Source organism: Bactrocera neohumeralis, chromosome 3, assembly GCF_024586455.1.
Source record: "Bactrocera neohumeralis isolate Rockhampton chromosome 3, APGP_CSIRO_Bneo_wtdbg2-racon-allhic-juicebox.fasta_v2, whole genome shotgun sequence".
Classification (NCBI taxonomy): domain Eukaryota; kingdom Metazoa; phylum Arthropoda; class Insecta; order Diptera; family Tephritidae; genus Bactrocera; species Bactrocera neohumeralis.
Genome location: NC_065920.1, coordinates 39785164 through 39846111, shown reverse-complemented (window position 1 = coordinate 39846111; position 60948 = coordinate 39785164). Strand labels below are relative to the sequence as shown.

Below are 60948 nucleotides of genomic sequence, written 5' to 3'. Positions count from 1 at the left end.
TTTTGCAGTGTGCATTATAATAAGTTCCGAAAGATTTAAATGTTTGCAAACATTAAAATAAACTAGCGCCGCAATGTACGATTTACAATAATGCCGAAATTATTGCTTAACGAATTAAAAATATATTACTTCTATATAAATAATTTATAATCATTTCCCAATAATATTTGCATTGTTTTAACACATACCAAAGTCAATTGCTTTCCAGTGCGATGTGAGAGTTTGAAGTTAAAATATTATGTAATTTAACACCGCAATAGTAACTATATTTTTATTATTAAATTATTTAAATAATATTTATCATTCGCGTTATTAGAGTAAATAATTCTTATAAGACTACATAATTACAAGCGATTGTGTGAATTCCCCATTTAATGGCAATATCTGCTAGTGGCAACATTGGTTATGTGACAGCTGTAGAAATTAAACTGACGTTTGCCAATCGGCTGTTCGACCATTTCAACAAACATCCCGCGACAATAATTTGTTTATAAAATAATCAAATAGTTTTATTTGCAGCAGTTCAAATAGCCAATAAGTACTTTCAATGATTCTTTCACTTTGAAAGGTAGCCATCAAAATGATACATGAAGTGCTGCTATCTTGCTTGAATTTGCAATCGAAATATTTATCCTTGGAAGACTTTACCGCAACAGATGTCTCGACTTTCTTGCATCCTTGTGAAAAGCTAGTTCTACAGGACATTATAACTATCATTAACTTGTTACGTGACATTGAAAAATTTGCCAAAGTATGCGGCAGCAACAACAGTGTCAATAGAAATGTAGTAATATTCGATACAGATGAGCCGCTGCAAAAGGGTCTTTATTTGAAGGCCTTCGCAAACGGTATAGACACTGTTTTAAAGGATTATTTTGACAACATTACTGCTCTTGAACAAAATTACTTGAAAAATCCAACAAATTTTTCACTGCTTTTTATATATCGAAATTTAAAGACATATGAACCGTTAGCGCTATACTTGCGAAAGTTAATTCGGGTAATACGAAGTCAAAAATTACATGGCTGTGAAATTATGCAGTTTTTGCACCAAAATGCAGAACATGGTGATCAGAAAATACGCGCCGCTATTAAAACCTTGCAACTTGCAGTGAACGTAGTATTTTTCAAACAACTTACGCATTGGATACTTTATGCCAAAATAATTGATACATACGGCGAGTTCTTCATACAATGCTCAGAGGGTAATATCAATAGTGCCGCTGAGAGTGACACCAGCAAATGTGCCAGCACGGAAAGTGGCAAACAAGCTAGTACAATAACCACATTGTCTAAAGTGGCAAGTACGTACGCTGACATTTGGCGTTATGAAATATGCTATGAACTTTTACCACATTATTTACCCACTGGTTGGGCCGAAAAGGTACTTTTCATTGGCCAAACAATACTCATATTTAAAGCAGATGCTAATAAACACAAGATTCTCACACAAAACTGGAGTAAAACGGAACACACCGACTTGGAAGATGAGAGCTCTTTAAGCAATGAGAAGGAGCATATTTACTTTGGAAAGATACAAATGCTACAAAACGATGAGGAGCTGAACGTGCAACACTACGAGAGCATCGTTAATGAAATTAAGGCATATTTAACAACACGTTTGTCTGAAATAGCAATTAATCAAGCGGATTTGGTACAGCAACTGAAATTAATAAAAGAATATTTTTTACTGGGCCGCGGTGAATTGTTCTTGGAATTTTTACGTCTCACATATGAAATCGGCAAAGACAAGTACAATGAAAATAAAGTGCATGATTTCGTAAAAGCTTTCGAATCTGCCGCACATGGAGTTGGTGTTTCTGAAGACTTGGAACGTTTCTCACTAAGTATCGCCAAACCACTATTGCACAGTAGTAATCCAAAAGAATTAGAACACAACTATTTGCATTACATGCAGCTAAATTACAAAATTAATTGGCCATTGCATTTGCTGTTCTCGCCGAAAGTGATCGACAACTATAATATTCTTTTCCGTTTTCTACTTTTAATCAAGAAAATGCAATTCGAGCTACATATGATGTGGTGCAATAAGGTGCGACGCACCAAATTATGCTCACGTGAAAAATTCAAACTGACAAGCCTCTTAAACCAATTGATATTTTTCATAGATAATCTACAGTATTATATACAAGTCGATGTGTTGGAGAGCCAATTCAGCATACTTTTGAATACCATACAAAATAAAGCGGATTTTGAGGAAATTCAAAAAGCGCACAGCATATTTCTGGCCAATATACTTTCACTCTGCTTTTTACTGACTAACGAAGAGAGTAATAAGCTAAATATCAATCAGTTTATAGTCTCACAATCAAATAATCCGATTTATAATATCTTAATCGATATATTCAGTGTGTGCGACAACTTAAGTAACGTTTTGAGACAAGACTTGTGTGGGATGGTAATTAAAGATTATATTGATCAACAAGATGAACGATTTAGTATGCTGATGGATCAATTAATTAATTATCTAATAGGTTTGAAAACAAACCCGACTACAACTCCATTGTCGCAGTTACTCTTGCGATTAGATTTTAATCATTGGTTCAGCACCAAGAAAAAAAAGTTATTTAGTTTAGCAATGTAGGGGTTTTACAAATATACATTGAAATTTTAACGTTTAAAAAAAAAACTCTCAAATACTCTGTATTATATTATTAATGTTGAATTAAAAAATTACTGAATTTTGTTTTAATAAATTGAGAAATCTCATGCTTCGCATTATAAAAACTAAATGAAGTTATTTGAAAAAACAATTATCTTTGATGATTTTTGCGCGAAATTAACCTATTATATCTCCCTAGTTACTTTTAGGGGTCGAAACAAGACTTTAAGTAATGAGTATTTTATTTCGAGAACCAAGTCTGTTTGAATCGGCAAGCAAAAACTATATCTTGTTATCACTAGATAACCCCTAGCGGCCATGTATGATTTATACTGGCATTGAGTCCAACCCGGGCCCTGAAAATATGTGCTAAAAGGCTAGTCCCACGCCCCGTTCTCACTCAGTCAGGTGAAATTCAAGCTCCGTCTGGTGTCATTTTCAGACTTGTTCCGACTTGCGCACTACCAGGAAGTAGAGTGCATTGTTGTTATTGTAACTTCACACGTTGCCCCTTGCTGCAGGATATTGCCTAACAATGACGTCGCCCAATAACACTAGTTGTTGTTGTTTTAACAGAAATTCAATCCCCGTTGGGATGGCAAATGTCATTTGTGTTGTCGTCGATGTCATCTAACGGTAGGCCCAAGAAACGTGCTGTTTCGACGGGGTCGGACCAAAGGGAGGAAGGTGTTAGATGGGTAGGGTTTGTAGGGCATGCAAAGAGGTGGTCAGTGTCATGCGGAGACTCGTTGCAAGCAGGACATACATTGGGTATGTCAGGGTCTATTCTGGATAAGTAGGAGTTTAACCTGCTACAGTATCCAGAACGAAGTTGCGCAAGGGTCACACGCGTTTCTCGTGGCAGCTGGAGCTCTTCGTCTGCGATGGGTGGTGGTTTGACTCCAAGAACGCCATTCACGGGAAGGGAGTCGGTGAAGGTGTTGATGGCTCCGCTGTGAATGGCGGTCAGTACCTGTCGAAAGTTAGTTGCGTCCGAAGTCCGGTCGGCGTACTGTACGACGTCGTCGACGTAATCCAGGAATGACCTTTTGATGCTCCTAGGAGGCGGTTCCGCTCAAGCAGATGGCTGCAAGGGTGATTTCTGCGAAAGCATCTCAGCAGGAACTGCTTGGAGAGAAGTTGATTATGCTCCTTAACAGGGAGCATAAGCATCTCACTGTGGAGGTGTTCAATGGGAGACATCAAAAGACATCCTGTAGTGGTCCGGAGTGCAGTGTTTTGACAGGTCTGTAGTTTCCTCATCTGCGTGCCACTGCATCCAGGCGACCATATGGAAGCTGCCCCAATAACACTAGTCGCGTCCGCGGGTTCTGCAGCCGCAACAACCACCACCTGTATATCACCCTCGCACTCCAAGGGTTCCTACTACTTTAAAGTGGGCATAAACGACACACATGTGCGTTCGATCTGTATTAATTCGTTTCGCCATACACGACATACAAATCCATTTTGCGTTCGTTCTTCAAACAGTGAATATGTGCGACAAACAAGGGGGAAAATTGTTTGTCCGCGGTCTTTCCCATTTGGCGACACGAGAAAATGAGATTTTGTGTGCACACAGTGCCATACACGACATACATGTGTACATGTGTACACACTGATCGTAAAAAAATTAAACATTTTCACAAACATGGATTAGTATGCGCACAAGCCCATACACGAGTAAATCGCGATAGAACACATACAGATCGAACGCACATGTGTGTCACGTATGGCCACTTTCACGGCGGCACATCAAACTCCTACAATTCAACTTCAACGGCCTTTAGAGCAAGATCGAGGAGATAATCGATATTTTATTAGGAGGGAAGGATGGATGGGGTTAAGAATCCAAACTAAACCTCCGCTCAGATCTTCTGAGTCATACCGGTTCCAATCTCTTATATAAAAATCGCGAACGACATAATGAATGTGACCTTACCTTCATTCTCTACCGATCAATATCGTCTAATGGATGGCGCCATTGACCGCTTCGATACTACTACCCGTTTGGTACTTGGCGACTTAACGCGCACCACGATTTTTAGCATTCCTGCCTCTCAATGCCCATACATATGTAAGAACTATACTAATAAAACTTAAGCGTTTATATAAACCATCATACAAAGAAACAATAATTATTTAAAATTTAATTATTTTTTGTGTACTTCTGGTCATTTTAAATGTATGGTTAAAAACTTACAATTATTATTTATTTTATACTCTCACAACTTGTAAGAATCCATTCTGGAGAAGGCAGAATCAACGTCGCGGTTGTTAAGGCCAATGATATCAATATCATCAACATACGCCAGCAGCTGTACACTGTTATAAAAGATTGTACGTGCTCGATTAAGTTCTGCAGCTCGAATTATTTTCTCCAGCAGCAGGTTGAAGAAGTCGCACGATAGGGAGTCGCCTTGTCTGAAACCTCGTTTGGTATCGAACGGCTCGGAGAGGTCCTTCCGGATCCAGACGGAGCTTTTCGTGTTTCTCATCGTCAGTTTACACAGCCGTATTAGTTTTGCGGGAATACCAAATTCAGACATCGCGGCATAAAGGCAGCTGTCGAAAGCAGCTTTGAAATCGTCGAAAAGGTGGTGTGTGTCGATTCTCCTTTCACGGGTCTTTTCCAAGATTTGGCGCATGGTGACTATCTGGTCGGTTGTTGATTTTCCAGGTCTAAAGCCACACTGATAAGGTCCAATCAGTTTGTTGACGGTGGGCTTTAATCTTTCACACAATACGCTCGATAGAACCTTATATGCGATGTTGAGGAGGCCAATCCCACGGTAGTTGGCGCAGATTGTGGGGTCTCCTTTTTTATGGATTGGGCAGAGCACACTTAAATTCCAATCGTTGGGCATGTTTTCGTCCGACCATATTTTACAAAGAAGCTGATGCATGCTCCTTATCAGTTCTTCGCCGCCGTTTGAATAGCTCGGCCGGTAGTCCGTCGGCCCCTGCCGCTTTGTTGTTCTTGAGGCGGGCAATTGCTATTCGAACTTCTTCATGGTCGGGAAATGGAACGTCTGCTCCATCGTCATCGATTGGGGAATCGGGTTCTCCTTCTCCTGGTGTTGTGCATTCACTGCCATTCAGCAGGCTGGAGCAGTGTTCCCCCCATAATCTTAAGTATGCTCTGGGCATCGGTGACTAGATCACCTTTGGGGGTTCTACAAGAGTATGCTCCGGTCTTGAAACCTTCTGTAAGCGCCGCATTTTTTCGTAGAATTTTCGAGCATTACCCCTGACGGCCAGCTTTTCAAGCTCTTCGTACTCACGCATTTCGGCCTCTTTATTTTTCTGTCTGCAAATGCGTCTCGCTTACCTTTTCAACTCTCGGTATCTATCCCATCCTGCACGTGTTGTGGTCGATCGTAACGTTGCGAGGTAGGCAGCCTGTTTCCTCTCCGCTGCGGCGCGGCACTCCTCGGCGTACCAGTTGATCTTTTGCACTTTCCGAAAACCAATGGTTTCGGATGCAGCTGTACGTAAGGAGTTTGAAATGCCTTCCCACAGTTATTATATACCGAGTTGTTGACGAGTGCTCTCAGAGAGCAGGAGCGCAAGCCGAGTAGAAAATCATTCGATTGTCTGGTTGGATTGCAGCTTCTCGACGTCGAACCTTCCTTGTGTTTGTTGACGTGCGTTTTTGCTGCACAGAGGCGGGTGCGAATCTTGGCTGCAACAATATAGTGGTCCGAGTCGATGTTAGGATCTCGCAGCGTACGCACGTCTAGAATATTGGAGACGTGTCTTCCGTCTATCACAACATGATCGATCTGGTTGGTAGTTTTTCGATCCGGAGACAGCCAGGTAGCTTGATGAATCTTTTTATGCTGGAATCTAGTACTACAGATAACCATATTTCGGGTCCCGGTGAAGTCGATCGGCCTCAACACATTTGGGGATGTTTCGTCGTGGAGGCTGAATTTACCGACCGTAGTGCCAAAGATACCTTCTTTGCCCACCCTGGCGTTAAAGTTGCCAAGCACGATATTGACATCGTGGCGGGGGCAGCGCTCATAAATGTGCTCCAAGAGCTTATAGAAGGCATCTTTGGTAACATCGTCCCTCTCTTCCGTCGGGGCGTGGGCGAAAATCAGCGATATGTTGAAGAACTTCGCTTTGATGCGGATTGTGGCTAGACGTTCATTCACCGGAGTGAATGATAGTACTCGGCGAAGGAGTCTCTCTCCCACCACGAATTCCACACCAAACTAGCGCTCCTTTATATGGCCACTGTAGTAAATGCCATAAGGACCTACTCGTCTCTGTCCTTGTCCCGCCCATCGCATTTCTTGGACGGCGGTGATGTCAGCCTTTATTTGCACGAGGACATCAACCAGCTGGGCAGCGGCACCTTCCCAATTAAGGGACCGGACATTCCAGGTGCATACCCTCAATTCGTAGTCCTTTTTTCGTTTGCCATGGTCGTCATCAAAAGGAGGACTCTCATCCGAGGCTGTGTGCTACTTTTCATTGGGGGTGTTTTTTACGTAGCGGGTCCCAAACCCAGCGCACAACCCTGCGGAGGGGATGTTTCGCCTTCTCACTTTAGCTCGCCTTCAAACGGATGTTCTTAGGCTACCCAGAGAATACTTGGTACATGGAAAATTTGGACAAACGAGTGCGTATGTGTATGAAAAGTCGTCAAGGCCATTTGTCATATGTGCTTCATATGCTCTATCCTCTGTACTTTATGATTCAATAACAAAATTATAATTCACTCTATTTAATTCCATTCTTGCGTTAATGTTGGAACACCCGATTATCGTTCGAAGTCATCGAACGTCTGATGAAGAACATATTTTTTTTCAAAAATGCACTTGAAAATTGCACATACATAACGGTAAGCAACACAAAAAGGCTACCGCGACCCTGATAATAATTTTTTTAAAGACAATTAGCTCATTGGCATACATATTCATTTGTCGTTTTCCATGTTTATTCTTTGTTTTTATTTTTGAAAGAATAATAAATTTATGTCGATTAATTAATTTGAATAATTATAACAACGCTACGCTACAGTACAAATATATATGAATGAATGGCTGAAAGTTATACAAATATATTATTTTAAGATAATTACTGTGACACGTTTATGATGAACATGTTTAAATAACTCAATATTTTTATACTCTCGCAACAATGTTGCTGGAGAGTATTATAGTTTTGTTCACATAACGGTTGTTTGTAAGTCCTAAAACTAAAAGAGTCAGATATAGGGTTATATATACCAAAGTGATCAAAGCGACGAGTAGAGTCGAAATCCGGATGTCTGTCTGTCCGTCCATCCGTCTGTCCGTCCGTCGCTGTAACTTGAGAAAAATTGGCGAGATATCATGATGAAACTTGGTACACGTATTCCTTGGCTCCATAAGAAGGTTAAGTTCGAAGATGGGCAAAATCGACCAACTGCCACGCCCACAAAATGGCGGAAACCGTAAACCTATAAAGTGTCATAACTAAGCCATAAATAAAGATATTAAAGTGAAATTTGGCACAAAGGATCGCATTAGGGAGGGGCATATTTGGACGCAATTGTTTTGGAAAAGTGGGCGTGGTCCCGCCCCTACTAAGTTTTTTGTACATATCTCGGAAACTACTGTAGCTATGTCAACCAAACTCTACAAAGTCGTTTTCTTCAGGCATTTCCATATACAGTTCAAAAATAGAAGAAATCGGATAATAACCACGCCCACCTCCCATACAAAGGTTATGTTCAAAATCACTAAAAGTGCGTTAACCGACTAACAAAAAACGTCAGAAACACTAAATTTTACGGAAGAAGTGGCAGAAGGAAGCTGCACCCAGCCTTTTTTTAAAAATTGAAAATGGGCGTGGCGCCGCCCACTTATGGACCAAGAACCATATCTCAGGAGCTACTAAACCGATTTCAATGAAATTCGGTATATAATATTTTCTTAACACCCTGATGACATGTACGAAATATGGGTGAAATCGGTTCACAACCACGCCTTCTTCCAATATAACGCTATTTTGAATTCTATGTAATGCCTTTTCTGTATAATAGGAACCAATGATGATAGCGGAATAAAACTTTACACAAATGCGGTATTTGAAAAATATGTAAATGACGTATTATGAAATCTCGATTATCACTTTATCATGCGAGAGTATAAAATGTTCGGTGACACCCGAACTTAGCCCTTCCTTACTTGTTTTCTTATACATTTGTATGTATATAAAAATGAAGCGCCTTTTTTGTATGTCCGCGCATTTCATTCCGAACCACTGCACGGAAAGACGTGAAAATTTGCACGGATATTCCTTTAGTCCTGGAGAAGGTGCTAACGGCGGCCTTTTTTGCAAAATCACCCTCGATTTCGCAATTTATGTCTATATTTATAACTCAGGAACGGCTGAACCGATTTGTCAGAAAATTGGCGATGATGGAACCTCGGGACGGGCATAGGCTACTTTCTATCGTTTTATGTTAAAAGCCAAAACAATTCATAAACAAAATGAAAATATGTATATTTCAAAACATAAGCATGTGTTCAATATTCATGTAAGAATGATTTGAGTATTTTTTTACTTCAAAAATATAAAATAATAATAAAACACATCTACTGCCAAGGATTCGTGGTTTTTGTTTACATACTCATATACATATGTATATGAATTATAGTGATAGTTGTAACTGAATAAGAAAATGTTGAATCATAATTTGAGATGAGCATCGATATACGATGCAGATGCAGAGACTGTGAAGATGTTGTTACACCAAATGTATGTATGGACTATTCCTTAAGTGATTTACGAAGTCAATAAAAACAAGAAAAACGTTAACTTCGGTCGCACCGAAGCTAACATACCCTTCACAGGTGCATTTCTTTTAGTAACTATGTGTTCAGTTTGTTTAGAAGCTATACCCTATAGTAATCCGATTTTTTCGGAGATTATATTATTACCTTAGACACTAATCCATGTCAAATTTTGTGAAGATACCACGTCAAATGCAAAAGTTTTCCATACAAGCCCTTGATTCCGATCGTTCGGTTTGTATGGCAGCTATATGCTATAGTAAGCCGATCTCAACAATTTCTTTCGATATTACACTATTTTTATGAACAATAACTCATACCAAATTTCGTGGAGATATATCGTCAAATGAGGAAGTTTCCCATGCAAGCATTTGATTCCGATCCTTCGGTTTGTATGGCAGCTATATGCTATAGTTAACTGATCTGAACAGTTTTTCGGAGATTACATTATTTCTATTTTTAATGAAGCTATTTTAAATTTATTTGAAAAATATGTTCCGAAGTGTGTTGTTACTCAAAAAATGAGTTCTAATTTATGGTTTTCGAAAGAATTATGAAAATTAAAAAATAGAAAATCTCGTGCTTTTAAACTTAAAAAAAAAAAATTGGTTTAGTTGCTGACTATTCAAAATATTCTAAATTGCGTCGACAATTTGCTGAACTTAACAAAATATGTTATAATAATTATATAAACAAAGTAAAAAATAATATTATACGTAATCCAAAATTGTTTTATGGTTTCGTCAACTCCAAACGCAGAATTTCTAATTTTCCGTCCGTTATGAAATATAAGTCTAGTATGTCTAGTGACAATCACACCATTTCTAATATGTTCGCTGAATTCTTTAGGTCCAATTACTCACCAAAATCTCCAAAAAATGTTCCGCATCAGCACAAGTTATGTGCGATTTCTGCTATTAATGCACCTACCATTTCCGAAGCAGACGTCTTATATCAGTTAAATATGTTAAAACAATCATATAATTATGGCCCAGATATGATTCCAAATATACATTATATACCAACCCCTAACAAAACTATTTAATTCATCTCTTATGCAAGGCTTATTTCCATCCATATGGAAAAAGTCATTCATAATTCCTTTAAATAAGAGTGGATTTAGGTCATCTATTGAAAACTATATAAAACTTTGCTTGAATTTGTATCACATGTATCAGCGGGCTTTAGGGAGAATAAGAATACTGATGTTATACGAGTATACACAGATTTTAGTAAAGCTTTTGATAAAGTAAACCATTCAATTCTTTTGAATAAACTTGATCTTCTTGGTTTTCAATCAATATTTCTAAAATGGGTTGCTTCTTATCTTAGTAGTAGAATTCAACAAGTCATATTTAACGATACTTTTTCTGACATAATTAATGTTCCTTCAGGCGTTCCTCAAGGTAGCCATCTTGGTCCAATTCTGTTCTTGTTATTTTTAATGACATATAATCTGTTGTTATGTATTCAAGAGTTTTATTATATGCTGACGATGCAAAACTTTTTAAAACATATACTTCAAACAGCAAAAGATGTCAGTTGCAAGCAGACTTAAACAACCTAGTTTCTTGGTGAGATTGAACCTTAAAAAATGTAAAACGATTTGCTTTTCACGTAGATCTGTAGACCCTACTTCATACGCAATACAAAATTTTAGGTTGGTTGATCTGGGAGTAACTATGGACCACAAACCCAATTTTAATCTTCACGCATCTACCATTTTAAAGCTAAAGGCGCTCTTAGTTTTGTTAAACGTTAGTTTAAAGAATTTAGAGATCCGCTTACCACAAAAATTATTTTTACTTCTCTGGTGAGGCCTATATTAGAGTATGCTTCTGTGGTTTGGAACCCTAGTTACCAAGTGCATTCGGATAAGTTGGAGTCCGTTCAAAAACAATTTTTACTTTTTGCCTTAAATCATTTGCATTGGGATTCCAGTTTAAATCTTCCCCCTTACACTAACCGTTTAAAACTTATAAATCTCCCGTCACTCGCTAGTCGTAGGGAGGTGCTTGGTATAATATTTCTTGTAAAACTCATGAATGGCAGTTTAGACCCTTAATTTTAAAATCTTCTAGAAAAAATTTTGAGTTAAATGAACCACTCCACCGTATATGTCATGATTTCAATTCTCATTCGAGCACATTTGATCTAACAGACTCACCCTTTACCAGAACTATATCTTTAAAACTGAGGGACTAGTTCGTATATATACAGACGGATAGACGGACAGACAGACAGACGGGCATGGCTAAATCGACTCAGCTCAACATACTGATCATTTATATATATACTTTAAAGGGTCTCCGACGCTTCCTTCTGGGTGTTACAAACATCGTGACAAACTTAATATACCCTGTTCAGGGTGTGAATATTGGTTGCCAATTTAACTTTTCCATTATATTGTTATCGCAATAAATGATATCCTTGACAGCAAGGAGCGCCGCCGGTTTAGATTGGTTTATATTATATTTATACCTAGATCCCGCAACATTTTCATACCATTTGTGCAGTGCAAATTGTGTTGTGCTGTATATAAGTCTCAGGCTCGCCGAGTATCTCTTTGATGTAGCTAAGTTCTTCAAAGTGAACTGTTTTTCCACAAATTCATTCTCTAAACATTCCAATAAAGCTATATAATTGCAGCACTTGCGAATTTCTTTCTTTTGAAAACAGTTGACTGTTGCGTCTTTCCTCGAGTATGATTGATTAATTTGTCACGAACAGTCTACTTGTATGACTGTAGACTGGACTAAAATGATGAAGCCTCGTATGATCCATTGTCATATATCTATGAGATATCGAGATCCTCCTCCTAAATAGCTCCAAAAATTGCCGAGAATAATCAATTTGCTGTTACTTTTGCTAAACTCTGAGCACGCCCGGCACACATTTTGCTGAGAGGTTTCTCATGTCTAAATATTCTTGAACAATATGTTCGATACGTTCCTTTGAAAACTTAGGATTGACAATATCTTCAGTGCCTTGTATGGGATTCAGTAAACCACCTATGAACGGTTCCTTCGGCTGCTCATTTTATGGAACCGCCGATATAGGATCACTATATCACATAGCTTCTATACAAGGTGCGTTCCAAAGTAAACAGGACTTAAAAAAAAAAACCATACCAAATGGTTTTTTCGGCAAAATCAATTTATTTTATTCAAAATAGTATCCTTCTGCTTAAATACAGCTTTTTGCACGTCGAACGAGTGCCGGTGCAAGCAAGGAAGAAGTCGCATGGTGCCATATCAGGTGAATACGGGGAGTGGTTAATGGTTAAAATGTGATTTTTGGTCAAATAATCGGTCACAAGCGTCGATCGATGGGACGGCGCATTATCGAACACGTCGAATACGGCGCACCAAACGCTTCAAAACTCCAAGGTAGAATACCCCATTAACGTTTTGGCCGGGTGGAACAAATTCTTTGTGGACAATACCCTTGGAATCATAAAAACAAATCAACATTGTCTTCACTTTTGACTTCTCCATGCGCGATTTTTTGGGTTTCGGCTCGTCCGGTCCCGGTTGCTTCCATTCAGCACTCTGGCGTTTCGTTTCGGCATCATATTGGAAACACCAGGTTTCGTCACCAGTCACAATATTGTGCACGGAACAAACCGTGCATGTTCGATCAAAATGCGATAAATCGATGTTTTGGAGATGTTCAATTCCATTTCCATGAATTTCAATGATAATTTTGGCTGATTTTTGGTGAATTCACACACAGTTTCGATGGAATTTCCGGTAATCACGGCTTTTGATTGGCCCACATGTTGATCGTCATTTATGTCCTCAAGACCACTTTGGAAACGTTAAAACCACTTTTGCGCTCTGCTATGGGATAGGCAATCATCGCCGAAAACTTGTTTCATCAATTGAAACTGAAAATTTCGGTAAAAAAACGACAATTTTTTTCGTAAAAAAACAATTTTTTTTTTCAAAACAAAATATTTTTCAATGTTGGCTATTTGTTCGATAAACTTTTGATTTTTTTGCACCGATAACACAAACATACTGACACTTAAAACACAATAACAATATTTTTTAATCGCTAAAAATATGTCATGAAATTCACTTACTGATAGCTTCGATGCAGCCGAACTTAAAGTATTTACTCGACTTATTTTTTCTTAATTAATAAAGCTTGCGTCGATGGATTTGATATTTATACGCAAGCATTTTGAAATAACAAAATATATGGCATCAATTCTAGCGATGCCTTCTGATAGAAGCAATACGAAATTTTCAGCTTGCTTGGTGTAAGGTATACTATATGTTTATGGTTTCCTTATTTATATTTAATTTAAATTTAAAGTGCCATTTTATTAAAGCTATGTGTAAACAAAAACCATTCGCACCATTTATTATGTACTTACCCTTGACTTTGCTCTCCATACGCCTTCTTAGTTAAATATGGAAATACAAGTCATCGTTATAGTCCTCTCTATTGGATATAATTCACACTTTTATTTGTTTACTTAGTTTTAGATGCGCGAGTTTCGAGGTGGCTGACAAAACTGATGATAAAAATAAATTTACAATATTTTAGAATGCGGATAATGATTTTAGACAATCTAATAATGAGAGCAATTTTTTTGTGTTTTTTGAATAAAAAAATGTAAAATTCCACGCTAAGCTGGGTAGATATTTATTTAAAGTTCATGCTTTGCCCGTTTACTGTTGTTGTTGGGAATAACTAGCAGTAATGACAATGATAGAAATCAGTTCTAGCTTTTGGAAAGCTATTTATGCATTGAATGCGAGAAGAACTAATTCATGTGTGGTCAAAAAAGTATGACAAAAACGGTAACGCTTGGCTGGACGTCAAAATCACAGCGCAACCCGGTAGAAAAGGGTGGGTTGCGCTTCCGCTTATGAAATTATATTTTTTCAGAGCAACAAAATAAAAATTCAATTAAATTGTTTTTCTTTTTCATATTAAAAGCGTTTCGCCCTATTACTAATTGATTTATTATCGTCAATATTACATATATGTATGTGTGCTGGCAATATACAAAAACAGTTATAAAATACAATGCACACTTTTTTATAAAATATTTTTTAAAATTGTTCGAAAAATACATTCAATTTCATTTTACTCACATACTACTAAATATGTTTTTTATGTTCTAAAATAGTCATTTGTTCAGTTATTTACTTAGTTTGTGACACAGTTAGACATTTCCGTGGTTTTATGGCCAATTTGTAAGCGCTTAGGTTAATGATGATCTCTTCATTACATTTCTATTTTATGCTAAATTTCTGATTGTGTACAATTAAAAATTATTTAGTCCCGTAGCATTATGTAATTTCTATACTTAAGTATTAATTAAAAAAAAATTAGCTAAATTAAAATTAAGCATGTTGTTGGGTTGGCGGCCTTAGCCGCGCCACGTCGCTTCTATAAAAATGAGCAACTTAATATCAGTATTAGCACCGCGATGGGGAAAATCGCATAGACGGCCGTGCGCGGATGGCAAGTTGAGATCAGGTAGGTGATGTCGTCCTCTTCGTGTTCGATGCCATCGCGCGTCGGCACCTCCACGATGACCATTTCGTCGGACATAAAGCCGATGGGAAAGGTGCAGTTCGTCACATTTAAACAACCCTGCGAATCGCTTATATTGGAGTATTGAAATGTCGGCTTGTAAATGTCGAATATGGCGTGTATGTCATTGCGCACCAAATCGTTGTCGCTGTAGAATATATAATAGTAATAACCGTCCTCGGTGATCTCATGCTTGGAGAGCATACGTTGTGAGCCATTTTCAAGAAAATGCGCATTAACGCACTCGGCTGAGGGTGCGAAACCCTCCGCCAGTAATATGGTGCCGTTGAAGCAGTTGAAGAGACCCGTTTCGAAGCTTGACACCGAGTTGGATTCGTCAGTGATGGTGAAATTTATCGCATTGCCGCCATGACTATATTTGCGATCGTAAACATGTTCACGTTTGCTGCGGCGGCGCAGCTTGTACAGTTGATCATATACCTCCTGTTTCCGTTGTGCCGCCGCCGCTTGATGGCGCTGCAGAAATGCTGCATCTGAAGCGTTTGTGGCGGTTTGATGCGCTTTTGGTGAATTCTCGCGCTTTGTTAGCCTGTGTGTGGACGCAGTGGCGGGTGCATTAGTCAGTAATCTACGATTACGTAGCGAGCTCACGGAGCCCTTTTTCAATTTCTTGCCGCGTATTTTAGACGACTTCACTGTAGTTGGTTGTGTGCTATTACTTTCCAGTTTTTGTGGCGGCACGGCCAGTGCTGCAGCCGCAGCTTCTACCGCAGCTGCATTTTTAGCACGCTGGAATGCTTCTTCCTCCGCGTCTTCGCTCGAATCCTCACCGCCGTGATTCTCCTCTTCCATATTAGTGTCGACTGTTTTCTTGTCAGTCGCCACCTCATCGACCGGCACCGTGTCGCCCATTTCTCGTATATCCTCAAAGAATACCTTCACCTGCTCATGGCCATGCGCAAAGTTCGCACCCAATTTATTTTGATTGTGATCGAGTAGACCGCAAGTGTTCAGGTCACGTTGTCCTTTAACCACCAATATACGCGAGCCGTCGTAGCGTGAACAAAATTTCAGGTGCACTTTAGCGCCCTTCAACAGATAGAAGCCCCAATATTCTAATGTATCATCGGGCAGCGTCATAGATTTCTTTAGACGTATGTGTTTACGATTTGTGGAGACTTCGGGCTTGCTGCGCAACTGAAATGCATTGAAGTTGGAATTCATGCGTAGCGAATGTTGTTGACAGAATATCGAAGATATGCCATCTCGTATCTCAATTATATCCGATTCGGCGACGGGATAAATAACGTCAGCAAAGGCGGTGCGGCGTAGGTAGAGCGGTATGATTATCAATGCGGACGGCAGTATGACTATCAGTATGCAGAAGACTATCACCCGCTTCACCCCTTGCATTTTGTCAGTCTCTATGTATGGCGGGAGAGAAGAGAGATAAAATTAGATAATGAAATTTGACTGATGAAAATATTTATTTAAAAAATAACAATGATGAAGTTTTGTTTAGCTATGCGATTAGAGTAAAGCAGATGGGAAAATTTTCCAAAATTGATTAAACAAATTCAGTTATGGGTAGCTGATTGGTAACAATCAAAATCATCTCGAGACCAATAAATACTACGCATGACAAAAAATCTTTAATAAACAACTTCAACTCAAATTTAAATTAAAACTACTGTTTGGAAGCAAAAACGATAACAGTTCTCAGATGATTACAAAGTCAGTTTTTATATTTTACTAGCTTGCTTAATAACCATCTCGTCTTGAGTTTGAAAAGACTTATTTTATACATATTTTCTAACTTAGGTTAGCAGGTGAATCTTAAAGCATTTCCGGAATACCATTAAGCGATATTCACCCTCAGTCAGCGGAAAAAACTTAAATGTGACCAAAAGTCGCAAAACTATCAAGTAAATTTGCCATTGTCTTGGTTCTGATTGGTGTTATACTACTGTGCCCAAAAAATAATTTTTTGTTTAGGTTGGTAGTACTGTCAGTCACATCAGTCAGTCACTGTCATGTCAAAATATTCATTAGTGTTTGAGATACGTGTCGTTTTGTGAGCTGCTAAAAGTGAGTTTTTCGTTTTTTGCGATGTCGAAATTTGTTGAGCAAAGAATTTGCATTAAATTTTGTTTACGGAATCAATTTTCTGCTGCGGTTACGTTGAGGATGGTGCAGAAAGCCTTTGGTGATGAGGCTATGTCTAAAAAAAATGTTTACAAGTGGTATAGTGAGTTCCAAGCCGGCCGTGAACGTGTCGAAGACGAAGAGCGTCCAGGGCGACCATCAACCTCAACCGACGAAGCTCACGTTCAACAAATCAAAGATTTGGTGTTGAAAAACCGTCGATTAACAATTAGAGACCTTGCTGATAAAGTTGGCATATCGAAAGGCTCAGCCAATACCATTTTGAAGGATGTTTTGGGCCTCAAGCGCGTCAAATCTCGACTGGTACCGAAAACATTGAATTTTTTTGGAAAAAAAGGCGTCGCGTTGAAGTGTGTGAAACGATGCTTTCCGACTACCAGGGTGTCATGAAACGCATTATAACTGGCGATGAGACTTGGATCTATGCTTACGACTCCGAAACAACCGATCAATCGAGCGAATATCGTGCCAAAAGAGAGCCGAGACCAAAAAAATCGCGCCAAAGTCGCACAAAAATCAAGGTCATGTTGACTGTTTTCTTCGATTATCGTGGTGTTGTGCATTATGAATTCCTTCCAACCGGTCAAACAGTCAACAAGGAATATTATTTGAACGTTATGCGTCGTTTGCGTAACGCTATCCGCCTAAAAAGGCCGGAATTGTGGAAAGACAATTTTTGGTTTTTACACCATGATAATGCACCATCCCATACTGCCCTCGTAATTCGTGATCATTTCGCCAAAAACTCAACCCATATTATTCACCTGATCTGGCGCAGTGCGACTTCTGGCTGTTCACCAAGCTCAAAAGACCGCTCCGGGGACACCGTTTTTATACGATAGAGGAGATTCAAGCCGCAGCGAAGACGGAACTGAAGGCCATCCCGGAAAGTGTCTACAACCAGTGTTTCGTAAATTGGAAAATCCGTTGGCATAAGTGCATTGCATCGGGAGGGGATTACTTTGAAGGGGATGAAATTGATTTGGAAGAATAAATAAAGAATTTTCAAAATAAATGCAATGTCACCCAATGTTGGGCACATTAGTATGTATTGGATATACATAAATCTCAAACCAAAGGTGTAAATTAGGGGCTAATCTGATTACTCATGATGCGTCACATAGATGCTTTGCAATAAGTCCCAGTTCAGTATTCTGGCATACCCTTTGCTTTCTTCGCTTCGTTGTTAAAGTATGAATTGTCAATCAAAGCGAGGAAATTTCTATGAGAATCGGCATTTAAAATTCCGTCGGTGTGAGGGGCTTAATATGATATATTTATTGGAAAATGACATTGCAATTCGTGTGCTTCAATAATTCTTCTTCCATTTTGTGATACAGTGTTAACCGTATCTTATCGTATCTTAATCTGGAATTGCTTGAATACCATCTGAGTAGGCGGCGGACAGAGTTAAGTGTGCGGATACCAGCCGAAAAATAATTGGTTCTGTACGCTAGTACAGTATTCCTATGGTAAGATTTTCAATTTTTCGAAGTCATGCAACCCCTAACAGAAAATTATATATAACTCTTATTTTAAAGTAGTTTAAGTTGATTTAAGTTAGTTTTATTTATAGTTAAAACTGTACGATATTTATAAGAAAACGGAACGTCGAGTTTCGAATAATATGGTCACATATAGTAATCTAAATCATCCTTATTCGCTTAAATTCATTAAGGCGACTTTAAGCATATTGTCATAGAAATAAATGTATGCTTGTAAACTAGGAACTTCCTGTGTAACTTTGCATTGTTTTGTAGCGACAGAAAATTGTCTCCAATTAGTTTTGGATCTGTTCCGATTACATAGAGCCACCAGTTGTGGGCACGAAACCGGCTTTTTCGAATTTGCTCGCTGTTCTCGGATCCTTTAAGTAAGATTTCCACAAAGAATTCATCCAAGTTTCAAATAGCGACCCACATGAATATAGATTAGAAATAAGTGACAAAACGCTATATAGATAAAGAAATGGGCGTGGCCGCTGTTAAACTGATATCTAACTAAATTTCGGCATAAGTTTATGAAGCTTCACGAAATTAAACGAATTATTGCAGTATCAACGAGCTTCATATTCATAATTTAATATTTATGATTTTTTTTGTATACCAACATCCGTAACACTTCCGTCTAACATTGACTTCGTAAATAATATTAATATATTTTAAATATTTGTATTTATTTACTTAGTAACATATGTACAAACAACTGAAAAAACTTTTTGAGTTATTTGCTCTATCTTATTTGTTTATTTTGGGTGGGTTTCAAGCTGCTGTAGGCCTACTAAGTTGTCTTAAGAAACCTAAGTAAAATTTAGAACACAGATTTTTCTTTTTGACAAGTAAAACTTTGCAATTATCTCCACAAATAATTTCCTTTTCACCCATATTTTGTTTACCTTCAAAGTAATATTCGTTAATCTGCATTTTGATGCTTGTAAGTCACAAAACAGAAACCAAACGAAATTAACTGTTGAACAATTTTTTACAAATTTCAATGTATTTTTATTTTTTTTTTTTTGCACGAAAGCAATGATTTTCTTTCCTTTGCGAACCGTAGCGTGCGTTGTTCGGCAAAGCTCCGCCGACTATCATCAAAAGTCCGATTAGTACTAACCAAGTACAAAGAGTTATCAAATTATGAACTATATCAGTCTGAAAACAACAACAACAACAACAACAACAACAAAGAAACCAGCAACAACTTTTGTTTACCACTGAGAGGGTATAGAAGTTAGTTCACACCGTAGATCTCTACAAACAGGCATACCTCTTAAGCAGCAAATCGTGCACACACACATACATAAGTAAGTAAACACGGGCTGTGAGTTACGAGGAATGTGTCTATGTATGTTAATAAGATCACAGGTATTTCATTTAAAAAATCAAAGGCGTTGTAGACACAGGCTCGGCTAATGTCATTATACGCCTAAAGGAGAGCCGGCAATGCCGAACGAAGAAATGCGTTGCAAATTTTTTGCTTGACAGCGAATTTTCGATGGATCATGTGAAAGAGTGTGTGTAATGTAAGGTCCCAAGTCTATATGTGGGTTTAATAGGGGACTTAATAACATATGTTTGAAAACAAAACTTCTTTCTAAATCTAGTGAGATGGTCAGCAAATGTATTATTTGAACAATTAGACGTTTTTAACAGAAATTTAAAAGTATGGAGAAAAACTATACATACATATGTATTGTAATAAAAAACTTATAGCTTACTTATTTTATACTATTTATTTCAATTATTTCGTTTTATATTGGGTAGTCGAAAAAGTCTCTTTGTGTTTCGTCAATAGATGTCGTTGCAGTCGTTAGAAAAGTGAGAGTTTAAGCTTCATTTAACCAAAAAATAAAAATAAAATTCGAGAAAGTTCAGAAGAAGTTACAGCTGTGCAAAAATGAATGAAAATAATGAAGAAATTCGAAATATTTTGAAATTTTTGTATAAAAATGGAAGAATGGCACGCAAGCCACAAACGAAATTTATAAAGTTTACGGAGACGATGTTGTATCAGTTCGTGCAGCACAACAATGGTTCGCTCGCTTCCGTTCTGGAAATTTCGAAATTTCGACTTACACTGATGAAAGTTTTACACTGAAGGAATAATGTCTCTAGCGGGAAAACGGCAAAAAGTGGTCGACCAAAATAGTGCATATTTGTTCATTTATTTATTGGTGTAAATATAAAAAAAATATGTTGAAGATTAGAAATACGAAAAGACTTTTTCGACTACCCAATATTTAGTATTTTCCCGACATTATTTGTGATTTTAATGATGACACAGTTAGCCATGGATGGCCTTGAGTTCGCTGTCAGTGCGTTCGAAATAAAGCAAGGTAGAAACAACTAAGAATTTTCTCCTCCACTGTCCACTGTAGAAAATTATTAAGGAGTATTGTTAAATAATTTGTTTAAAAAATGAGAATCAGGGTGCAACAGCCTGAACAGGGTATATTAAATTTCCCACGAAGTTCGTAAAGTCATCAGTGTGACGAACTGAGTTTATTTAGCCGTGTCCCTCAATCCGGATGTCTGTATATACAGCAGTGGCGTAGCTACAACTTCGGGCGCCCGGGGCCAAGGATGTTTTGCCGCCCCCTTTATCTACCTACCTACAAGTTTCATGAGGTGGTTCGAACAAAAGTGAATTTAATTTGAAATACCTTCGATATTAAGTATATAAAACTTAGGAACTAGAAGCCACGCTAATTTTGAAGTTCCACAATTCTCACAATACGGTTTTTGAGGAAATTGATAGTAAATTTACAAGACATCTTATGAAAAGCCATAGAAAAAACCCATTTTCTCCCTATATCTTTTACGCTTTGCAGGAATTTTTGCCTGAATTGGAGTTTTTAAATACCATTTTGCCGCCCCCAAGACGTTGCGCCCGGGGCGACGGCCCCCTTTCTTGAATTTCAGCTCAGTTCGTTTCTTATGTTTTCCTATCAAGCTGAGACAATTTTATCTATAGTACATACAGGCATATAAATATAATAATAATTATTATAATTTGTTATACAAACATAAGTATGTATAAAGATGACGTTTTCCGTCCGCATAGATTATCTCTTGAGAGGCAAAACGTGAGTGCCTTATCTATTGCTCTTGTTTGCAAACATTTCACCTATTCATACATACATACATACATATATACATACGTACACATTTAAATACATAGCATTTTTGCGCAGCTTCATCAAATTCTTCCCTTTAATCAAATCAAAATTGTCTCGCAAATAAAAAAAACAGAACAAAAACAACTGCGTGTACTTGTGCTTAGTTAAGGCTGGCACTGATAATATTCGTTTTCGCTCTTTGACAATATTTACTTTATAATTAACAAGTTAGAATTCTATGAATAATTTTAGAGCAAACACACATCCGTTTGTTTACCTCAGCATTGGCACATTTATAAGCACCTGCACATATACATACATACATTCTTACAAGCATACACACACATATGTGTAGATATGTTTGCTTTAATTTAATATTGAGATCTCACTCAGTGGAAAAAACTGGCTGACACTTAATCAGCAGCGCGAAATAGAGTAGTTTGGTTGAAACTAAGAGCTGAGATGTTTATAAATACCTTATCAAGCAACAAAAACAATAAGTATAATTAGAAATAAAAAATACAATTTATGGTCAGCAAAACACGAGTTCACGCGATCAATGCCTGTTTATTGCAAAACGTTTCTGAAATTGGACAACCTGCTTTGATAACTGTATATGTATGGTACAAGTACAATAAAACTTGTGTTTTTAAATTACGACCTCCGAAACTGATAAGACGTACTTAAGTGTGTGCATGTGTGCGGGCTAAAAACGTGATCACTTTTTTATAGAAATTAAAAACGGCAAAGACACATAAATAATTAAGAACAAATAAAAGGTGCACGGCTTTTCTAAGAGACTCATCCCTTTAGTTTCAAGCAATTTTTTCTGTCTAAAACTAGTTTGTGGCTACGCTCAGTAAACTCATTTGCTAATATGAAGAAAGAACTAAGTTTGAGTGGGCACAAATGATGAAAAATTTACCAGAAAAGTATAAAGAGCATATTTTACTGCCGGAAGCTTTGAATTATTAATCGAGTTAATTGATCTTTTTCAAAGTGAATGTAAAATTACGGTGCGGAAGTAAAAGAGCGTTGAAAATATAGAGTTAAAATTATTTTTGAGGGCTGTCACGTGTTTAAATCATTTAATCAAAATAAATTGATAAGATAAAATGAATATTAAGGAAAAAAACAGCATTAACTCAACTATCACACCCTTCACAAATAAAAAAGTTTTCCATACAAAAACTTGCTTTTGATGGGTCAGCTTGTATGGCAGATACATATATTTATGTATGTTATAATGGTCCGATCTAAAAACTTCTTCGGAAATTGAGCGTTGCCTTGGGCAAAAATCATTATATTAGGTACACTCGTGGCCACGCAAATCTTACCACTAAAAATTTTCAAGTATTGTGCATATTTGACTATACATACTTTATAGCGGTACCTTTTGCGGTATAGATATTTTTTATTTAGAAATAAGTTAATGACATGTTCTTAATCAAAAATATTAAAATTTAAAAACAAAAACACAATCAGCTATAGATAAATCAATTGAAAGATAGTGAGCTTTACAAAATGAGCTCGAAATGTAAGAGACTGACATGCGATCAAAACATTTTATTTTTTACTTTAATTTCATTTACACTATAATTGAAATTAATATTTTATTTAATTTTTTTTAATTGAAACACGAAGTTTAGTCGGTGTATCATTTTAAAAACAATAAAATCGGCCGCTTTTGTATAAGCACAGAAAAGCTGGTTGTGTTTTACTCATTAACCGTAATAAATTAAAAACTATAATTATAATTAGATAATATAATTTAGTTTACTTATGCTTACTAAAAACATAAAAAAAAACAAAATTTAAGAAAATCCCGAACGAACGAAAAAGTCCGAAAAAAAATTTAAGAAATTATAGTGGTAAGGTTTGCGTGGCCACGAGTATACATACATATATATAGGGGCTGAAGGAAGTATTGATCCGCTTTTGTCCATGTTTGGCACAAAGACATATTATGGTAAGCAAAAAAGAGGCTCTCTGAATGTCATTAATATTTATGTGTGGTATTACAAGGATCATTCCAAAGTAAACAGGACTTTTTGAATCTAACGCCCCCTGGTGGCGCCATCTACATACATACATATATGTCGACTCTGCTAACTTTATCGATTGTCCAATTTCATGACACTTCATTGATTGGAAGTGAAGTTATTGCGTTTTAAGTGTCAGTATGTTTGAGTTATCGGTGCGAAAATGAGCTTCGAACAAAGAGCCAACATAAAATTTTGTTTTAAAAATAGTAAAACTTTTACCGAAACATTTCAATTGATAAAACAAGTTTATGGCGATGATTGACTATCCCGTAGCAGAGTGCACGAGTGGTTTCAACGTTTGCAAAGTGGTCGTGAGGACATACATAAATGACGATCAACATGTGGGCCAATCAAATTCCGTGATCACCGGAAATCCAATCGAAACTGTGAGTGAATTCATCAAAAATCAGCCGAAATCAGCATTGAAATTCATGGAAATGAAATTGAACATCTCCAAAACATCGATTTATCGCATTTTGACCGAACATTTGGGCTTACTGATGATGAACGATTGACTGACGATCAAAAATTGCTCAGAATCCAACTTTCGATTCGATGCTTGTGACCGATTATTTAACCAAAAATCACATTTTAACCATTAACCACTCCCCGTATTCACCTGATATGGCACCGTGCATACTGGCCAACGAGCTAAAACACTCGTTCGACATGCTTTTTGCAAAAAGCTATATTGAAGCAGAAAGAGACTATTTTGAATAAAATAAATTGATTTTGCCGAAAAAACCATTTGTTCGGTTTTTTTTAAGTCCTGTTTACTTTGGAACGCACCTTGTATTATATTTCACATATTATATTAGGGCATACCACTCAAATAGTATTCCTTATTGACAGTTTGTCTGGTCGGAAGGAATTTGGAGTTCACCATACGTCGACAATCGAAGAAACGTTCAACATAACCATGATTTTTGATCTACATTAACGTAGCTTTTTCTGCTTCAGCTCACCACGATATTTGGCTCATTAGTCATCTGTTTCCGGGTCGTAAACATAGATCCAAGACTCATCGCCATTCATGACGTCCTAGTAGCCGGAAAATATTTATTCACAGATGTTAACGCTATACTGTTTTTAAAAATTAGTGATTTTAGAATTTTTCTTACGCCGAAATTATCTTTCAAAATGGTTTCCACTGATCCTTTCCTTATTCCAACGATGCCAGTAAGATCTCTGACTGTTTCATCGATTCTTAAGCACCAATTTCATTGACGTTTTGATCATCAGTTGTTGATGGCCGCCTTAAATGTGGTTCGTCGTCAACGCGTTTTCGGCCTTCTTTGAATAGTTTGTATCAATGAAACACATTTGCTCTTGCTCGCGACAAGCAATTGTCACCGAAAGCCAAAAATTTGGTAGAAATCTGTCTATTATGTTACTAAAATTTTGAATTCGGGAAAAAGTTGAAGATGGCTATCGTCAATTTATTCACCGATTCCTATACATCTTATCAGTGCCCACATTACTTTATAATTAAATGCTTTTGAAATTGGTATTTCTTTAGTGAGTTATCACATTTTTTGTAATTTTCAACAAGATCGTTAGTCTATAGAGGTTGGGATTGGTTCTGAGGAAGTTGGGTAAATATAGCAAAGCACAGATGACCCCTTATTTCGGTTTCCTTTACCAAATTATAGGTGAGTAGCTTAATTTTAGGCCTAATTGTAACACTTTATAACCTTTCAATAACGGCGTGGCAATAGTCCAATTTCGTTCATCTACAATACAGGGTTTGTCCGGAAAGTAATAGGACTGATTTTCTTCCGCCGCTACTGTACTTCGGAGTATGCGCGCACCGACTGGATTCGGTAAAGGGCGTTCCTAGCTAATGAACGAGCGGCTGGTCAGTTGTTTCCGAGCACCTGGAGAATCAGGACAAACATTTTCGCGCGACGTGTTTCTGTGAGTGGTGCAAGCCGAAAATGCAAACATGCAGCGTTCGTTACGCGATTAAATTCGATGTGAAACTCGGTAAATCTGCGACAGAGACGTTTGATATGATCAAGCAGGCTTACCCAGATGTTTCTTTAGCAAGAAGTGGTGTATTTCGATGGCACCAGGCCTTTTTGGAGGGCCGGGAAGAGGTCGCTAATGAAGACCGTTCTGGGAGATCTGCGACTTCGACAAACACCGACAATATAAATCGTGTGCGTAAAGTTTTGAACTCAGACCGTCGACTAAGTATGCGTTTAATTGACCAGCTGTTAAATTTATCAAAATCTGTGATTCATGACATTGTGACGGAGCTCTTGAACATGCGCAAGGTGTGCGCGAATATGATCCCAAAAGTGCTCACTGACGACCAGAAATTGCGGCGAGTGGAAGTTGCCAAGAAAATTTGAACATGTACGAAAGTGAACTCCAATATTTGAATAACGTAATCACAGGTGACTAGTCATGGATCTTTGAGTATGATCTCGAGACAAAGAGGCAATCATCCGAGTGGCACACGCCGGCAGAGGGGATCCAAGCAGCACGCATATCGGCTCTCAAGGCTATTCCAGAGAATGCCTTCCGTGACGCCTTCAATGCTTGAAAATGGCGCTGGCACCGTTGTATCAACGCAAAAGGAGTTTATTTTGAAAGTTTTTAAAAAATTTGTTCAATTTTTTTTTTTTAATCGACTCAGTGCTATTACTTTCCGGACAGACCCTGTACCTTTATTGAGATATTTCGCATAACTTGTCTCATCATCCTGCTTATTTTTAACTATATACTAGACTTTCGGGTAACTTCTTATCTCATTTTCAACTTATTTCGATTTTTAATCAATTACTTTTTCGTGATTTTTTCCTGTTTGCTTCTATACAATTTCGAAACCTATCAAAATTAAAGATATACTTGATGTCCATACATACATTATACTACGGAGATGCGATCGTGGCATCGTTAGTCGTTTTTGTGATTTCGAGTATTGCGTAAATGAGTATTTCTTCAACGAAATTAGTGCGTCAAAGATTCTGCAGGGCTCCAATGTAAATTAAATGTGGTTTATTTAATAAATTATTACTCGTATACCTAGAATAGGGTTTAGTACACTAAGGCAAGTAGTTTGTATCACCCCAAAAGAAACGTCGACCTATTAAATAAATATGTATATATAAATAATCAACTGAACGAACTGAAACACAGAATATGTAGTAAACTTTTTCGTTTGACGAGATATCTTCACCAAATTTGGCTTGTATTGTTGCGCAAGGCAACGATGCTGTGAAGAAATTGTTCAGATCGGACTACTAAGGCAATAGCTGACAACAACAAACTAACCGATCAAAATTATGTGTTATTGTTCCTGTAAGGAATATTTCAGAACGATATTGTAGCTTCGCTGAAACTGAAGTTCACATTTTTCCTTTTTTATAAAGTAATTTTGAGTGTAATGTGAACACATCTTTACTTTCAAGCATGTCGATATTATGTAATGAGCACAGTCTAAAAGATGAATGAAACCAATCACACTTGAAAAGCTTAACACCAAACTTACGCAAATCAATTTACTGAATGCACTTTTCATTATGTAGATATGCAAAGTAAGTACAATTCAAGTGAAACCTCAAACTGGTTCCGTTTGGTAACCGCGAAACCGGCCCCTTACGTATATTAAGAGTTTGTTTTCGTCATATTCAATAAATCTCCAGGTTTAATCACACAATTAAATTCATATTGTGTAACCGTAATTATATTGCATTCCACTTCGCTTTATTTATTCTTAAGTGTTATTGAGTGATTCAACAGCCACTAAAGAGTTAAGTATCTATATATTCCCAGCGAATAACAATAATACTGTTAATTAATTAAGTTTTGAATATGAAATTTATTTCAAGAGGAACTTATCAAAAGCACTCATCTTTATATAAAGTTAAACATGAGTTCAAGGTGGTGTTTACAGATTAATAATTGCAACTAATACAAAAAGAAAAACCCTAATCAGTGCAGGAAAAGCAATCTGGTGGTTGTTTCATTACTCTTTAGCTATCGATTTTACAAATCAAGATACCGATAACAACAGCATAATCGTGGATAAATCGTTGGACGATATTAAATCTAAAATAAACTCGTGGAATATAGAAAAAGGAGCCCTTTAGAGCAGTTTTCTTTTGATATCGTAAATTATAACCAAAGATAACTTTACCATAACATGGAATAACAATTTTGCTTGCAAAAGGATTATTTAACTAACCTCCGGTTAATTCGATCATTGTAAATGTTATAGGAAACAAGAAAAAAACGTTAACTTCGGCTGCCCCGAAGCTAATATACCCTTCACAGCTGCATTTCTTTTAGTAACTATGTGTTCAGTTTGTATGGCAGCTATATGCTATAGTGAGCCGATCTGAACAATTTCTTCCGATATTACATTATTTCTATGAACAATAACTCATACCAAATTTCGTGAAGATATATCGTCAAATGAGGAAGCATTTGATTCCGATCATATAGGGGTCCGATATCGGCCGTTCCGACAAATGAGCAGCTTCTTGAAGAGAAAATGACGTTTGCAAAATTTCAAAACGATATCTTAAAAACTGAGGGACTACTTCGTATATATATAGACCGTCAGACATACAGATGGACATGGATAAATCGACTCAGCTCAACATACTAATCATTTATATACATACATATGTATATACTTTATAGGGTCTCCGACGCTTCCTTCTGGGTGTTACAAACTTCGTGGCAAACTTAATATACCCTGCTCAGGTTATAAAAATTTACTTAAGTTGCATAAAAGGTTTATACATAACCGCTGCAACGGTTATTTTTGCTTTTTTTACGATTGCTTTTTTTCGTTTTTGCTTGTTTATATTTTTAAGGATAATTTTTGTTTAAACATTTTTGGCATATCTCTTAATGATTCTTTCAGCTAAGCAGAGTGCTGGACCTTCATTGATACTTTTTGAGTGAGTTGAAAACTTTAAATTATCGACTGGTTTTTTGGTTATATTCAGATTAACGCTTCCATTTCAACTGTCATCTATCTCATAATTAACACAATGACTGTAAGAAGTACACCCACAAAGTAACGCATTCAAGGTTAACTTGCCCTTTTCCTACATAAGTAAAAACCTGATTATTTTCGATGTGTGACATTTCACTCTAACGTGTTAGCGAGTCATTGTTCATTTGTTACATGTACATATAGTATATATGTATATATATACATACATTGTATATATTTATAGAGCACACACCTTGCGTCACTACATTGTCGATAAATTGCGAAAATACTTGTAATTTATATAGATATTAATAGGTGTGTAAGCATGAAACCAACCTAATTAGACAAACCACCAACTGATCAAACAAATAAAAAAACATTAGGGTGCAACATTTGAACGGAAAATATTTTGCTACAAACACAGACAAATTTTGGAAATCATATAATTGAAAACTTACTAATAAAGGGTAGGTATAACCTACAGCAATGTCAAAAATTCCAATATAATGGGAAATATCCAGATAAGGACGAATAAGGAACTGAGAATGAACGCATGTTCCAAGGTAAATATATGGTTTAGGAAATGGACAAAAATTAAAGAAAAACGAATGTAGAAAAATAATTTTAAATAGAGATAATTTGTATTTATTTATATAGGATTGATACATACACTTGCGGTCAATTAATCCGCACCACCAAATATAATTGAAATAAGATCACCTGATTAATTTTTTTTAATAAAATTATAATAATAGGGCCATTTTTATTTGTTTGGTTCTGTTTAGCAACTCCATATTTCATTATTTGTCATAAGTGTTCAATTGGGTTTAAAACTAGAGAATTTCCAGGCCAATCTAACCAACTAAAAAAATAAATATTCGAGCTGAATAGGATCATATACACCAATATTGTATATTTGTTTTATACAAAAATTATTTCTAATTAAAACTTACTCCTTTTGCACTATGGCATGGCGCTCACCATGGAAGATTAGGTGTTCCGTACAAAGATAGTGCTCTTCAAATGCGGATAATAAAAAAGGGAAATATTTTAGTGCATTCATCAAGGGTAAGAGGCCCCAAATCAATTGACTTTGAAGAAACTTAACTTTCTTTACTACACAGTTATCCTATCGAAATATCACATCAAGTGCTAATTGAGCCCTATAGGGCTGCACTCCTACCTACCTACAAAGTTATCATGGAACCTCTCACCACCTGAATGGCGCACGTAAACGCAAATTTAACTTAGGGTCGAATTCACAGTGATTAGTTAACCAACACTAACGGTTTAACCACCAATTTTTTATTAACAATGCTTAGTTAGCTATCAGTTAAGCCCCCAACAGAGATTGGTTAACTACTAGTCAAATAACAGCTGATGATGTAAAAGTATAATTGACAATTGCTTTCACTAATAATTTGTTGAAATGGCTTGCGAATATAATATTGAATCTGACATTCAAAGTAATATTGACATCGAGGACAATTGGAATAAAATTATAGATCCTCGCAAAAAAAATTAGTAATCGTCCAAATTTTTTCCAATGTATGACAACTTGGTTATGTACATGTATATGTATATTATGTATAACAATTTGGTTAAATTTTATATACATAAATATAAAATCTATATATAATTTTATATAGTGGTAGCAACATTGAAATCCAGAAATATGACGGTGCTGCCATATATTTCCATTAAGATAAGTATTAGTTAAACTCTACACTGTGAATACTAAGTACTAGTTAACATTTTAGTTTACCAACGGTTAACTAATAACTGCGAATTCGTCCCTAAGTAAACTAAATTTGCTCTCGTCAGACCACATAATCTGTTGGCAATCATATAAATTCCAATTCTGATACTTTCTAGTCCAATAAATTTGTGCAGTTTTCTTTTTTTGTATTAATTATTGTGTAATTTTTGTCAAGGCGTGTTCCATATAAACCCAAATCTCTAAGCCATCGGCGTATGAATTCGATACTTAAATTCACTCGGTGAAAGATTTGCAAATCCACCCTTTTAGAAAGTACACTATAATTTAGCCGCTGCAGTCAGTTCTCTGTCCTCTCAGTTGACTTTCGGGGACGACTTAACCCATTTTTACGCTCCAACACATCACTATGTTTTTTTTTTTTTTGGAAAATGCGAACAATAGTTGAATGGCTACAACCAATTTTAAGGGGTGATCTAAGTCGAGGTATTTTTTCAATATCCTTTCTATGAAAAATCACTCGTGAGTTGAGTCAATCTGTCTTGTTAGTTTTATGCAGTGTTGTTTGGCATTTCACAATGGAAATGCCTTATCTACGTTTACAAATCGTTTAAGTTTATCACGAAAATTCACGTTCGGTTAAGATGTGTTTCGTGCATTTCGCTCAACTTTTGGTCCACATAATCCGACTACTCTGCGTACTATTCGCAACACCACCACCCATTTTGAGACCCATTATTCATTATTGGATAATTTTCAACCGAATAGACCAGTCCCGCAGCTGAGAGTGTACGCGAAGAACGTGGAGAATTGATTAGGCGCCGTGCGCAGCAACTCGGACTGACGTATGGAATGAGTTGGCGCATCTTACGCCCAGTTCTTAAATTGAAAGCGTGCAAAATACAGGTTGTAGAAGTACAGAAGCCACTCGACTTTCCCAAGCAACATCGCATCGGTCTATGGGCTCTTAAAAAGCCAAATTTTATTAAGTGATGAGTCCATTTCTGGGTATGTAAACAAGCAAAGTTGCCGTATTTAGGATGAAGAGCAAACTGAAGAGGTTCATGAGCTGTCATTTCATACAGAAAAATGATTCAAAAATGATGCCGGTGAGAACCGTCAATGGCAACCGTTATTGTGGCAACCAACTGTTCGATGCCTCAAATTGCAGTTCGTGATTTCAGCGACATTTTGTTTCAACAAGACGGCGCCGATTCCCACACATCGCATCCATGAATGAATTTATTGAGAGAACACTTCGGTAAGCAGATAATTTCACGTTTTGAGCTGGTCGATTGAGATAACCGTCCGAGAGAGATGGTCTTCAAAAAAAATCCTAAAGAATGTGCTTTCGAATGATAATAAACATTCCTCATTAAATTTAAAGTTTTTGTGTGTTTTCTTTAAAAATGTAGGGTATCTCGAAATGGATCACCCTATTAGCTGACATCTAATGCCAATATACGATTGTTTTTGATCACGCGATAATTTCTTCTGATTATTTGACATTTTGAACAACTTTTCAAATACACAATCAAAACGTGACTATAACTGAACAGTATGCAACCCAATTTCATAAGAAATAATTTATTTTCCATTGCCTGCTAGATCTAACAGATTTTGTTTTTAATTTACCGTTATATAGTCTACAAAAGTGGTGGTGCGTTTTTATTGACCACAAGTGTATTTCTAAATAAACAATCTTTAACACTTCTAGGTTCGAGTCTTTTCGGTTCACAATTCACGATTATTTATGTATGTATGTCAATAAAACCCTTTTTTATCGTAGAAGAACCTATTTTTGCAGTAAACAAATATAACTAACAATAACTTTCTTTTATTTAGTAGCATTGAAAATAACAGATTAAAACGCCGGAAACCCTATAAAATGGACATATGTATATGCAAATGATCAGCACGACGAGCTGAGTCAATTTTGTCATGTCTGCCGTTCCGTCCGCCCGTTTCTCCAAGGTTTAGGGGTTATGGTCTGAACTTTTGCAAATGTCCTTATCCCCAAAGAAGCTGCTCATTTGTCGGCAGCGCCGATATCGAAAAACTATACCATATAAAATACAATAAAAATATTGGGCCCACCCTAATGCACAGGTGCACAACTATAAGTGTAACGCCTTTAATTTTCATTACACAAAATGTTAAGTCACCGATAGTGTGTTATGAATTTCAAATGGTGCCTAAACAGCGGTTGGTGTTGTGAAACGAAAACGCAAGGGTGTTTTCTAATGAAGACTTTTGTTTTTGCTTGTTATCATTAGCGACTTAGTAAATATTATACACATCATTTGATGTAACTTAGGTGCTTAATACTTACAATGTTTTTGCTGTCGTTGCTTTAGAACTAAGTACAACGATTGTCACTAAATCGAGCTATTGTTGTTGTCGCCCTCGTTGTGGTTTTTGCTTGTGTTATCGCTAATTTTCTGTTATCGCAATATTTCTTGATGTTTTTGTTGCGTACAAGTCGTCGGCCATATAAGCAATACATATGGATGGCTGGGTGGCTAAGTTATGGCGCAACGATTCTATTTCGTTTGGTTATTTTCGTATTTATTTTTTTATTTTTTGGCGGACTGAAAGTGTGGTTATGCTTAGTTTCACAATTATCCAGTGTTTTATTTTAGCAGTGAAGTGAATGAGGTATTTTAAAAATTAGATTTGTAAGAGTCAAAAGACTTTTTTTTGAATATTTTATTTCTTTTTAAGTTTAAAAAGCACATTTTCAATTTATTATTTTAAAATTTCAAGCTTCAGTTTTGGGTAAAGAGTTGTGTGTTGAGGGTCAGCATGGCGGGTTGTAGTTAAGACACGACTGCAGTGCATGGCATGGAAAAACACTAGACTCTTCACAGTTATAAATATAAAATAATTTTTTAAATATTCTATGCAATCAACTTCGCTTTTGTCTCATCTGCCACAATGCATTGCAGTGCTTTCATGACATGCCATACATACTTATGTACATACATATGAATGTATGCATTTGCATGAATACTGTGGAGACAAGGGTGTAATGTGCGCTGATTTCATTACATTCAGTTCTGTCAACAATCATTTAATACGCATTTATAATTCATAATTTTGTACAGATAGCAAACCAAATGTCTAGTTGACACGGAAGTTGGTCCACTCACGTACACCACTGCTCTTAATTGCAGCTTCACTAATAACGTTTCGCTTTTTCTAATAAAACTCAGGGGTTGGCAAACGATTTGATATTACTTTACAAGAATTTTAATCACACTTTTCATACGAAATTTTCATATTTCACTTCACTTTCTATCACACTACATTGAACTCAATTTAATGGCGTGAAAATTCAATTTGCTTCTTTACACCTCAATCCATCCGCACTGCATTGCGTTAAAAGTCCACCGTTTCCCCCAACGAGATAATGTGCAAACCTCAGTATATACAGTAATAAACCTTTTCTTTGTTTACATACATATACTCACCTCTAGAAAATCTTAGGGTGTTGTGTTACACTTTTTTTGCTACTTTCATGGTAATCAAGGTGTTGTGTTAGCATTTAAACTACATATAAATTTTAAATTTTGATGACCGAGACTTTAAAAGATATTAAATAATGCAAGTGTTTACGTTATTTAAGTGATTATATTGAATTACTTTGCATATCTGTTCAATTTTATTGGGATATTAGTTGTTGTTTAATGTTAAATCAGTTGTTGTTTTTTTTGTGCAATTTTTAAACACGCTTCAAGTATTTCCAAATTTTTGTATGCAGTAGGATACAATCCTGGGTGGTAATTTGTCGTTTGACATATACAAATTGACAACTCGTTAGCCGTTATAGGAAAACATCAATTGGAAATTGAGTTTGAAAAGAAAGATATGTCGAAGTTTTTAATAAGAATACATATTAGTGTTAATAATAAAGTTTATATTAAAAATTGTAGAGCCTTTTTATTGCTGCGAAAATTCACAACCCGACGTTTTAAAATACTTTTTATAAGAATTAGAACATATTTTTCTTTAAGAATTTTTAATAGGCAGGCAGCCAGCCCTCATTTTCGTCACATAAAATTTTTGTGCATTTCACATAGGTAACTACCTCCCCCTTTAAAAGTTAGCTTCTGTATTTTAATATATTTAATAGAGTCGTAGGATTTTGGATGCATCTATTGTGAGAGCTTAGAAATCTTTATTAATTATTAAATTATTTTGTGCAATATTTTTATTTAAATTTTTATGTAAATTATTAATTATGTTTATTTTAAGTTGAAAAGGTAAAAATAGACCTACCGGGGAACCGAACACCTAAAAAAAGTCCGTAACGCGCTTTATTGCAAACCTCTGGGGTGGTGTGGAAAATGCAAAACTTAAATATTGAAAAATAAATTATCAAAAATAGTGTACGGATGAGAATTAGAACGATGTATTAAAAATTCAGCTTCAAATGCCTAAATATCTTCTTTCTAAATTAAAATTAATGGTAATAATATTTCAAAAACTTACGAATACAAACCGTTTTATGTTTTCTGTCTGTCAATTGAAAACAAATACATTCAGAAGAAAACTCACCACCGAGAGATTTAAAAACAGGGCTGCTTTTTATTAATAAGAACTCTCTACATAAAGAATATCTGACTATCAGTAAATGATATTTTTATGGGCGAAACATGACACACTATGGCGTTTAAATCAAATATTAGTCAATATATGTCATTAATAAATAATTTCCTTTTATATTAAGCAACAATACTTATAGTTTTTGTTATTTAATAGAATAAATTTGCTAAGTATTTACTGCCTCAATATATACAGCACTACGTTGCTACGTCTGAAAATCCAAGATGGTCGCTATTCACCCCTCAGAAAGCTACCACGAAAAGGTTATCTACTGTATATACTGTGGTGCAAACATGACCTGTTCACAGCCATAAAAACACAACAACTGTTCGTAATTTTTTATCATACATATGCTCAGACCAAATGCATGCAATGCAGACGGCAGAAAATTCTCTCTTTTCGTAAAAGTACTACTTACTACATATGGATTTACATACACACATGCTTACACGTGCCTAGAAAAAAGACTAAAATTATTGAAAACACCACGACGCACTCAGCAAACTACAAACTCAAAATGTTTAGAAACAATAGTGTTATTTGCTTCCGTCGCGCTCAAAAACAAAAATCATCCACTGTAGGCGTACTCCGCTCTTGCTCTTTTGTTTTTGTGTTGCTCGTGAAAAATCATAACAAACCGAATAACGAAGAAAACAATAAAGCGTAATGTCAAGTAAACAATTGACGTTAATAGAAAACAAACCGAATTCAACGTATTGATGTTGGCTGCGTTTCTTCCGCTGAGCTACCAGTCCAACTGTAACCTTTAACCCTCTAATGAGATGAATTTAAAAAACAAAAATGGAGCAATAATATGAATAAAATTTATTCTCAAGGAAACGGACCAAAAGGTGAATGAAAAGAATCGACAATAACAAATAATTAATATTATATTTTCTATCTTCCCTTAGGATCCATTTGACGAATATACTGAGTTCCATTAATTCATTTTGTAATGAAACTCGGGAAACTTTATACATAAGTATTTAATCATCAGAAAGCAAAACAAATATACATAAATATAAAACAAGACAAAACGACAACTTCGGCTGCACCGAAGCTAATATTCCCTTCACAGGTGCATTTCTTTTAGTAACTATGTGTTCAGTTTGTATGGAAGCTATACGCTATAGTAATCCGATCTGAACAATTTCTTCGGAGATTATATTATTACCTTAAGCAGTAATCCATGTCAAATTTCGTGAAGATACCACGTCAAATGCGAAAGTTTTCCATACAAACTCTTGATTCCGATCGTTCGGTTTGTATGGCAGCTAAATGCTATAGTTAGCCGAACTGAACAATTTCTTCGTATATTTCCTTACATTTTCGTGAATATATCTTCAAATGAAAATAACCAGCACTAGATTCCGCCAGTTTGTATAGCTTTGATATAGTGAAGATATATTGTCAAATGTGAAAGTTTTCCATACAAGAACTTGATTCCGTGGTCCGATATCCGATATCGGCAGTTCCGACAAATGAGCAGCTTCTTGAAGAGTAAATGACGTTTGCAAAATTTCAAAACGATATCTTGAAAACTGAGGGACTAGTTCGTATATATTCAGACTGACGGCTCAGCTCAACATACTGATCATTTATGTATATACTTTATAGGGTCTCCGACGCTCGGTTTGTTATCTGGGTGTTACAAACTTCGTGACAAACTTAATACTGACCAACAGGATAAGGCTTGTTAGAAAAACGAAAATCGATCCAATTTTATCTATTGACCATTATTATGCCACATACTAAAAAATGTTCCCTGGGAATAAAGTCAAACCACCCTAAGCCAATGGTCAGCGGGGGGTAATAAATAGCTGATCGCGAACGGTCCCCTCCGATGCCCGGGCGAGGTCGGCGGTATAAAAGCCTTCTCTCCGCATACCGGCTCTGCGGACGAGTGTCCAACCCTTTCCGGCTTACTCGTGGGACCAACAAATGAACGGAAACAACAAAACAACAACAACCAATTTGACGACAACAGCGACGACTAAGGACATGAGTTACAGGATTCCCATTACGGAATCCGACGAAGACGAATTACTCGCCTCCAGCCAGGAGACGAGTAAAGGTACTGCCGGACATACCAACCTAAGTATACCGTCAGATACAGCAGTGATAACAGCGAACGTAAGGGAGGAAGCGTCCACCTCCAAAGCTGCCATGAGCACCAACCAAAGTGCACTGGCGGCCAAAGGGGAAATCAAAAAGAAGCGCAAAAAATCCCAGAATCAGCTGAGGAAAAACCGGTACCAGAGGGCAGTCTTCATTCTAGGGAAGATAGCCAAAGACCAGGCAGCCGACACCCTAGTTGATGAGGCAGAAACAAAGCGCCTCAAAGCAATAGTGGAGGAATATGAAAGCTACCTGAAAAGGAAGCAATCAGAACCTCTAGTAGAGAACAAACAGGAGAGCACTTCACAAAAAAGGAATCGCTCTACTACAGAAACACCCGAAACTCTGCCTAAAAAACCGAGGCGGAGTGAAGGCATTTCTGCGATGTAGCCGGAGATAGCCTGCAAGTGGCCATGATAGATGGGAATTCCTCCTCACCGAGCACGGTACAGGAAAGATGGGTGGAGATCGACGTCAGATTGTCGAGTATGGTGCTAAGCTATGTACTCGACAATCCAGCGGGTCCTCACCCGGAGTTTGACTCCTCTGAGACCCTCTGGGGCTACAGGGTCATCAAGTGCGCGGACCAGACCTCCCTAGATTTCCTGATGGATAGTGTTTCTAAAATCAGCAACGCCTTTGTAGGCCTCCAATTGAGGCTTATACCCGCCAGGGACATTCCAAAGAGACCTCGTGCTCGCATTTGGTTACCCCACTAGAGGAGCCAGGCGAAAAACACCTGAGGTGTATCAAGCTGCAGAACAAATCTATACCTGGTATAGATGAGTGGCAGCTGATAAAGGAAGAAAAACCAAACAAAGCTAGCAGACCAATACTAGTGGCCATTTGCGATGAGTCCATTGAGGCTCTCAAGAAGACTGACTACAAAATCAGCTTCGGAATTCGCAAGGCCAGGTTGAAAATCTTCCAAGGCGACAAAGCGGCTGACGAAGACGACACGGAAGAGGTCGACGACGCCAGCCAGTTGCTAAGGAATGTGGGCATCGAAGAAACCCGAGATGCCCAATAACAACCTTAGATGCGTACAGATAAACCTGCAGCACTCGAAGAGTGCTACAGCGAATCTGATAACCCTTATGAACAAGGGGAGCATCGACATCAGCCTAATACAGGAGCCCTGGGTCAAAGAAGACACCATTAAAGGGCTAAACAGCAGCAACTATAACCTGTTTTACACACGGAACAAAGATAAACCTAGGGCATGCATTCTTATCAATAAAAGTATAAATGCATTTCTTTGTCCTAATTACAGCACAGCAGATATCATAGTGGTAAAGGTGGAACAGAAGGAAAAGCCCTTCTTCTTAGTCTCGGCCTACTTGGCCCATGACGAAGACATACCACCGACCCCGCTCACCAGACTAGTAGAGGAGAACAGGAAAGAAGATGTCCTAATAGGGTGTGATGCAAACGCAAGGCACACCGTATGGGGTAGCTCCAGCATAAACACCAGAGGTGAGTCACTCTTGCAGTATATTCTAAATAGTAATCTAAGTATATGCAACAAGGGCGATAAGCCAACTTTTATTTTACCAATCTCTGATAGGTTTCCCGGGTGGGAGGAAGTGCTTGTCCTCACGCTATCAACAGACACAGACAGTCTCGTTGTGGATAACTGGAGGGTATCAGATGAGCCTTCCATGTCGGATCACTCCTGGATACTCTTCAGCATCCGCGGGAAGTACAGTGCTCCTCTCACATACCGGAACCCTAGAAGAACAGCATGGGAAAAATATACCAGAATAGCAACAAAATGCCTCGAAAAGGGAGGCAATAAGAGTATCAGAAATCCTCAAGAACTAGATTCAGAAGTAGAGAAGTTGGAAAAAATCTTAACCACAACTTTCAATAAATCTACTCCGCTAACAGTTTTGAAAAAGAGAAAGTCTCCCCCTTGGTGGAACAGTGAACTCAAGAATTTGAGAACACAACTAAGGAGAGCTTTCAATGAGAGTTTTAGAACCAAAATATGGCAGCCATATAAAGATATTATGAAAAGATACAAAAAAGCAGTCAGGAAAGCAAAAAACGACTCTTGGCGATCTTTCTGCACATCGATAGAAAGTTGCAGAGAAACCGCTAGGCTGAGCAAAATGCTATCCAAAGATCATATTAACACTGCCTACATTAGGACGGAGGGAAGTGATTGGACCTCCTCGGCAAAAGAGTCTCTGGAGGTACTAATTACAACACACTTCCCCGGGAGTCAGCAAACACCTTCAACGAGGGTTCAATCAGAACCACCGTTGAACGCAGCTGATTATCAAAGCCAAATAATAGACAAAAGCAAAATCAAGTATGCCATAAATAGTTTTGCACCATTTAAAGCGGCAGGTCCTGACGGGATTATGCCCATAATGTTGCAAAAACTGGTAGAACCAATGGTTCAAAGACTTGAAAATAAATACAAAGTTAGCATTCTATTATCCTACATCCCAAGAAGTTGGAAAAGAAGTAAAGTTGTGTTCCTTCCAAAACCTGGCAGAAGAACACACGAAAATGCCAAGGACTTTAGACCTATAAGTCTCACCTCCTTTATGCTGAAGGTACTGGAAAGACTAATAGATCTACACGTAAGAACAATAATGGCGGAGAAGTTATCGAAGTCCCAACATGCGTACATAAAGGGCCGATCAACCGAAACTGCCCTTCACGAGGTGATAAGTGTAATTGAAAAATCACTACACCACAAACAATACACCATGGCTGATTTTCTAGACATAGAGGGCTCCTTCAATAACATAGAAGTAAATGCGATAATTAACTCTCTGGCACATGGTGGCATAGATGACACTGTGTGCAGATGGATACTATCGATGCTTGAGAATAGGAAGATTATAGCTTCAAACGGCGCTGCAACACAAACAAGCTATGTGAGTAGAGGGACGCCTCAAGGAGGGGTCCTCTCTCCGCTCCTATGGGTTGTAGCGCTGAACGAAATACTCCTCCAACTAAAGTGACGTATGCAGACGATATAGTGTTGTTGGTGTCAGGCATGTTTCCTTCAACAGCCAGCGAGATTATGGAAAGAGCACTTCGAAGGTTAAACCTATGGGCTAAAAATAATGGACTAGGAGTTAACCCGATCAAAACAGAACAGATGCTATTCACAAGCAGAACCAAAATACCTCAGTTTCAACTTCCGGTACTAAACGGTACAACACTCACTTTATCCCCCACAGCTAAATACTTGGGGGTGGAGATTGACACCAAATTGTCCTGTAAAATAAATATAGAAAAAAGAATAAACAAAGCATACATGGCTTACTATACTTGTAAGAGAATCGTCAACAAGAATTGGGGCCTCAAACCAAGTATAGTCATGTGGATGTATACGGCGGTCATAAGACCTATACTTACATATGGAGCTCTGGTATGGTGGCCAGCGGTAAACAAACAATACAACATCAAAAAATTAAATGGTATACAAAGAGCAGCATGTGCGGGTGTTACTGGGGCAATCAGGTCATGTCCGACTGATGCGCTCAACGTGATCCTGCATCAACTACCAATGGACATTTTTATTCAAAAAACAGCAGCTATTGCGGCGACAAGAATAAAAGAATTGGGAGGTTGGAACCAGCAGAACTATGGACATAGTGTAATCCTAAACAAGCTCACCATTAATAAATCAGACTGCATTCTCCCAAAGCTCGACTTCAATAGACACTTCCAGGTAGGGATACCATCTAGACGAGAATGGAGAAGGGGCTCAATAGAAGAGGAGGATACCATCTCAGTCTATACCGACGGGTCCAAAATGGACTGCGGAGTAGGCACGGATGTATTCTCCGCTGATCTTGGCATATCTCTCTCTATACGTCTACCAAACTCGGCTAGCATCTTCCAAGCAGTAGTACTAGGCATAGAAAAAGCCTGCGAAGCTCTATTAAAAACCACGGGAATATAATTAAAGCAACTATATTTACGGATAGCCAGGCGGCGCTCCTGGCCTTGTCTTCACCCATGACAAACTCCAGCACAGTACACAACTGCAAGAGAGCACTAAGCTCAATAAAAGACAAGCTCCAACTAAACTTAATCTGGGTTCCCGGCCACAGGAAGATTTTCCTCCACGAATCCGAGGCGGAGATAATACCAAGTCCGCTAGGATCAATCACAGGAGAGATCAATAGACAATTTCAACAAATTGTAAATAACAATTGGAAAAACATCACAAAATGCGTCATAACTAAACAATTATGGCCAACATATGACAGGAAAAGAACCAACGACTTACTAAATAGGTCAAGAAAAAGTATTTACAGAGTAACAGCTACCACAACAGGGCACTGGCCATTTGGGGAACACGCATCCAAAATGGGTATGCCCTACAACGACATCTGCCGTGGCTGCGGAGTAGCAGGGAACAAGGAAACAATCTTCCACTTTCTCTGCGAATGCCCAGCTCTAGCACAGATCCGACACAAAACACTTGGAATCCATCTAGCACCAAACCTTGAATGGATTTCCACTAAAAGCATATCGGACATAAGTAATTTCATCGAAACTTCAAAATGGTTTGAAAGAGAAGGTGAAACGTAATAGCAGATACAGGAGGTTCTACGAACAGTGCATCAAAATGGCACATCAAGTGTTAATTGAGCCCGATAGGGCTGCACTCCTACCTACCTACCTATAAAGTCAGCCCGATGTTTGAAAATCCTGATATTAGTTATATGGGTGCTAGGTCAAGCTTCCGTCCAAATTTATCTATTTTAGGCACAAATATACATGTTATGAGCAAAATACGTTAAGTAATTTTCTTTGAGGTATCTTAAATATTGGCCGATATATGCAGTATAAAGTCACCAGGATGTTCGAAAATCTTCATATTAGGTATATGGGGGCTCAGGGAGGTGTTGACCCGATTCAACTCATTTTTGTTACACAGAATAACTATTGTCAGGAAAAGATTCTTTCTGAATTTCAATTGAATATCCAAAAAATTGACTGATATGTTAGATCAAAAGACAACAATAAATACTGGGGTGAAAAAGTTTACTATACAAGGACTTGATTCCAATCGTTCTGTGTTAGGGGTAGCTATTGCTATAATGGTCCGATATTGATGGCTCCCACAAATGCGCAACTTCATGAGGAGAAAGGAACGTGTGCAAAACTTCTGATCGATATCTTAGAAACTGAAGAAATAGTTCCGTATATATAGACGGTTGGAGACGGCTTAATCGACTCAGCTTGTCACGATAATCATTTAGATATGTGCCATATTTTATAGGGTATCTGACGTTTCCTTCTGGCTCTTACAACCATCATTGCGAACTTAATATACCCTGTCAAGGGTATATAAATGGAAAAATGCTGTATAAATGAGTCCAAAGAAATCATTAAATTAAAAAATTCATTGTACTTGGGTTTCGATTTCGTGAAAACGGTATGGCACTAATAGAAATGGTTGGTCTACATTTGGGAATGTATTGGGTCGTTCACTAAGTAATTTCGATTTTTTAGTTCAATTTAACGGCAGTTTTATTGATATTATGTATATATTATTCATTTCGACCAATAAGTTTTTGCTGTCTTCTTGCAAAAGATTGATTCCACGTTCATACAATTTTTTATCATTGCAGGCAAAAAACTGGTCCAAGTTGTCCAGATTTTTAGGTACCATCCAAAAAATTCTGGGTAGACTGGAACAAGTAATGGTTCGAAGGTGCCAAGTCCATTATCCAGACTTGGTGGTCGTAGTAGTACAAAAGCTTTTGACAGAACCTTTGTTTGGTTACCAACGGCCTTCGAAGTGCTTTGAGCTGGTTCACCATCTCTTGCGCTTTATTTTCTTGTACGTAACCCACTTTTCGTCACCACTAAAAACGCGCAACACGAATGGATCCCTACTTTGACTTTTGTGCTTCATGTGCTTGTGAACGGTCGCGTTAGACAAGTTTAATCTTTCAGCAATCTGTCGAGTTGTTATTAGACGATTTGCATCAACCAGCAACTTTGTTTTATCCACATCGGCTTCGAAAGGTCTTCCAAGAACCAAATTTTTTAAACCAATTTTTGCTTTGGCGTTCGGTTAACACATCCTTTCATACACTTCAAAACATTCGGATTGCTTGAACTGCATTTATTGCCTTTTAGATAGTAAAGCTGTAAAATATGTCAAAATGCCGTTTTCGATCTTCCATCTTCAATTAGGCACCAAACAAAAACTATTTCTACTATAACTTAAGAAAATTTTGTACAAACAAGCCTTATTATATCAGCCAATCACATATATGTAACGGTAAAACGGTTAAGTGTGAAGTTGGCTGCGAAAATATTCAATAAGATCAGCTGTTGTCATCAAACAAAATAACTTAGCTAGGGGAAGTATTGACCCGATTTTCTACGCATACTTTATTTAAGATATCTTAAATAATGATCGATATATGCGGTATAAAATCAGTCGGAAGAAAAATTGTGGCTGACGAAAGTAGTGTTATCAGGAAAAGATGGAATTCTGACGACAAAGATCTACTGCGCTGATCCAGAAAGAAACTGACGGAGGTTCTCTTGAATGTGCGCAACAAATTCCTAAAACCATGCGGAGAATCTTTGAAACCCGACTATGCAAATATCCGAAATTCAGATATCCATTAATTATGAACCGCAGAGGCCTCTGGTGCTAAACCAATGAAAAGAAAGCCTATGAGTTTGCCGCACACTTCCACAATAAATTTACTCCTAACAAGTTTAGTGATTCAGCAGCGCAAAATTAAGCAAATTTTTGTACGTTGCTCCTCAAATAGAGCTACCGATTGCCGAAATAGATGGTTTAGGAGGAGATCCAAGCGTTGGCAAACAATAAATGACCACGCCATGACAGAGTTAATTAATGCGCTAGTCCTTAAATCGTTACCTGAAAACGTAATCAGCAAGATTTCAAAGATCTTTAATATGCTGCTCAGACTCTACCATTTTCTACCCGAATAGAGATGTCCTGAGCAGTGTCGGATTAAAATGGTTTGCAGTCTGATTATGCTGCAGCGAATTGACTGATTATGTCCTTACACTCTAATGCATCAGAATTTCCTGCTCTGCACATAAATCAGTTGGACTATTTAGTCGATTTTCCGTAATTGTGATGAAATACTGACAAAGGAAGATGTAAAGGTGTCAATTTGTTGATGACATGCCCGTCTAATGGGGACTCTAGAACCAAATTGTAGATACGTCTATTACCTCGTATACCAAACAACTTTCTTTTAAGTCACTTAAAAAGTCAAGAATAACATTGAAAGTATTCACTCTGTAATAATCCCGAGTTGGGATTCAGCCAATGTCAGCTACGGCTGATGTTTCATCTTGAAAATGCTGGGCAATGGAGGAGAAAGTGTCTGGATGTTTCCACCAGACCATCCTCAATACAACTTTGATAACTTACATCCGTCAAGATTTTTAATCTTGCTGCATGGAAGATATGCAGTAAGACAAAGTGAACTATGCTACGGTAAAGTAATTTAGAAGATCTCCTGTATTCCACTCTAGGACAAAAGGATCTTGCATATCAGCGTGTCGCGAAGTGCAATGCCCAGTGCTAGAACTCAAGATGTCAATGGAGATCCCACTCACATACAAATGTGAGCGAAACAAGGGTGGTCCTTCGAGCTAGCTTCTCGGCTTTGCAATTTCCGGAGATTCCGCTGTGACCAGTCACCCAGACGAGTCTCAAGATGAATTAGCTTGATCCTATTTCTAGAACAGACTTAACTACCTTTAAGCGCACTCATCTCCCTGAAATAGGCACCCCTTCGTAGAAGAACGTCTACCGCCACTTTAATTGCTGCCACTTCTTCCTGAAAATACTACATTGGTCCAGTAGATTAGACCTAAGATTAACGGAGAGCTCCTTACAAAAAACTCCCCCTCCAGTCTTCCCTCCTAGCTTCGACACATCCATGAAAAAGCTCACTCCGCCTCTTCACCCGCGACTTTTCTCCATCCACAAATCCCTCGAATGCGTAATATGTGGGCCGAGAAAAAATCGCCACGAGTGGCTTCTGCGACGCCCGTGGCGGCACAGTAAACGGGTGCTTAGTTTAAAAATGTTGTTGGTGTAGTCTGCTGAACCCAAGAACATTACTGGCTTGATTACTGTTTCGTAGAGCCTTCCTTACTCTCTCCTCAATGTTTGGCCTCCAAAGATTTCTTTCAAGAATAAGCTCTAGGTATTTCACAGCTCTACAAAATGATTTTTTATAATTTTTCTATTAAGATAATCGTTTACAAGAAATTCGTTGTCGAAAATCAAAAAATAAAAATAATAAATATAATTAAAAATAAGAAAAAACATTAACTTCGGTTGCACCGAAGCTAAATACCCTTCACAGGTGCATTTCTGTTAGTAACTATGTGTTCGGTTTGTTTGGAAGCTATATGCAAATTTCGTGAATATTCGTGAATATATCTTGTCAAATGTGAAAGTTGTACATACAAGAACTCGATTCCGATCGTTCAGTTTGTATGGCAGCTATATGCTATAGTTAACCGATCTGAACAATTTCTTCGGAGATTACATTGTTGTCTTAGAAAATAACATATACCAAATTTCGTGAATATATATACTTTATAGGGTCTCCGACGATTCCTTCTGTGTGTTACAAACTTCGTGACAAACTTAATATACCCTGTTCAGGGTATAACAAGTAAGGAAGAGCTATGCTCGGGTGCAACCGAACATTTTATACTCTTGCAACCTGCAAGAATCAAAGCCAGGGAAATGCCTTAAGATGCAAACCGTCAACCAGAGGAACGGAATCCATATACAGTTGAACTTCCGTAACTCAAATCACCATAATCCAAAAAAAACATTGAGTTAGAGAAACTTCGAGTTACGGAAGGAAATTTGTATGAAATTTGACTTCTATTGCCAATTCAAGAGTTCGAGTTATAGAAGTTCGACTGGAAGTATACATACATACATATGTAGTTACATAAAAAATACTCTGACCGACATATTCGGCAAAAGGTTTGTTAGAAAAACAAAAATCATTATATAGTACATAAATATGTATGTATGTATGTAGTATATGAGAGCTGTCGTAATATCGACACGATGTAATCTATTTTTGCCAATACTACCTTCTATTAATATGTCACACACTAATAAAATATTTCCTGGGGTTCATTAAGGTACCATTACCACTCATATGGAGTAAAGTCACCCGGATGTTATATGTTTGTTATACGAGGGCTAGGTGAAGTTTTCGACCAATTTTATCCAGAAAGGATTCACTGTTATCAGTAAACCATGAACTCACAATTTCATTCACATAACTCACATGTTGGCCGATACACAGACATACGAGTACCATTGGCAGGAAAAATTATCCCTGAATTTCATATACATATGTACACTATATCTCGAACATTGACTGATTTTGAGGTACAAAGTCAACTATATGTACATACTGGCAGTGGCGTAGCTACAACTTCGGGCGCCCGGGGCCAAGGATGTTCTGCCGCCCCCCTTTATCGACCTACCTACAAGTCTCAAGAGGTGGTTCGAACAAAAGTGAATTTTTACAAAATATCTTCGATATTAAGTATATAAAACTTAGGAACTAGAAGCCACGCTAATTCTGAAGTTCCACAATTCTCACAATACGGTTTTTGAGGAAATTGATAGTAAATTGAGTAAATCGGAGGATGGAGTCATGTGTAGAAGTTCACGCAAGTGAGGAAAGTTCTCTGATCGCCATTCACTTGGGAGTGGCTAGAAACGATTCTTTTACACATGGTGAGCTCACTACTTCCGGTCTTTGACCAAGTAACCTCTGGGTAGCCTAAGAACATCCGTTCGAAGGCGAAACATCCCCTATATAGGGTTGTGCGCTGGGTTTGGGACCCTCCGCGTAAAAAACAATACCAATGAAATCTAAACGACAGCCTCGGATCGAGAGACCCCCCTTTTGATGACGACCAAGGCAAACGAAATAAGGACTACGATTTGAGGGCATGCACCTGGAATGTCCGGACCCTTAATTGGGAAGGTGCCGCTGCCCAGCTGGTTGATGTCCTCGCGAAAATAAAGGCTGACATCACCGCCGTCCAAGAAATGCGATGGACGGGCCAAGGACAGAGACGAGTAGGTCCTTGTGACATTTACTACAGTGGCCATATAAAGGAGCGCAAGTTTGGTGTTGGATTCGTGGTGGGAGAGAGACTCCGTCGCCGAGTACTATCATTCACTCCGGTGAATGAACGTCTAGCCACAATCCGCATCAAAGCGAGGTTCTTCAACATATCGCTGATTTGCGCCCACGCCCCGACGGAAGAGAAGGACGATGTGACCAAAGATGTCTTTTATGAGTGCTTGGAGCGCACTTATGAGAGATGCCCCCGCCACGATGTCAAAATCGTGCTTGGCGACTTTAACGCCAGGGTGGGTAAAGAAGGTATCTTTGGCACTACGGTCGGTAAATTCAGCCTCCACGACGAAACATCCCCTAATGGGTTGAGGCTGATCGACTTCGCCGGGGCCCGAAATATGGTTATCTGTAGTACTAGATTCCAGCATAAAAAAATTCATCAAGCTACCTGGCTGTCTCCGGATCGAAAAACTACCAACCAGATCTATCATGTTGTGATAGACGGAAGACACGTCTCCAGTGTTTTAGTTGTGCGTGCGCTCCGAGGTCCTAACATCGACTCGGACCACTATCTTGTTGCAGCTAAGATTCGCACCCGCCTCTGTGCAGCAAAAAACGCACGCCAACAAACACAAGGAAGGTTCGACGTCAAGAAGCTGCAATAACAACAGACAACCGAACGATTCTCTACTCGGCTTGTACTCCTGCTCTCTTGTACTCCTGCTCTCTGAGGACGGAATTTCAAACTCCTTACGTACAGCTGCAACCGAAACCATTGGTTTTCGGAAAGTGCAAAAGAACAGCTGGTACGACGAGGAGTGCCGTGTCGCAGCGGAGAGAAAACAGGCTGCCTACCTCGCAACGTTACGATCGACCACTACACGTGCGGGATGGGATAGATACCGAGAGTTGAAGAGGGAAGCGAGACGCATTTGTAAACAGAAGAAGAAAGAGGCCGAAATGCGTGAGTACGAAGAGCTGGATAAGCTGGCCGACAGGGGTAATGCTCGAAAATTCTACGAAAAAATGCGGCGGCTTACAGAAGGTTTCAAGACCGGAGCATACTCTTGTAGAACCCTCAAAGGTGATCTAGTCACTGATGCCCAGAGCATACTTAAATTAAGAAGGGAACACTTACTTCTCCAGCCTGCTGAATGACAGTGAATGCACAATGCCAGGAGAGACGAACCCGATTCCCCAATCGATGACGATGGAGTAGACGTTCCATTGCCCGACCATGAAGAAGTTCGAATAGCAATTACCCGCCTGAAAAACAACAAAACGGCGGGGGCCCATGGATTGCCGGCCGAGCTATTCAAACACGGCGGCGAAGAACTTATAAGGAGCATGCATCACCTTCTTTGTAAAATATGGTCGGACGAAAGCATGCCCAACGATTGGAATTTAAGTGTGCTATGCCCAATCCATAAAAAAGGAGACCCCACAATCTGCGCCAACTACCGTTGGATTAGCCTCCTCAACATCGCATATAAGGTTCTATCGAGCGTATTGTATGAAAGATTAAAGGCCACCGTCAACAAACTGATTGGACCTTATCAGTGTGGCTTCAGACCTGGAAAATCAACAACCGAACAGATATTCACCGTGCGCCAAGTCTTGGAAAAGACTCGTGAAAAGAAGAATCGACACACTCCACCTCTTCGTCGATTTCAAAGCTGCTTTCGACAGCACGAAAAGAAGCTGTCTTTATGCCGCGATGTCTGAATTTGGTATCCCCGCAAAACTAATACGGCTGTGTAAACTGACGTTGAGTAACACCAAAAGCTCCGTCAGGATCGGGAAGGACATCTCCGAGCCGTTCGATACCAAACGAGGTTTCAGACAAGGCGACTCCCTATCGTGCGACTTCTTCAACCTGCTTCTGGAGAAAATAGTTCGAGCTGCAGAACTAAGAAGAGAAGGTACCATCTTCTATAAGAGTGTACAGCTGCTGGCGTATGTTGATGATATTGATATCATCGGCCTCAACACCCGCGCCGTTAGTTCTGCTTTCTCCAGGCTGGACAAGGAAGCACAGAAAATGGGTCTGGTAGTGAACGAGGGCAAAACGAAATATCTCCTGTCATCAAACAAACAGTCGTCGCACTCGCGACTTGGCACTCACGTCACTGTTGACAGTCATAACTTTGAAGTTGTAGATAATTTCGTCTATCTTGGAACCAGCGTAAACACCACCAACAATGTCAGCCTAGAAATCCAACGCAAGATAACTCTTGCCAACAGGTGCTACTTCGGACTGAGTAGGCAATTGAGAAGCAAAGTCCTCTCTCGACGAACAATAGCTAAACTCTATAAGTCGCTCATAATTCCCGTCCTGCTATATGGTGCGGAGGCTTGGGCGATGACAGCAACCGATGAGTCGACGTTACGAGTTTTCGAGAGAAAAATTCTGCGAAAGATTTATGGTCTTTTGCGCATTGGCCACGGCGAATATCGCATTCGATGGAACGATGAGCTGTACGAGATATACGACGACATTAACATAGTTCAGCGAATTAAAAGACAGCGGGGTCGCTGGCTAGGTCATGTTGTCCGGATGGACGAAAACACTCCAGCTCTGAAAGTATTCGACGCAATACCCGCCGGGGGAAGCAGAGGAAGAGGAAGACCTCCACTCCGTTGGGAGGACCAAGTGGAGAAGGACCTGGCTTCGCTTGGAATATCCAATTGGCGCCACGTAGCGAAAAGAAGAAACGACTGGCGCGCTGTTGTTAACTCGGCTATAATCGCGTAAGCGGTGTCTACGCCAATTAAGAAGAAGAAGAATTCGTACAAAGGTTTGCATAGGTTGCGTTTAATATTTCGAATTTTTGAGCACTGAAAACAAGGATTTGATGAATCATCTACCGTTTAATCCTTACTTGGTACCCAATGACTTCCTTTTATTCCCGTATGTAAAAAATAAACTAAGAGGCTCTATATAGCGTTCAGTATATCTTTGTGGAGAATATTTTTTAAAACAATAAAGCTGTATTCGATGATTAATAATTGTTTTTATACTCTAATCACGAAGTATAAAAGACAACCCTCGTACACTACACCAATCTTGCTAATAATTTTTATGTTCTTAGCATTATTCTTAAGAGTGTTATCGCGCACTTTTAGTAGTTTTGAACAACACCGTTATGATATCGGCTTATGATTATTAATCAATTTATCTGATTATAGTAGCGATCGGTAAAGAGATTTTTTGTATTTCAAACCTAAAAGTCTTAATCAAACACTCTGAGGTGATTGACGTTCTTGACTTGGAATAACACTTTGTTTATCTACTAACTCGCAGATTTAAAAGAAAGCATTTTTAAAGCATACAAACATATACAAATTTATAAATCACTTATCACATCATGTCATGGAAAATATGCAAAATTGGTTATTGTTGTTTAAGAACAAAATGCGTACTTGCGAACTGCTTAAGAAAAAACAGAAAAAAGCGTACTTACTGCTTATATTCGGCATGGAGTAGTAAAAGTCCGAGTGGTAGTAATGATATACACCCAAACTGGGTGGAGTGTGCGTCGGCTTGGCTGGACGCTTCATTAGAGCTTTATCCACCATGTTGAACCAGCCTCCTTTCTGCGTTTTTAATTGTAGTTTATCTTTCGAAATACCGTTAACTATGTGTAGTTTTCCGAAGACGATCCTAAACGTGCGACGCGCAACCGATGTCAGCGAGATTTCCCAACCAACTAACTTAAAGGCCTAACAGGGACTCAACAGTTTTGCGATAAGGCTTTTACTACTCCTCCCTAACGTGCATACAGACAGACAAGTTTTCATTACTTTGTCGAGCAGAGAGCGCGGAGCGGATGACGATATGAAAGGCGATAGCACACGGGGACGATTAATCAGGGAAATAGCGATATCGCGCTAGGGCTGAAAGTACTGTAGACTTTGGTGTTGAGGGCTACCGACCAGCTGAGCTGATTCTACTACGGTTGTTTTTGATGTTGTTGATTCTTCGTGTGACTGACTGTATGTGTGTCTGTGTATGTATATACAATCATATACCCTAATCAAAATAACTTTATTTATAGATGTGTGCTTGTTTGTTGTTGTGCTTGTAGAGAAACTCAAGCGTGCAATAACAAACATAAACAAGACAATCAAGTGTAAAGAAATGAATTTAATGTTGATAATAGCATCAGGGAATGGTTAGACGTTATTAGCTTTTAGACTTAAGAACATGGTGGCACATCAGCCACTTGACTCTGTATAAATCATCTTATGTATGTATGTATGTATGTGTGTTTATATCAACCGCAATTTGCAAAATTGACTAGCTGACACTTTTGACACTATGTGGTATTAACAAACAATTATAAAGATATATTCTGTAAGCAAATCTCGACATGCGTAAAATTATAGACTAAGCAGCAAATTTAGAGAGTGTGTGTGGTCATCCTCGCGTGATTCGAATAAATTCAGCCATAAAAACTATACGCCAATTTAGTAAACAGATAATGCACATATGTGTGTTGGGACGTGGTTGTCATACACGAACAATCCAATGAGAGATCGTGGGTTATTTTGCAAAATAACAAAATCTACGCAAAAACTTCCAAAGACGAAAAATAAGTTATTCCAAAAGAACAATGTGGTCACCATACATATGCTGTAATACAATAGTTTGGTGGTAAGTCACCTATAAATGCTTTGCACCTCTTAACTTCTATAAAAAGCGGTTAAAACTGGCGCAAAAGTGTATCACCAGGCTGCTTTAGACACCGTGGTGAAGCAATTAACAAATTCTTCATTTTATACATAGAGAGCATCCTTTTATAGAGAGATTCCGCTCCAACAAACAAAGCAAAAACCACCCAGCAGTGAGTTGAAAGCAATATTCTAGATTTCATAGCTGCAGATGATTGACCTTCTCTAAGTCCAGATTTTTATCCATTGGACTACGGTTTGTGATCAGAGTTGGAGAACTTGATCTGTCGAATACCTTACAGAAAGTTGGAGAGCCTCAAACAATATATGGTTCGAGCAGCATCTTTTTTCTATAATTTTTTTTCGAAATAATTCGAATCGCCTAGCAAATTTCACCCACGTGTGTTTTAGTTGATAATTACTACTGATTAACAAGTAAGGAAGGGCTAAGTTCGGGTGGCACCGAACATTTTATACTCTCGCATGATAAAGTGATAATCGAGATTTCTTTATCCGTCATTTATATATTTTTCAAATACCGTATTTGTGTAAAGTTTTATTCCGCTATCATCATTGGTTCCTAATGTATATACCCGTATTATACAGAGAGGGCATCAGATAGAATTCAAAATAGCGTTATATTGAAAGAAGGCGTGATTGTGAACCGATTTCACCCATATTTTGTACATGTCATCAAGGTGTTAAGAAAATATTATATACCGAATTTCATTGAAATCGGTGAAGTAGTTCCTGAGATATGGTTTTTGGTCCATAAGTCGGCGACGCCAAATTCTTCATTTTATATATTCCGTAAAATTTAGTGTTTCTGACGTTTTTGTTAGTCGAACGCACTTTTAGTGATTTTCAACATAACCTTTGTATGGGAGGTGGGCGTGGTTATTATCCGATTTCTTCCATTTTTGAACTGTATATGGAAATGCTTGTTGGTTGACATAGCTATAGTAGTTTCCAAGATATGTACAAAAAACTTAGTAGGGGGCGAGGCCAGATTTTCCAAAAAAATTACGTCCAAATATGCCCTAATGGATTTGTGCCAAATTTCACTTTAATATCTTTATTTATGGCTTAGTTATGACACTTTATCGGTTTTCGGCTTCCGCCATTTTGTGGGCGTGGCAGTGTGCCGATTTTGCCCATCTTCGAACTTACATTCTTATGGAGCAGCATCTTTTTCATCATGATATCTTTTTTACTCAATAAGCTTGCACGAAGACAGACATCCGGATTTCAACTCTACTCGTCACCCTGATCACTTTGGTATATATAACCCTATATCTACTCTTTTAGTTTTAGGACTTAAAAACAACCGTTATGTGAACAAAACTATAATACTCTCCTTAGCAACTTTGTTGCGAGAGTATAAAAATACTTATATAACACACATATTCACATAGAGTGTGTACATAAATATCGTAAGTAATGGTAATAAAACTGTTATTGTGATTGCTGTTGTAAAGAACTATGATGTTGTATACTTAAGTACTTTGTTTCATTAGCTCAGTGCGCTCTTTGGCTTATCGCAAATCTTTCGTCTTGATAACTGCTACTGACAATCAAATATTTTTAGCAAATTGTGATAAATCTAAGAGTACGGAACTGTGTGAAACATATCATCGGATATAAGTTAGCAGTTTCCTGCAATCTGCGGCTGAAAAATCAGTTGACCACCAGATCTAAAGTCAAAAGCGCAGCAGTTGAAGTACGACACCTTGAGTAAAAATTAAGATAACTTGTTCCTTGACACCCTAAAGAGGTTGACGAAATCAGACTGTAGCAAGACCTACAAAAAACTATAAAAAGGTTTAACTAAATACAAATTCTGATACTTACAAAACTTTAACTCTGTGCTAGCAATCGCAGTAGGGTCAATTACTGTTTAAAAATTCCAAACAAAAATGAGCGTGGCCCGACCCCGTAGTGAGGTTTAATGTACATATCTCAGAAACCAATAAAGCTATATTAACCAAACTTACCAACGAGACGAATCCTACCAGCACCTCTCCAAATTGTGTGGAAATTGCTGAAATCAGCAGATACCGCCGCCCACCAGTTATATTGAAACCACTGAAATTGATTTAACTATTTAGAGAAAAATTTCAAAGATATAATTTACAAAGGTGGTATGAAAGAGCTTCATAGAAAACCGTGTAAAAATGGAATATTGGCGTGGTAGCGCCCACTTCGATTTGAAATCATATACCTCAGTAACTACTAGACCCATTTGCAAAATGTTATGCATAATAGCTCGTCAGAAATCAACTAGCACACTAAATATATATTGCTATGCAAAGGATTTTTCTTCGAACATTTTACCAAGGTAAAATTAGAAATTGTTCTTGCAAAATTAAATAAAGAATTTTAACTATCGTTCACAGTAGATGATGATATCTGACGTCAGTAGTTTATATGTGTTATATCTGTGGTTTAATACCCTCCTCCAGTCAAAACAAATATTTGTAAATAATTGATATGAAATCGATGAACCATCCCAGTCAAAATACTTGAAGTGGAATTTTAAGATAATCACGTAACAAAAAGCGTTTGTTTTTTATGGAATAATAAAACATATTGTAATATTTGACATAATGTTATCGATAAGAGTTGTATATTTATTTTTAGAAGCCAGGTCCTTCTCAACTTCTTCTTCCAACGGTGTGGAGGTTTTCATCTTCCTCGCTTCCAGTCGTTTCTCCGGCGGGTGGTGCGTCGGAATATTCCAAACCTGGCCCTTCTCCACGGTAGCCGTTGTCTTTTAATTCGTTGAACTACAAGTACATATGTCAATGTCGTCGTATATCTCATACAGCTCATCGTTCCATCGACTGCGATATTCGCCGTGGCCAACGCCTAAAGGACCATAAATCTTTCGCAGAACTTTTCTCTCGAAAACTCGAAATGTCGACCCATCAGATGTTGTCACCGTCAATGCCTCTGCACAATATAGCACGACGGGAATTATGAGGGACTTATAGAGTTTTGTTTTTGCTCGTCGAGAGAGGACTTTACTTCTTCGAGGCTGATGTTGTTATTGTTTTGTGTTGATGCTGGTTCCAAGATTGACGAAATTATCTAAAACTTCAAAGTTATGATGTGAGCCAAGTCGCGAGTGCGACGACTGTTTGTTTGATGACAGGAGATATCAATATCTATCTATCTCTTATAGAAGATTGTACCTTCTCGGTTTAGTTCTGCAGCTCGAATTATTTTTTCGAAAAAGAGTCACCTTGTCTGAAACCTTGTTTGATATCGAACGGCTCGCAGAGGTCCTTTCCGCTCCTCACGGAGCTTTTGGTATTGCGCAACGTCAGCTTACACAGCCGTATTAGTTTTGCAGGGATACCAAATTCAGACATCACGGCATAAAGACAGCTTTGAAATGGACGAAGAGGTGGTGAGTGTCGATTCTCTTTTTACGGGTCTTTTCCAAGATTTGGCGCATGGTGACTATCTGGTCGGTTTCATATTTGCCAGGTCTAAAGCCACACTGATATCCCACGGTAGTTTTAACGGATTGGGCAGAGCACTTTAAATTCCAATCGTTGGGCACGTCCGACCATATTTTACAAAGAAGCTGGTTCATGAACATTATCAGGCGATTTGAATTCGGCCGGCAATCCATTGGGCTTTGTTGTTCTTCAGGCGGGTAATTGCTGTTCGCAGATGGTCGAGGAATGGAACATTATCGTCATCGATTGATCTGGTTCCCCTTTCCTGGTGTTCTACATTCAGCAGGCTGGAGCTCCGGTTACTCGAAACTAGATCACCTTTGGGGGTTCTATTAGTCGCCGCATCTTTACGTACAATTATCGAGCATTACCCCTGTCGGCCAGCTTGTCAAGCTCTTCGTATTCACACATTTCATCCTCTCTCGTTTTTTGTCTGCAAATGCGTCTCGCTTTCTTCTTCAACTCTGGTATCTATCCCATTCCGCACGTGTTGTGGTCGATCGTAACGTTGCGACTGCCTACCTCTGTTTTCTCTCACTGAGACATGGCACTCCTTATCGTACCAGCCTTTTTGCATTTTTGAAAACCAATGGTTTCGGTTGCAGCGAAGTAAGGAGTTTGAAATTCCGTCTCACAGTTCTCTTATAACGAGTTGTTGACGAGTGCTCTCAGAGGGCAGGAGTGCAAGTCGAGTAGAAAATCGTTCTGCTGTCTGTTGTGATTTCAGTTTCTCGACGTCTAACCCTCCTTGTGTTTGTTGACGTCCGTTTTTTAATGCACAGAGGCGGGTGCGAATCTGAGTCGACGTTAGGACCTCAGAGCGTACGCACGTCTAGAACACTGGTCTTTCACAAGATGATCGATCTGGTTGGTGGCTTTTTGATCCGGAGACAGCCAGGTAGGTTGATATATTTTCTTTCCAGTACTACAGATAATCATATTTCGGGCCCCGGTGAAGTCGATCAGCCTCAACCCATTTTGGCGCTGTTTCCTAGTGGAGGCTGAATTTACTGACTGTTGTGCCAAAGATACCTTCCTTGCCCACCCTGGCGTTAAAGTCGCCAAGCACGATTTTGACATCGTGGCGGGGCAGCTCTAATAGGTGCGTTCCACGGTCGTATAATTCCGATATATTTATTTTGCTTTTTAAATTAATATATTATTCTGATCGGAAAGTAAGGGCGATTTTTATTTAAAATTGCCGAGCATCAATAGGTTGGTAGGGTTGTCTATAACAATTGTCAAGTGTCTGCTTGCCAAATTATTTATCTCCGAGTTACACGTGTTTTTGCAAACAATCAAAAATAAATTTTGGATTTTTACAAGGATTGATTTTGTTGAGCAAAGGATTTACTTCAAATTTTGGTTGCTGTAAAAAAATATTTTTGTGTGTACACGTTGGAAATGTTGGTGAAAGTCTTTGGTGCTCAACTATGGCACATAAACCAACGTTTATAAGTTGTACAACGAGTTCTGTTTTGGGCGGAGATCGCGTTAGAGACGAACCGCAATCTGGACGATCGTCAACCTTTACCGACGACAGTGTCGTCCAAAAATCAAGGATTTGATGCTTGAAAGTCACCGATTGACAATTAGAGACCTCACTGATAATGTTAGAATATAATTTAGCTCAGCCGAAACATGTTTGAAGAATGTTTTGTGTCTCAAACACGTCAACTAGCGTTTGGTCCTGGCATACTGCATTGGTGCTTCGCGTCTTTTTTACCAATAACTCGACTCATATCGTTCCTTAACCACCGTATTCGCCTGATTCGGCTCCTCGTCAAAATCAAAAAGCCAACGTGGGGACGTACTTTTGACACGAGTGAAGTTAAATACCGAATCGAAGAAGGTCCTGAAGGCTATAAGAAAAATACTACTCCGACTGTTTCGAGTAATGCAAAAGCGTTGGCACAAGTGTGTTTTATCGAACGGGGATTACTTTAAAGAGGATGATATTAATTTGGAAGAATAAATAAATAATTTACAGTTAATAAAAAAATCAGCTCGGTTTTTATCCACAGTAGTACATCGATATTTGACAGAATTCAGTGTCAAATTGACTGGTACAAGTAAATAAAACAATTACACTGTATTAGATTAGGAACTTTTCTCTTTATTTTACTTGACAAACATCCAAGTTTTCGATCGAACAAAGCACACGTGAGTTGTTGCTAATATATTTGTTTTTCGAACATGAGACTTTGGTTTGTATTTATCTATGTTTTTATCTGTTTACAGGTGTGGGGAAAATGCCTAATAAATTGAAAAACAAGTAAGGAAGGGATAAGGTTCGAACCGAAAGTTTTATACTCTTGCAAATTGCAAGAATCAAAGCCAGGGAAATAGCTTAAGGTGTAAAACAACAACAAGAGTATCGGAATCCAAGCAATTTTATATTAGGTTGTCAAATATCTCCCTTCAAGCGGCCCTTTTTTCGCAGTAGATGGTAGAACTAAGCGTCTGGCCATATCGGAGCAGCTTATAGCGGATGATTCCTTTCCAATCACAACAAACACACAGCAAAACCTTCCTGACCGTCAATCCCGGCTTGGTCACTGTTTGGAACGGTTTATCTGCCTTCGACCACGACCTTTTTCGCTTCATATTGTCGTATGTGATCCATTTTTCGTCGCCAGTCACCATCCGTCTCAAAAATCAACATATCGCAGGTTAATTCGGTCTAGAAGGTTTTTTTGCATCAAATCATGCGGCACCCAAACATCAAGCTGTTTTGTGTATCCAGCCTTCTTCAGATGGTTTAAAATGGTTTGGTGACTAACTCCCATCTTCTGGGCGATTTCTCGAGATACCACATGCCAGTCTAACTCGATGTTTTCCATGATTTGATCGGTATTCGTCGTCACAGGTCTTCCGCAGTCTGGCTTATCCATGGTGTCGTTTTCATCCGCTCTGAATCGTCGAAACCATTCCTCCGCATTTCGAAGTGATAGAGTACTATCTCTCAAAACACCATTAATCTCACGGAACGTTTCTCTAGCGGATTTGCCTTTAACGAAGGAAAACTTTAAAATAGCGCGAATTTCGGCGTTAGTGAACTCCATGTTTACACGTCTATAACTGTTGAACGCAATATCCAAACTAAAGCGTCGTTTGAAGGTTATGTCAAGTCATTTAGTACTTAGTTATGGCACTTTATAGGTGATACGTACAACCGTTAGGTGAACAAAACTATTATACTCTGTTGACAACATGTTAAAAGAGTATAATAAAGCAGACCTGAGCACGTGACAATGGGCTGCGGAGGCAACGCTCGCTAAATTGCCTAGAGATACGGCATTATCAACTTATCGATAATAATAAATTTGTCCTACAATAAATTAGATTCATGCACAGAAAAATATGGTATTTTTAGCAGATGCTTGGGTTGAACGGTAGTAGAGTACATTAAATATCTTCCAAAAAATGTGTACATGTTGCCGCAATGCCCTAACTTTCCTGGTGAACATTTTAGTTATACGAACTAAATTGAAATAGGATGTTGACTTATTTGTTTGAAATGCTTAAATCATTCAATAAATATATAATATTAATTTTACGTTTTAAAAGCTCGCCCTTCGAAATAATCTTTCATAAACAATTTTAAGAAAATCTTATAATATTCAACACTTAGATTAAATTTAATATACTTTTATACTACATGCATACGTCTGTCCGTGAAAGCTGTAACATCAGTAAAAATTTATACTCGTATATCATCATGAAATTTTTGGACACGTGTTTCTGGGTCCAAGGAAGAAGCGTAATCGGACCACTGCCACGCCCACAAAACACTATTAAATTAACCCAAAGCAGTTTCAGTCCGTTTATGTCAGATATATTTTATTTGAGGATGATTTAAATATAATTTTCTCTAAGGGAAAGTAAAATATAGCTATAAATTTATTTAATTGGTGGCCTATTATATAAGCACAAATTTGATTGTAAACCCGACGATTCTGTCGAACAATGAAGTTCAACTCTTTCGCGACATACTTGTAATTCATAATTTTGCCAACACCTGAAGGTATTTCCACGGTTTTGATACTTTCAAGTTGCAAGAGTCTGAAATATTCGGTTACACCCGAAATTAGGCCTTCCTTACTTGTTTTACATATGTAAATATCTACATATACCACTACATTTATGCAAAAATATTTATAGACAGTTCAGCTTAACTGTTGCTAACCGTTATGCAGGATAATCACTGAAAGGCATTGCAAATCACGTGCTCATGCATGATAAAAAATCGATTAGTTGTTAATGGTACACTTTCACCATAAATATTGACATAGTATTAATTGATATAGATATCTGCATCATTGATATTACATGGAATTTGTTGAGTGAAGTGGGATATTCACATTGAGAGCCAATATAAAATACAAAACTATTTTTGGGAATAAGGAAGGTTCTGTCAAATAAATCACATATTTCGAGATCCGGCCGACCGATTTTAATCAAATTTGGTACATTTTGACGTTCTTATGTTATAGTGTGAAATCGGAACTGATTGGTGATTGTATGTGAGGTACCTTAATGATTTTCTTTTTTCTAACCAACTGTATGCCGAATATGTCGGTCAGTCCATGAGTTATATATATCCATACATATATATATATAATTGCTCCATACATATATATAAATCCTCTGGTTGAAGTTTACCCTGGCTTTGATTGCTACATGTTGAAAGAGTATAAAATGTTCGGTAGTCCCGAACTTAGCCCTTCCTTATTTATTAAAGTGGACTTTTCCTTAAAATTTTCATAGTTTTTGGCCTGCAAAAAGTCGTGTTTTTAACAGATCCGTTTGTTCATTATATGGTAATTTATATACAGAATATGCAGAGAAATTTGACAATGATCGGATCAGTTCTCATCCAGTAATCACTACAGCCAATTCAAAATATGTATGCATTTTCGAGGAAAACGAGTTTAGAGATAAATTCTTAAGCTGGCGGAACAGAGCGGTTACTTTTTCGAAGACTGTAACTCGATTTAAAATTTTATTTATATAGATAGTCTGGAGAAATTTATATTAATGACACACATAAATACAGGATTGCTCCGTACGAATGTAACTGAAATAAACCATTTGTAATTTTTTCGTATTTTCACATCGATCAGAAAAATAATTTATTTTTAGCGTGCGATTCAAAATTTTTCTGGCAAACATTTCTCTACATATACGAGCGTGTGCGTGTGTTTCAGTGTGTGTATTGTAGGGGGTTCAGATATGGAAGGAATGAAAGCCTAAGGATATAACTTCCGGTGTAAAAAATAATCGCGACAGAGGAAAGGAAATGCGTTAAGGTGAACAACACGATTTCTGCTTTGCTACGAATCTAAAATAAGAAAATTACAATATGCGATTTTTATAGACCATCGTTAGAAAGAAAAACAGAGTTATTGAAACATTTGAAGAATGGGGTCACCATATGAAGAATATTAAGTACACTTTCAGCAAGATAGACACCGTGCCACACGTCAATAAAACTTTGCAAAATTGCATGAGTTGAGTTTCGGT

At 38.0% G+C, this 60948-nt stretch overlaps 2 protein-coding genes across 6 annotated transcripts; one reads left to right on the top strand and one right to left on the bottom strand.

Moving 5' to 3' along the window:
* Nucleotides 1–425: 425 nt before the first annotated feature.
* Nucleotides 426–2748, top strand: LOC126752566 (gamma-tubulin complex component 4 homolog). Its single transcript, XM_050463475.1, has one exon. The coding sequence runs from the start codon at nucleotides 581–583 to the stop codon at nucleotides 2603–2605; it is 2025 nt and encodes a 674-aa protein (XP_050319432.1). The 5' UTR covers nucleotides 426–580; the 3' UTR covers nucleotides 2606–2748.
* Nucleotides 2749–14345: 11597 nt separating this feature from the next.
* Nucleotides 14346–51003, bottom strand: LOC126752588 (uncharacterized). 5 transcript variants are annotated; one of them, XM_050463512.1, is made up of 4 exons: nucleotides 35339–35486; nucleotides 33590–33859; nucleotides 32770–33299; nucleotides 14346–16358 (listed from the first exon to the last, which is right to left on the bottom strand). In XM_050463512.1, the coding sequence occupies exon 4, from the start codon at nucleotides 16345–16347 to the stop codon at nucleotides 14827–14829; it is 1521 nt and encodes a 506-aa protein (XP_050319469.1). In that variant the 5' UTR covers nucleotides 16348–16358; nucleotides 32770–33299; nucleotides 33590–33859; nucleotides 35339–35486; the 3' UTR covers nucleotides 14346–14826. The 5 variants fall into 5 exon arrangements, with proteins under 5 accessions (XP_050319469.1, XP_050319470.1, XP_050319468.1 ...); XM_050463513.1 differs by having other exon boundaries at nucleotides 33678–33859; XM_050463511.1 differs by having other exon boundaries at nucleotides 32770–33859.
* Nucleotides 51004–60948: the final 9945 nt, after the last annotated feature.

Bases quoted from the DNA above. Each gene is read 5' to 3' on its own strand.
- LOC126752588 (XM_050463509.1), bottom strand. From the start codon at position 50,860: ATGGTGGATAAAGCTCTAATGAAGCGTCCAGCCAAGCCGACGCACACT. The intron at 16,359-50,745 runs GTAAGTACGCTT...CGCCATACATAG, and splicing joins CTCCATGCCGAATATAAGCA to AGACTGACAAAATGCAAGGG.
- LOC126752566 (XM_050463475.1), top strand. From the start codon at position 581: ATGATACATGAAGTGCTGCTATCTTGCTTGAATTTGCAATCGAAATAT.